Source organism: Oncorhynchus keta, chromosome 17 (assembly GCF_023373465.1).
Source record: "Oncorhynchus keta strain PuntledgeMale-10-30-2019 chromosome 17, Oket_V2, whole genome shotgun sequence".
In the NCBI taxonomy this organism is placed as follows: Eukaryota; Metazoa; Chordata; class Actinopteri; order Salmoniformes; family Salmonidae; genus Oncorhynchus; species Oncorhynchus keta.
In genome coordinates this window covers 26,511,028-26,583,116 of record NC_068437.1, presented here as the reverse complement: position 1 = coordinate 26,583,116, position 72,089 = coordinate 26,511,028, and the positions used below count along the sequence as shown (strand labels likewise).

Here is a 72,089-nt window from a genome sequence, read left to right as displayed (position 1 = left end):
CTTAGCACAGGAGGATTCTGCTCTTTGACCGGCTGGATGCTCAGAAGGATTGGATGGAGCTGATTACCTGGGAGCTGCATGTGAGAGCTATACAACCAGCTAATGTTTGTGTGACCTTTTGTGACAGTGTCAAGTGAAACTGAAAGAGGCCGTTGGGATGCATCTCCCACACGACCGTGGGCTTGTTGTGTGCGTGTGGACCGCACATGATCCTTGTAGACTTTGATAGTTTTGGAGAAAAAGGACATTGAGTTCATTAAAGAAAAAACATCTAGATTAAATATATTTATTTTGCACTGTTGGTTTATTGGCTATTGACATTTTCTGCCAGTGGCACATTTTTGTTATATGTGTGGAGGTTATAAAAAAGTCTCAGGTAATGTTAGATGTGTCAGAATTTCTGTTTTATTTTTTATAAAATGTATCTTGTAAATATGCATATGCTATTCAGGTATTTAGGCCCCTACAAGCAGTGTATTTTATGTTAGAGAAACAAGGATGTTTCTTAGTGAGAGGAGAATAAAGACTTGTTTTGTATAGCTCCTGTGTGCTGCCTTTGTCTAATCTTAATTGTCCTTGACGCTCCACTCTCCAAACCCTTTAAACGGCACACGTTACAATTATATTGGGAAAAGGCCAAAAGCAGTAGCCTGCCCAGAAATGACAGAATAAATATTGAGGATACCAATAATTCAGCTCTATATTCCAGGATGAAATTGCGGTGTGGAAATTGTGGGGTAAAAACAGTAACCGTGGGGTTTTATTTATTTCACCTTTATTTAACCAGGTAGGCTAGTTGAGAACAAGTTCTCATTTGCAACTGTGACCTGGCCAAGATAAAGCATAGCAGTGTGAGCAGACAACACAGAGTTACACATGGACTAAACAATTAACAAGTCAATAACACCGTAGAAAAAAAGGGGGGAGTCTATATACAATGTGTGCAAAAGGCATGAGGAGGTAGGCGAATAATTACATTTTTGCAGATTAACACTGGAGTGATAAATGATCAGATGGTCATGTACAGGTAGAGATATTGGTGTGCAAAAGAGCAGAAAAGTAAATAAATAAAAACAAGGGGACCTCCTCCGGAATTTTATTTGAAATTTTAAAACACATTTCCTGCAATTCTGTCCAGTTTGACATGACATATTATGATTCTTCAGGGGTATTTCGAGGGGTATCTGGAGGGGTGTTTTGAAAACACAGTATAAGTGGATGGAAAAAAATGGGATGTCCCCCAACATTGTCAGAGACAATGACTAACACCTGCCTCTGATTGAGAACCATATCAGGCCAGACATAGAAAAAGTCAAACAAGACATCCAACATAGAATGCCCACTCAGATCACACCCTGACCAACCAAAGCATAGAAACATACAAAGCAAACTATGGTCAGGGTGTGACAGTGTCGTGACGTTGTAGTAGTTAATGTGATGCCTGCTGCTCATCGAATGATTAACAGTTTATAATTGCATGATTAAATGAATCAGGCAATTATTAACTCATTAACCTGGGGCACCAAATTAACTATTTACATTTACATTTACATTTAAGTCATTTAGCAGACGCTCTTGTCCAGAGCGACTTACAAATTGGTGCATACACCTTATGACAACCAGTGGAACAGCCACTTGCATCTAAATCTTGTTGGGGGAGAAGGATTACCTACCCTTACTTACCCTATCCTAGGTATTCCTTGAAGAGGTGGGGTTTCAGGTGTCTCCGGAAGGTGGTGATTGACTCCGCTGTCCTGGCGTCGTGAGGGAGTTTGTTCCACCATTGGGGGCCAGAGCAGCGAACAGTTTTGACTGGGCTGAGCGGGAACTGTACTTCCTCAGTGGTAGGGAGGCGAGCAGGCCAGAGGTGGATGAACGCAGTGCCCTTGTTTGGGTGTAGGGCCTGATCAGAGCCTGGAGGTACTGAGGTGCCGTTCCCCTCACAGCTCCGTAGGCGAGCACCATGGTCTTGTAGCGGATGCGAGCTTCAACTGGAAGCCAGTGGAGAGAGCGGAGGAGCGGGGTGACGTGAGAGAACTTGGGAAGGTTGAACACCAGACGGGCTGCGGCGTTCTGGATGAGTTGTAGGGGTTTAATGGCACAGGCAGGGAGCCCAGCCAACAGCGAGTTGCAGTAATCAAGACGGGAGATGACAAGTGCCTGGATTAGGACCTGCGCCGCTTCCTGTGTGAGGCAGGGTCGTACTCTGCGGATGTTGTAGAGCATGAACCTACAGGAACGGGACACCGCCTTGATGTTAGTTGAGAACGTCAGTGTGTTGTCCAGGATCACGCCAAGGTTCTTAGCGCTCTGGGAGGAGGACACAATGGAGTTGTCAACCGTGATGGCGAGATCATGGAACGGGCAGTCCTTCCCCGGGAGGAAGAGGAGCTCCGTCTTGCTGAGGTTCAGCTTGAGGTGGTGATCCGTCATCCACACTGATATGTCTGCCAGACATGCAGAGATGCGATTCGCCACCTGGTCATCAGAAGGGGGAAAGGAGAAGATTAATTGTGTGTCGTCTGCATAGCAATGATAGGAGAGACCATGTGAGGTTATGACAGAGCCAAGTGACTTGGTGTATAGCGAGAATAAGAGAGGGCCTAGAACAGAGCCCTGGGGGACACCAGTGGTGAGAGCGCGTGGTGAGGAGACAGATTCTCGCCACGCCACCTGGTAGGAGCGACCTGTCAGGTAGGACGCAATCCAAGCGTGGGCCGCGCCGGAGATGCCCAACTCGGAGAGGGTGGAGAGGAGGATCTGATGGTTCACAGTGTCGAAGGCAGCCGATAGGTCTAGAAGGATGAGAGCAGAGGAGAGAGAGTTAGCTTTAGCAGTGCGGAGCGCCTCCGTGATACAGAGAAGAGCAGTCTCAGTTGAATGACTAGTCTTGAAACCTGACTGGTTTGGATCAAGAAGGTCATTCTGAGAGAGATAGCGGTAGAGCTGGCCAAGGACGGCACGCTCAAGAGTTTTGGAGAGAAAAGAGAGAAGGGATACTGGTCTGTAGTTGTTGACATCGGAGGGATCGAGTGTAGGTTTTTTCAGAAGGGGTGCAACTCTCGCTCTCTTGAAGACGGGAGGGACGTAGCCAGCGGTCAGGGATGAGTTGATGAGCGAGGTGAGGTAAGGGAGAAGGTCTCCGGAAATGGTCTGGAGAAGAGAGGAGGGGATAGGGTCAAGCGGGCAGGTTGTTGGGCGGCCGGCCGTCACAAGACGCGAGATTTCATCTGGAGAGAGAGGGGAGAAAGAGGTCAGAGCATAGGGTAGGGCAGTGTGAGCAGAACCAGCGGTGTCGTTTGACTTAGCAAACGAGGATCGGATGTCATCGACCTTCTTTTCAAAATGGTTGACGAAGTCATCTGCAGAGAGGGAGGAGGGAGGGGGGAGGATTCAGGAGGGAGGAGAAGGTGGCAAAGAGCTTCCTAGGGTTAGAGGCAGATGCTTGGAACTTAGAATGGTAGAAAGTGGCTTTAGCAGCAGAGACAGAGGAGGAAAATGTAGAGAGGAGGGAGTGAAAGGATGCCAGGTCCGCAGGGAGGCGAGTTTTCCTCCATTTCCGCTCGGCTGCCCGGAGCCCTGTTCTGTGAGCTCGCAATGAGTCGTCGAGCCACGGAGCGGGAGGGGAGGACCGAGCCGGCCTGGAGGATAGGGGACATAGGGAGTCAAAGGATGCAGTAAGGGAGGAGAGGAGGGTTGAGGAGGCAGAATCAGGAGATAGGTTGGAGAAAGTTTGAGCAGAGGGAAGAGAAGATAGGATGGAAGAGGAGAGAGTAGCGGGGAGAGAGAGCGAAGGTTGGGACGGCGCGATACCATCCGAGTAGGGGCAGTGTGGGAAGTGTTGGATGAGAGCGAGAGGGAAAAGGATACAAGGTAGTGGTCGGAGACTTGGAGGGGAGTTGCAATGAGGTTAGTGGAAGAACAGCATCTAGTAAAGATGAGGTCAAGCGTATTGCCTGCCTTGTGAGTAGGGGGGGAAGGTGAGAGGGTGAGGTCAAAAGAGGAGAGGAGTGGAAAGAAGGAGGCAGAGAGGAATGAGTCAAAGGTAGACGTGGGGAGGTTAAAGTCGCCCAGAACTGTGAGAGGTGAGCCGTCCTCAGGAAAGGAGCTTATCAAGGCATCAAGCTCATTGATGAACTCTCCAAGGGAACCTGGAGGGCGATAAATGATAAGGATGTTAAGCTTGAAAGGGCTGGTAACTGTGACAGCATGGAATTCAAAGGAGGCAATAGACAGATGGGTAAGGGGAGAAAGAGAGAAAGACCACTTGGGAGAGATGAGGATCCCGGTGCCACCACCCCGCTGACCAGAAGCTCTCGGGGTGTGCGAGAACACGTGGGCGGACGAGGAGAGAGCAGTAGGAGTAGCAGTGTTATCTGTGGTGATCCATGTTTCCGTCAGTGCCAAGAAGTCAAGGGACTGGAGGGAGGCATAGGCTGAGATGAACTCTGCCTTGTTGGCCGCAGATTGGCAGTTCCAGAGGCTACCGGAGACCTGGAACTCCACGTGGGTCGTACGCGCTGGGACCACCAGGTTAGGGTGGTCGCGGCCACGCGGTGTGGAGCGTTTGTATGGTCTGTGCAGAGAGGAGAGAACAGGGATAGACAGACACATAGTTGACAGGCTACAGAAAAGGCTACGCTAATGCAAGGAAATTGGAATGACAAGCGGACTACACGTCTCGAATGTTCAGAAAGTTAGGCTTACGTAGCAAGAATCTTATTGACTAAAATGATTAAAATGATACAGTACTGCTAAAGTAGGCTAGCTGGCAGTAGCTGCGTTGTTGACACTACACTAATCAAGTCGTTCCGTTGAGTGTAATAATTTCTACAGTGCTGCTATTCGGGGCTAGCTGGCTAGCTAGCAGTGTTGTTTACGTTACGTTGAGTTAAAAGAACGACAATAGCTGGCTAGCGAACCTCAGTGAATTAAGATAATCACTCCAAGGCTACACACACTAAACTACACAATTATCTTGGAAACAAAGACAGCTATGTAGCTAGCTAACACTGAACTAATCAAGTCGTACAGTTGAGTGAATAGCACTACAGTGATGCTAATCTGTGTGCGTTAGCTAGCGTTGCTAGCTCCTGGGCGAATAGCAGTGAAGGCTACGTTAGGGCGACGAAATACGAAATACGATAATTATGCAATTATCACTGATACAAGGACGGCTATGTAGCTAGCTAAGAAGAATGGCTAAGATTATGTAGCTAGCTAACAGTAAACTAATCAAGTCGTACAGTTGAGTGAATAGCACTACAGTGATGCTAATCTGTGTGCGTTAGCTAGCGTTAGCTAGCTCCTGGGCGAATAGCAGTGAAGGCTACGTTAGGGCGACGAAATACGATAATTATGCAATTATCTCTGATACAAGGACGGCTATGTAGCTAGCTAAGAAGAATTGCTAAGATTAGACAAATCAACCGTTGTACTATAATGAAATGTAATGAAAAAGTTATACAACCTGCAGAGCGAAGTGCGAATGCGACCGCTCGCTCCAACCGGAACCGGAAACTATAATAAATAATAATAATAATTATTATTATATTATATTAAATTAACTCAAAGAATATCAGAATATCGATTTTACAACAGTCACTAATTAATCAAGTTCCTCTACAGTCTCATTCTGAACGTCGCATAATCCGGGAATCTGCACAAACCCGAGTCCCACCAATGAGTTCGTACCAGACCAATTTTAGTTGATTATTTATTTATTAGAAAGCTAAAATGATACACAAAAACACAGTCTAGGCTATTGGTTAGAACTTAGTATAATGGGCCAACACACTCTGACATGTGTTACCCAAAATGGGGATTCAAAAGAGAGAGAAAAGGAGAATGTACCCAAGAGAAATATACATTTGGGTGCATTTGTCAGCTATGCTTATTTGAACCCTATCCTTGCCCCGAACTGCCGTTCTTATGGGTCAGAATACAATGATGTAATTACGTGTTGAAGGTCTCTGCCGTGGGTCTCTGTATGGACCGTTTTGTCTTCTCGGATGGCAAACTTCTCTGGTGCAACTCTCTGGTTGTCTTCACGATGTCGGTGTCCTTTTTGCTTAGTGGTCTGATTCCTCGCCCTTGTTCTGAAAGGGGTCTTCTGAGGACAGCCAGCCCTGAAACTCAAAAACACTCAGGGCTCACAGCGTAGGAATGAAAACAGTGTACATACACGCTTCGATGGGGAGTGGAGACCTGGTGATCTGTTCTAAATTCACCATCTTAGACGCAGCTACTCATCCGTAGCATGGATAGAATAATGTTCCTTTGTCTTCAACCTCGTGTTGCGTTTTGGGTTCGTTGACTAATCAGACCTTGGCTGCAGCTCGGGTCACTTAGTCATATATGTTCATTCTTAACTCACATGCCTTATACCCTCGGCTTGGATGTGGGCGGTTCCTCGCCTTTAGGGCAATTCTCTGGGCGTACCACGTTATAAGGCACGGTCTAGATTTGACTCATATCCAATTTAGACAACTAACTTCACATTTCATCTTTACAAAAACATTCTCTTTGATTTGGACATTTTCCACCCAAGGTATAATGTATAAACATCGCTACAACTTCCCGGTTCGGGAGAGACGAAGGTTGAGAGTCATGCATCCTCCATATGAGATGAGTAATATAGGACATGTAGACATTATTAAAGTGGCGTTATTTAAAGTGTCTAGTGATACCTTTATGAAATCCATTTATTAAATGTATTAAAAGACTCAAGCTACAGTGCACCAGTAAAGCATTCAGACCCCTTCCCCTTTTCCACATTTTGTTACACTACACCCTTCTTCTAAAATATTTTTTTCATAATCAATCTGCCCACAATACCCCATAATGACAAAGCAAAAACAGTTTTTTATAAATATTTGCTAATTTATAAAAAGAAAAAAAAAATATATACCTAATTTAAGTATTCAGAACAATTGCTATGATGACATTGAGCTCAGGTGCATCTTGTTTCCATTGATCATCCTTGAGATGTTTCTAAAACTTGATTGGAGTCCACCTGTGATAAATTTGATTGATTGGACATGATTTGGAAAGGCACACACCTGTCTATGTAAGGTCCCACAAATAATTGTCTGTAGAGCTCCGAGACAGGATTGTGTGGGGGAACAGATCTGGGGAAAGGTACCAAAACATTTCTGCAGCATTTAAGGTCCCCAAGAACACAGTGACCTCCATAATTCTTAAATGGAAGAAGTTTGGAACCACCAAGAATCTTCCTAGAGCTGGCCAAACTGAGCAATCGGGGGAAAGGGGCCTTGGTCAGGGACCCGATGGTCACTCTGACAGAGCTCCGGAGTTCCTCTGTGGAGCTGGGAGAACCTTCCAGAAGGACAACCATCTCTAAAACACACCACTAAATCAGGCCTTTTATCTTAAAATTGTCAGATGGAAGTTTGACAAAAGTTACCTAAAGGACTATCAGACCATGAGAAACAAGATTCTCTGGTCTGATGAAACCAAGACTGAACTCTTTGGCTTGAATGCCAAGCGTCACGTCTGAAAGAAACCTGGCACTATCCCTACGGTGAAGCATGGTGGTGGATTGAGGGAAAGATGAACGGAGCAAAATACAGAGAGATCCTTGATGAAAACCTAGTCCAGAGCGCTCAAGACCTCAGACTGGGGCGAAGGTTCACCTGCCAGCAGGACAACGTCCCTAACCACACAGCCAAGACAACGCATGAGTGGCTTCGGGACAAGTCTCTGTGTGTTCTTGAGTGGCCCGGACTTGAACCCGATCGAACATTTCTGGATAGAGCTGAAAATATATGTGCAGCGAAGCTCCCCATCCAAACTAACAGAGCTTGTGAGGATCTGGAGAGAAGATTGGGAGAAACTCTCCAAATACAGGGTCGGAATACTTATGTAAAGTTGCTATTTCTGTTTTGTTTTTTTAAATAAATGTTATACATTTATAAAAACCTGTTTTTGCTTTGTCATTATGGGGATAAGGCTGTAATGTAACAAAATGTGGAAAAAGTCAAGGGGTCTAAATTCGAATGCACCAGCTTAGCTTAGGCCTAATTATGCAACAATTTGGATCAGTTAAGGGTCTATTTTCAACATTTTATATGGTTAAGAAAGGTACAATAACAGGCTACTCATATGGTGTATTGTGATCACACCGCCATGCACGCTCTCTCTCCTTTCAAGCTCCCAAACGGGTGTAGTCATCACGAAAACTGTTTATAACTGAAGCAAAACTCCAGTTTCTATTGGACAAATTCAGGTAGGTCCCTCCCCGTTTCATTCCGTTTGCTTCCGTTTCAGAACCCTTTTGCAACAGAATTGGAGTATACCTCTTACACTCAATAACTGGTTGTGCCGCCTTTAGCTGCAATGACTCCAACCAAACGCTTCCTGTAGATGTTGATCAGTCGCTTGCGTCGCTGTAGAGGACTTTTGGCCCACTCTTCCATGCAGAACTGCTGTAACTTAGCGACATTTGAGGGTTTTCGAGCATAAACTGCTTGTTTCAAGTCCTGCGCCACATCTAATTTGGGATTAGTTCTGGATTTGACTAGGCCATTCCAAAACTTCTAATTTGTTGCTTTTTAGCCATTTTCATGTTAACTTCATTGTGTTTTGGATCATTGTCTTGCTGCATGACCCAGCTGTGCTTCAGCTTCAACTCTGACTGATGGCTTGGCATTCTCCTGTAGAATTCTCTGATACAGAGCAGAATTCATGGTTCCTTCTATTAAGGCAAGTTGTCCAGGTCTTGAGGCAGAAAAGCATCCCCAAACCAATACACTACCATGACCATGCTTGTCTGTTGGTGTGAGGTTCTTACTGTGGAATGCAGTGTTTGGTTTTCGCCAGGCATAAGTGTCGTCCAAAAAGTTATACTTTTATACTCTTTTTTTATACTTCACCTTCCAGGTGATTTTTGGCAATCTTGAGTCAACTTTGTGGATGACATGGGTCCCACATTTACAGAATTGAGCATGTATGTCTCAGATGAGGAGTGAATGGTTGTTTCATGTCTCTCGGGAAAAATATGTTTGTCAGACTCCTGAGCCTACAGTTGAAGTTGGACGTTTACATACACCTTACCCAAATACATTTAAACTCAGTTTTTCACAATTCCTGACATTTAATGCTGGTAAAAATGTCCTATCTTAGTTCAGTTAGGATCACCACTTTATTTTAAGAATGTGAAATGTCGGTATTATAGTAGAGAGAATGCTTTATTTCAGCTTTTATTTCTTTCATCACATTCCCAGTGGGTCAGAAGTTTACATACACTCCATTAGTATTTGGTAGAATTGCCTTTAAATTGTTTAACTTGGGTCAAACGTTTCGGGTAGCTTTCCACAATAAGTTGAATGAATTTTGGCCCATTCCTCCTGACAGAGCTGGTGTAACTGAGTCAGGTTTGTAGGCCTCCTTGCTCGCACAAGATTTTTCAGTTCGGCCCAAAAATGAATAAACAATATAACAATTGTTGGAAAAATGACTTGTGTCATGCACAAAGTAGGTGTCCTAACCAACTTGCCAAAACTATATTTTGTTAACAAGTGGTTGAAAAACATGTTTGAATGACTCCAACCTAAGTGTATGTAAACTTTCGACTTCAACTGTACCTGCAGTAGACTCTACCTGTGAGGTTATTGAGGCCATACGCCAGCACCAAGCAGACCCAACTGCTCCCATGCTCTGTGTGTGGGGTGTATGATAGGACGGCCAGGACGGCCAGCAGCCTGTCATCGACCCATTGGAGACTCAGCGTGAGTACATTGATCCCCTGCTTTAGTGCTAACTGTAGTCAAATACTGCACCGCAAACATTTTGAGCAAATCACCTTGCCTCAAGACATATAGAGAGTCTGTGTAATCAGTTTGTGCTTAACCATACATTCATCTACTACTGTACAGTACCATACAGTCTATACTGCTACACATTGCAGTAACATTAAGTGATTAAATGATGTTCATCTTACTGCATTGCAGTACCTTTAACATACAGCACCTCAAAAATAATAATTCAATGCATATTGATGCTGTGCAATACATGGAAAGTGGTCAATTAACTCATATTGTCACTGTGAGGGTTTGCTGTTTGTTTGATTATCTGTAGCTGTGTGGATGAGTCTGAGAATTACTCCTGGGCTAGGGCCAGCTCTTCATAGAGCCAGTTCTAGTAGGCTGAGCCAGGTCTAGTAGGCTGAGCCAGGTCTAGTAGGCTGAGCCAGGTCTAGTAGGCTGAGCCAGGTCTAGTAGGCTGAGCCAGTTCTAGTAGGCTGAGCCAGTTCTAGTAGGCTGAGCCAGGTCTAGCAGGCTGAGCCAGGTCTAGTAGGCTGAGCCAGGTCTAGTAGGCTGAGCCAGGTCTAGTAGGCTGAGCCAGGTCTAGTAGGCTGAGCCAGGTCTAGTAGGCTGAGCCAGGTCTAGTAGGCTGAGCCAGTTCTAGTAGGCTGAGCCAGGTCTAGTAGGCTGAGCCAGGTCTAGTAGGCTGAGCCAGGTCTAGTAGGCTGAGCCAGGTCTAGCAGACTTGAACTGTTTCTACTTTCTACACTTTTATGGGCATAACCAACAAAAGTAAAATCTTCACAACATGTGACATTGATATCAATACATTGCAGTAAATTGGGAAAAGAAGAACGTCAACCAAATGATGTTTATGTTAATACACTGTAGTAAATACACCCCTATCTCTTTCTCTCCCCCCCCTCTCTCACTCCGTTCTCTCTCCCTCTCTGTGCCTCCCTCCTTCTCTCTCAACCTCCTATTTATCCCCCTTCACTTCTATCTCTCTTCTATTAATTATTTTCCTCTCTCCCCTCTCTTTGCCTATCCCCTTCTCTCTAACACTCCTTCAATCTCTCCCTTCTCATGCTCTCCCTCCTCCCCCATTCCATCCATCTCTCTCTCGCTCTCTCTCTCACCTCCACCTCTCTTTCCTCTCTCCCACCTCCACAGACTGGATATTGATGCATAGAAGTCAATGCATTGCATTCAATGTAAAAATATATGCGAGAAGGATATTAACTTACAGCTTTGTGACTAATACATTGCATTCACAGCAAAAAAGTTGGTGATAAAGCTGGAATAGGTAAATTGGTGAAAGACCAGGGCAGATGGACAGACAGACTTACAGACACTGAAATCTGTGGTAGTATTCTGGTTTCCTTTCAAAACAAATTGGAGGCTATCGACCAACAGCTGCAACAGTCTCACCAATCATCTGACCCCCCCCCCATGACTGCCTGACTCACCACCTGAGAACAGACTTAATGTCTTCTCCCTTGTCAATTAAATCACCATCACTGAACTATTTTTCTAAGTCCATAACCACAACCTGCTGCTCCCTTTACCAGATGCTTACAGTTTCTCAGTCGCTTTTGTGCATTTCTTAGATCAAAAGTGCAATTCTTGATCCTACTTGTACAAATTCCAAATCATCTAGTCACTTGTGCACATCATTAAAGCAATTTCTTATTCATTTGAACTAATTGCAATTGATAATGTACAAGTGACAGCTTTTTTCCACATTATCAATTGCTCATGTCATGTTGATCAAAATATAGTAGATGGTTCTCTGTTGAATAGTCTTACCCCTCAAAACATCTAGGCATTAGTTCCTTGCATAAGCCATTAGTTTAGTTTATTTTTTATTTTTACAGGGACAGTGCACATTAATCAACGTTTCAGTAAAAGTGCCGGTTTTAGCCAGCCGGCTAATTTTCAACCGCAGTCCCTGGGAAGGTTAATAAAAACAATTACAATATAGACAATAGCAACATAGAACAAGCAAGACATAGCAACATAGGACAAGCAAGACATAGCATACAGACATAGCAACATAGGACAAGCAAGACATAGCATACAGACAGAGCAACATAGGACAAGCAAGACGTAGCATACAGACAGAGCAATATAGGACAAGCAAGACATAGCATACAGACAGAGCAACATAGGACAAGCAAGACATAGCATACAGACAGAGCAACATAGGACAAGCAAGACATAGCATACAGACAGAGCAACATAGGACAAGCAAGACGTAGCATACAGACAGAGCAACATAGAACAAAAAGCAGCAAGACAAAATTCATAAAAGCAACAAAGTGTTTCCACACCTCACAAGCTACAGACAACAGACAACATGGAAAGCGGCAACACACAGCTAGGGACCATGTTAACAAATCTGATTGACCTTTAGCCATGTCTTCAAGCATTTTGTGAAAGTGTGATATGTGGTGCAGTTATGTGTGTCTGATGGCAGTGTATTCCAGACATGGGAAGCTCTCACAGAGAATGCAGATTTACTAAAGGTGCTTTTCCTTAGGGGAACTATACAGTCACCTTTCATGGCAGACCTTGTGGATCTGCTGCCATATGTCTGGGTTTTCTGTTTAACAAAAATATTGAGTGGAGGGGGAGCCAGGCCATTAAGGATCTTGAATACAAGACATGCGTCGGTGTATTGCACAAGATTTTCCCAACTCAAGAGCTCATGCTTTCTAAGGATGTGACAATGATGATGGATATTGGGCTTCCTATCAAGCACTTTGAGAGCCTGTTTGTAGACAGACTGAATAGGTTTTAATGTTGTACAGCAAGCTTGGGCCCAACTAGTCAAGCAGTATGTTAAGTGGGGGAGTATCATAGATTTGAAGTACAGTTTTGCTACCTCTGTAGTCAAACAATTTCGTATAAATCGGAAATTAGCGAGGTTGAATTTAGTTATTTGAATTACCTTTTTCACATGCTTTTTAAAAGAGAGGTTGGAATCAAGTATGATGCCAAGGTACTTAAAATCGGATACCACCTGGAGCTTCTCCCCTGACACATAGACATCTGGCTCAGTAGCATCTGTTGCCCTCTTTGTGAAGAACATGCAAACAGTTTTTTTCACATTGAGATGCAAACACGAGTCACTGAGCCACTTTGTAACCTGGACCATTACAGTAGTGAGTTCTTGTGCAGCTTGTTGTTTGCTTTTTGCATGCACATATATCACTGTATCATCTGCATACATTTGAACTTCAGACCCAGTACAGACAGAAGGCAGATCATTAATGTACAGGCTGAACAGGAGGGGCCCCAGTATTGACCCTTGGGGCACGCCCACATCATAGCTACGAGTGGGCAACAGCTCATTGCTCACTCTGACACACTGAGTTCTGCCTTCAGGGTATGATTTCATCCATCTCAAGGCATCAGGGGAAAAGTTGAACTTGGACAATTTTGTGATGAGAATCTCATGGTTAACAGTATCAAAAGCCTTCCTTAGGTCCAGAAACACAGCCCCAACAGCACCCCCTTTGTCCATCTTGGACTTCACATTTTCCAGAAGAAAGCAGTTGGCCGTTTCTGTGGAGTGTTTCGCTCTGAAGCCAAACTGCATGGAGTGTAATGTGAAGGGGCTGTTGTTGAGGTGGGCAATCAGTTGTTCTGCTACACACTTTTCAACAACCTTTGACACCACAGGTAGTATACTTATGGGCCTGTAGTTACTCACGTCAGCACGGTCGCCTGATTTAAAGATGGCCGTTAATTATGGCCGACTTCCATACCCTTGGAAACACACCGAGACCAATAGATGTGTTGGTGACCTTAGTAATGGGGCCAATGAGTGACTCTTTGTAGTTTTTAAGAAAGGTAGAGTCCATCCCAAACACATATTTGACTTTAGAGTTCTTTAGTGAGCTAATCACCTTGTTCACCTTTGACTCAGAAACGTCCCTTATGATGAAGACAGGTTGAGTGTCATTCACTAGCACTGAGCCCAAGAAACCAGTGGAGGGGTTCTGTGTCAGTACCCTGACAGAGTCAATAAAGTAGGAATTGAAGGCTATTGCTATTTCGACTGCATCCTGTGTTAGATTGTTATTCACCATGATTTCTAGTCTTTTTGCAGTGTTACTATGGTCTTTCCCTGTTAACTTTTTTAGATTCTTCCATATCAATTTAGAATTTCCCTTTGCTTCACCAATTATGTTAATAAAAAAAGTTTGCCTTGGCCTGTCTGATTTCTTTCATCACCTTATTTCTCAACATGGTAAACCTACATCTGTCATGCTCTAATTTAGATTTTAGGGCTATTTTTAGAGCATTTAGCCAAGGAAGAGTGCTCTTTTGGCCAGGTTTGGATTTGATTTTCTTTAGGAAGCCATTTATTGTAGTCTGGATTGTGGATAGAAAAACCTGACTATCAGCTTCCACGTCTGTATAGGACAAGAGATCATTCCAGTTTATTCCCTTAATTGCTTTTTCAAAATAGTTTAATTCACTCTTACATGCAAAACTGTTCAACTATTTGTCATAAACAGTCAAGCATATTTTTACACATTTCTATTAGACCTTTTGTACAAAAACGTGAATTGATGAATCGTGCAGGTGAAATTGACCCTCACTCATGAAGGAATATAAAGTGTTAATTCAACCAACAATCAACCAGTTGTCTAAATTGCTCATGAAGAATCTATTGGCAAGCATATAGAGACAGACCACAACACAGAGTTGCAATTTTCTAATAATGGATGGACCAGGAAACGAACAGGGTCAACAGCCAAGAGGAGGAAGAAGAGGAGCAAGGATGCATGGTGGAAGGCAAAACAGAGGAAGAGGCAGAAGAGGACATAGGCACATATATGATGACATAAGGGCCACTATTGTAGACCATGTTGTCAATCATGGCCTTACAATGACTGAGGCGGGTCGAAGGGTGCAGCCGAATATTCAAACATTTCGAAGAGAGAACAGATATGTCCAACAATGTACAGTGCACTGTTACTGTATATAAGCAGTATACTGTATACTTCCTACAATGCTTCATATTACAGTAGTCCACTTGTATTTCACAGCATACAGAAATATACTCTATACAGATACATACTGCACCTTACATGCACCCACCTGTATGTTTTACAGTAAAATGTGTGTTCGCATAGTTTTTGTCTATGTGAAAGTGTGCGATGCATCACTGCATTTTTCCCCACAAAGGACTGCAAGATTACCTCAAACCGGTGGCAGAGGACGCCTTTTCACACCTCAACAGGAGGAGGCTATTTGCGCCATGGTCCTAGCAAACAATGCCACGAGACTCAGGGAAATACAAACGACCATTATAGTTGACAACGATGTCTTTGAAAACATCCATACGGTTAGCATCTCAACCATCGACAGGGTGCTGCATAGAAACCAGATGAGTATGAAACAGCTGTACCGTGTACCATTCCAAAGGAATGAGGACAGAGTTAAGGAGCTACGGTACCAGTATGTACAAATAAAACATATCTATGTAACTACTTTACAGCAACATTTTATACATAGTACAGTAAGCATAAACTGCACACATTTCCATTGCTGTGGAAGGAACATGCAATATATGTACATTTTATGTCACTCGTCCTTACCAAAACAAATTCAACTGTGTGTTCTGGGATATAGCGTATAATGGAGTTGGAATCAAGTGAACCCTCTCACAACTTTGTATATGTGGATGAGGCTGGCTTCAACCTGACCAAATGCAGAAGGCGGGGTCTGAATATCATCGGTCACAGAGCTACTGTGGATTTGCCAGGCCAACGGGGAGGAAATATCACCATGTGTGCTGCTATTTCGGAGCATGGTGTCCTAACCCATATCCCCCTTATAGGGCCATACAACACCCGGCATCTACTCAACTTTTTAGAGACTCTCTACAGGGCTCTCATCCCTGATGATGAGAGGGGTCTGTTTAGAGAGGATTTGCCAAAGTACGTGGTCATTTGTGATAATATGAGTTTCCATCGATCAAACATCATAAGGCAATGGTTTGTGACCCACCCGAGGATGCTCATAGAATTCCTCACACCTTATTCACCATTCCTTAACCCAATTGAGGAGTTATTTTCAGCATGGAGGTGGATGGTGTACGATCGTCAGCCACACACACAGATGACCCTGCTGGCTGCAATGGATGCAGCATGTGAGGACATCACAGTAGACGCCTGCAGAGGATGGATAAGGCATTCCAAAAGATTCTTTCCACGTTGTATTGGAAGGGAAAATATCCGGTGTGACATGGATGAGAATAGGTGGGCCGACAGACGGGAACGTCTGGAACAGTGCTGCGGGCAAAGTTGTGCCTTAGAGGTGGTTTCCTGTGTTTCTTTCTAATTTCGTTTTTTTTCCTTTGTGCCTCTTGGGTTGTCCAGTCTCTTTCAATCAATAACCGACATACAGTAATATGTAAATAGTACTGTTGAAATGGATATATGCCATAGAAGTGCAGCCTTGTGCATTTTCAATACAGTAACTGACATCCAAACTGTAGCCTAAGTTTACATCAGGTAATACTGTCAAAGTACACAGTTACATTGACAACATGCCTAAACATTTTGACGACCTTGTTCGTGAACAATGACTCAATGACTTCTTCATTCTGATGACACTGACATGATCATTGGCATGAATATTTACTTTTGAGAGATGTACTAAGGATTTTTAGTGACTGACTAGTTTTAGAAACATATCTATTGTATATTGCAGTTTGTACAAATTGTTCTGAGAAATGCACTTATTATTTTGCACATGTTAGGGATGATGTGAAAAATGCACCAAAGCGACTGAGAAAAACTGTAATAAAGACATGCCTTCCTGTTCTCTGCCCCCTGGTGGTCAATATTGTAAATGCATCCCTCACATCTGGCCTGGACCCTGAGCTCCACACCAACGACAGACCTATCTCAAACCTCACCTTCCTCGCCAAAGTGCTTGAATGGGTTGTAGTGTGGTGGAAATGTAATACTAATTACATACTACACTGTTTAATTAGACATACTGTGCTGTTGTACTTAGATAATTGTCTATTGTTATATGTAAGTATTTTTACTGATACAAACTTATTTTGTGTGACTTAATCATAAATACAGATTTATGAGCCGCTTGGGTGCAACCGCAGTATGTGACCTCCTGTGTTCCCGGGGCCTGTTTCTGCACATTTGCTAACTGCTACGTAGAAAAACAAGGTTGTACATTTTCTAGAAAAGCTGAGACCCAGCTATGATTCATTGGGCCTTAACTCAGCACAGTTGAAGTGCATGGTTAACTGCTCCATTTTTGAAAATCTTGTAATCAAGTTGTTTTTAAGCATACAGTCTCTCACCTTTTGGTCAGAATTACCACCACAGTAGCATCACAAATCCAACAACACATGGCCATTCATGAACTTTTCGAAGAACTTCAGTCGTGCTTTCCTGGCTATGCATGGCACTGAAACTGCTTTGGTAAAGGTAGTGAATGACCTCTCAACATCTCCATCCTCATCCTTCTGGACATGTCTGCAGCATTTGACACTGTCTATCAACAGATTTTAACTGCAAACACAGATGTTGTGCGCACACACACACATTAATGTCATATACCATGACCATGGACAGGACCTTGGACAACTATAGGCATAAAACAGAGCACAAATTAGGCTAATAAATAAACGTCCTTACCTTTTAGAATAATTTTCTTCTTGTTTTCCTAGCTGAGAAGTCCTTGATGACGTTGGTAAAATCCAATCATGCTGCTTTCAAGGGACATCAGCGTTACGTGATTATCTTTCCTGATGCATTGTTGTTCTCAGTTAATTTTTCACCAAAGAAAGCTTTCAAACATTGGGAAATATTTCCTTTGCCTTAAAAGTTGTAGTAGTGCCATAGCAGATGTTACCTTCCTCGTTACGGATACATTTTTTTTTACTATGGCCTGGCTACAGCCCAGGTTTGCCTATGCATTAAAATGCCCCTGCTTCTTGGAACCTCCGGAACACCCTTTGCATGGTTCCACTCCTATCTATCTGATTTGTCTCCCTTGGCAACTGCAGGACTGCCCAAGCCTGTGTATGACAAGGTGTCCCACAAGGCTCAGTGTTAGATCCATTACTGTTTAATATTTACATGCTACCTCTTGGTCAGATCCTCCGTCACTTTGGACTCAGATTTATGTTGTGTGTGACCTGTTATGCAGGTCACACACAAGTCTACCTCCACACAAACCCAACTCCACCCGGCCACTCTCCTATTTGTTGTTTACTGTCTCCGTGAAGTTAACTTTGATGAGCAATAACGTTTTAAAACTAAATGACGACAAAACATAGATCATGCTCATGGGCCCCAAGACCCTAAAGGTAGAAACTGGGTAAACATTCGACCCAACTCCGTCACTTGAACCCCATATCCGGAACATCACCAAGTCAACCTTAACAGCCTTAATCCACCACATTTCACCTCTCTCACTGACCCCACTGCTAAAACCCTCATTCACACCTTTGTTTTATCCCATCTAGACTACTGTAAAGCCATTCTATACGACATGTGTGAAACTCATTCCACGGAGGGCAGAGTGTCTACAGGTTCCCTCCACCCTTGCACTTCATTGATATATTAAGGTCACTAATTGTTAAGGATCTACCCTCACCTATAATATAATAATATAATAATAATATATGCCATTTAGCAGACGCTTTTATCCAAAGCGACTTACAGTCATGTGTGCATACATTCTACGTATGGGTGGTCCCGGGAATCAAACCCACTACCCTGGCGTTACAAGCGCCATGCTCTACCAACTGTGCTACAGAAGGACCGTCTAGGGCTTAATTGAAAGCAAAAAAACAAAAAATCTGCAGACACTCAGCCCTATATGGAATGAGTTTGACACACCTGCTCTATGGATTCTCCGCCAAAACCCTGGACAGACTACAACATACTCAAAATTCAGCTTCATGAGTCCTCACACACACCATTCCTTGGGACCACATCACATCCACCCTCATCAAGCTCCACTGTCTCCCAGTTCAATACAGGATCATCTTCAAATTGCTCATAATCACCAACAAAGCACTCAATGGACAGGCGCCCACATACCTTACTGATCTCCTGCATCCCTACACTCCCACCTGTTCACTACGTTAATTTGACATTGGACTCCTCATCCTCCCTGGCACCAGGCTGCGCTCCATGGGAGACCAGGCTTTTATCAGTGCCAGCCCCCCAACTTTGGAACTCCCTCCTTCTCCATGTCAGAACTTCACAATCCATACAGATATTCAAGTCCAAACTTAAGACACACCTCTTCACACAGGTTAATCCGGATTCTCTGTTGTCTTAGCTTTTATCCTGTCCTCATGTTTAGTGTACTTGTTTAATGTTTGATTTGATTGTTTTTTATCCTGCTGATTATCTTTTGTACAGTTTAATTCAGAAGTTTACAAACACTTATGTTGGAGTTATTAAAACTTGTTTTTCAACCACACCACAAATTTATTGTAAACAAACTATAGTTTTGGCAAGTCGGTTGTGCATGACACAAGTAATTTTTCCCTGTATCACAATTACAGTGGGTCAGAAGTTTACATACACTAAGTTGACTGTGCCTTTAAACAGCTTGGAAAATTCCAGAGAATGATGTCATGGCTTTAGAAGCTTCTGATAGGCTAATTGACATAATTTGAGTCAATTGGAGGTTTAACTGTGGATGTATTTCAAGGCCCACCTTCACACTCAGGGCCTCTTTGCTTGACATCAGGGGGAAATCAAAAGAAATCAGCCAAGAACCAAGTCTGGTTCATCCTTGGGAGCAATTTCCAAACGCCTGAAGGTACCACATTCATCTGTACAAACACCATGGAACCACGCAGCCGTCATACCGCTCAGGAAGGAGACGCGTTCTGTCTCCTAGAGATGGACACACTTTGGGGAGAATAGCACAAATCATCCCAGAACAACGGCAAAGGACCTTGTGAAGATGCTGGAGGAAACAGGTACAAAAGTATCTATATCCACAGTAAAACGAGTCCTATATCAACATAATCTGAAAGGCCGCTCAGCAAGGAAGAAGCCACTGCTCCAAAACCGCCATAAAAAAAGCCAGACCACAGTTTGCAACTGCACATGGAGACAAAGATCGTACTTCCTGGAGAAATGTCCTCTGGTCTGATGAAACAAAAATAGAACTGTTTGGCCGTAATGGCTATCATTATGTTTTGAGGAAAAAGGGTGAGGCTTGCAAGCCGAAGAACACCATCCCAACCGTGAAGCACGGGGGTGGCAGGATCATGTTGTGGGGGTGCTTTCTGGCAGGAGGGACTGGTGCACTTCACAAAATATATGGCATCATGAGGCAGGAAAATGATGTGGATATATTGAAGCAACATCTCAAGACATCAGTCAGGAAGTTAAAGCTTGGTCACAAATAGGTCTTCCAAATGGACAATGACCCCAAGCCTACTTCCAACGTTGTGGCAAAATGGCTTAAGGACAACTAAGTCAAGGTATTGGAGTTGCCATCACAAAGCCCTGACCTCAATCCTATAGAAATTTTGTGGGCAGAACTGAAAAAGCGTGTGCGAGCAAACCTGACTCAGTTACACCAGCTTTGTCAGGAGGAATGGGCTGAAATTCCCCCAACTTATTGTGGGAAGCTCGTGAAAGGCTACCTGAAACTTTTGACCCAAGTTAAACCATTTAAAGGCAATGCTACCAACTACTAATTGAGTCTGTGAACTTCTGACACACTGAGAATGTGATGAAAGAAATTAAAGCTGAAATAAATCATTCTCTCTACTACTCTCTACCTCACTGACCCAAGACAGTGACTTTTTACTCAGATTAAATGTCAGGGATTGTGAAAAACTGAGTTTAAATGTATTTGGCTGTATGTAAACGTCCGACCACAACTGTGTTTAAAGTAACTTTGGGTGTATTTAAAGGAGCTTAAAATGAAATGTGGTAGTAGTAGTGGTGCAAGACCATTGTATCCAATGGAAGTCCAATATTTTGAGAGGAAGGTTTACTTTAAATGTCATATGGCAGGTCATGATGGTCCCTCGGTCACAAAATAAGGTCTGAAGATAATGGTTGAATGTAAAAAACCAGCAGCGTTGGAGTTCTTGAAACACTCACATCGGTGCACCTGGCACCTACTACCAGACCCTGTTCAAAGGCATTTAAAAAAACATTCTTGCCCATTCTCCCACTGAATTGCACACATACACCATCCATGTCTGAAGGTTTGAAAATCATTATTTAACCTGTCTCCTCGCATTCATCTACACTGACTCATTGAATTATCTCTAGTTGTTGCTGTGAACAGTCTGGCCTGTAAAGGGCTGGATGATCTGGAGGAGAAGATCCCAGCTCTACAGTATCCCCCTGCGAAGGCAAGGACGCTTTTCTCGGAGTCAATTTAAAATGCTTGTTGAACAACATGACTTCTGTCCCCAAAACCTGACTTTTTTCCTTTGTTTCACACAGCTGGCATCTGGCATTGTGGAGGCAGTTACCTCTACAGTGCAGATGGCTAAGGAGGGCATTTCCAGCCCCATCACTGGCACCTCAGACTGTGATCAGCATGGCATTCAATGGCTCCAGCTGACGGCTTTAGCGATGTCCTGAGCAGCAAGCCTGTCTGCCTGGCAGGGAGGGAGCAGACACTTCACTGACCTTGGCTGAGAGTCTGGTTAACTATGTTCTGCCTGAATCCTTGTTGAGTCATTTAGATAATCTGATGGCTGGTATAGAGATGGCTATACCATAAGAAATGTAATGTTTTCTCTAGAGATATAAACATAGACTGGGAATATGACAGCTGAACATTTACAGTACAAGGCGATCATAAACTGAATCTATTTCCACTTTCACCACAAGATGGAATCATACAATGGAGAAATAGAACAGTGGGTGCTTACAGCGGACAATCTGTAGATCTGTGTTTCCAAACTCACCTTGAGTTCCCCCAACAGCACACATTTTGCAGTAACCCTGGACAAGCACACCTGAATCAACTTGTTAACTAACCATCAGGCCCTGAATGAGTTGAATCAGGTGAGTTCGGATCCTATAGGATTCTCGCCAATCCTAAAACACCTTGTGTTACTTCTATCAGAATCCTATTGGAAATCAAAAGTAATCCTATTGGATCCTAAAATCTGTTTGGATTTTCTTTTGGATTCTAATCTGGTGTTCTCCAGACCGATCCTCATCTGGCTACGTTTACACAGGCAGCTCAATTCAGATCTTTTGCCAATTATTTGCATATCTGATACCTATCTGATCTTTTCCCTAATGCGTTAACAGCAACAACAACAAAAAATGTTGCTCTGAAGTCTCAGGAACTCAAGGCCATAAGAGAGTAAAATGAGTAATGAACTGTAACCTTGTCTATCAGCATTAAGTAAATGGAATGCGATATTTATGTAAGAACTATAAAAGTTTAGATTCTTGAAGTTGTTGCATAAGCTTGTTTGTTTTTTCTTAGTGAGTGTCCCATCCTATTTGTCCTTCATCAGTGATCAGTTAATGATATGTGATGCATTGAGTTTGAGGTTGTTGAGTGAGAATCTGAGACAGACAGTCATGTGCCATATTTTGTCTGTTTGTCAAGCCGCTGAGAGCACTTTATCTGTCCTCCAGAGTTGGATTCTTCGTGGGAACAGGAGTCTGTCAGTGCTACTGGCCCTCAGCCCAGCTACAGAAGTCTTCGGACCCTGGCCAGTGCAGTATGTCGACGTGCCTATGATCAGACAGCAGCAACGCACCAAGAGTCAAGGTCAGGATCTGGTCACACGCATCCCCGGTGTGTCTCCACTGGTAAGATCCAGCTGTCAGTTTAGTCTTGGACCCAGAAAGTGTAAATAATTGTGGAGGAATTCAATTAAACATTTCATATTTTCACTGATTTGCTCTAGATGCAGCAGAATTGGTCAACCAAAAGAACATCTTGTCATCCCAATTAGGTACTACACAGTCAGTCTATTTGAGGTAAAACATTTGTGAATTTTGACCTCTGGTTAGCACATAGTAGTTGTTGCAGGAATCATGGAGAGGGAAAGGCATGCCTGTGGAAAGACACTTGTAAAATGTATCCTTATTAGTTACAGCCAGCATATAATTTCTGTATTTATGGAAATACTGACACAATTCTCCATAATTTTTTACATGTGAATGAGATGATGTGTGGTCATTTATGAAATTAGGTATAATTATTCAGGTTATTAATAGAGTAATTGCATACTCTTTAGAATGGGTAATTCAACACACATTCTAAAGCCTTAATCATTCCCTCTCTGGGAATCACGTCAATTAGTTCTCAATAACAGCAGGGGTTACTGTAGTTAGGCAGTTGAAATCCCAATAGAAATTGAGTGTTGAAGAGAGACAAGGAGATACAGACAGCGGGAGCTATGTGCACAGCTTTAGCAATTAGGCCAAAAGGGACTTGTCTTTTTCACTTTTTGCAGCCCTATGCTTTTAAAAGACAAATAGTCCAGGACACAATAGCTCAATATACAGCAAATACAGTTGAATTGAAGCAAATTTACTTGAATCATTGAGATTATCAGTTAACACGGTGAGTATTGATATCTACTGATACTGTAGATCTTGGTTGTAGTGTGATTCCAGGTAGGCGGGAGCAGAAAATATTTTTGGTATCTCAGATTGTTTGGCAATTCTCACAAACAAACTTTATTGGGAGGAAGGATGTTTGAGGTCATTTTTACATTTGTATCACAAACTATTTCTGAGAAAATCCTGAATAAAGTGGTCATTTTAGGCCATTTTTAGACCAATACATTCTTCCTGTAAGACCCTATGATCTGTGAACTGTACACGATACAGACAACATCTTGGTGTCATTATCCTCCTTTATAGTGTGCTCTAAAATATGGTGTATGTCTAGATTCTGAAATAAAAATGTCACATTCATTTATTCAACATTTAGCATAATAATATCTCAAAACTACCCTTTTAATATTTTGTTCATTTCGAGACATATTGTTTGGAACTCTACAAGTACATACAATTCTTAAAGGTATGATGCAATGTATGCATACCACCAACAAACACAGCGAATTGGGAAATGGATTGAAGGGGAACTCCCTCTTCTGGTGACTTTCTGAATGTGCAATGTGCAATCCTAAAGGAGGGTTGTGATTGGTTAATGACCTATAATGTCAATTCCTATCTTTAAAATTGGTAATATCATTAAAAGTACCAGAGAGACCACTCTGGTAATTTGACATGTTTTGAAGAGTATATTGCTACAAACAATATGTCTAAAAATAAGCTAAATCAAAGAGTGGTTTTGAGATAATGTTTTTTATGTTGAATAAATTAATTTAAAAATGTGTATTTCAGAATCGAGACGTACTCTATATTTGAGAGAACACTATAAAGAGTATAATAACACCAAGATGTTGTCTGTATTGTTGCTTGCCTCCCTGCTGTAGAAGTGTTACCTTTTTACACAGAGAGGAATTCAATGTAGCAGATGTGTCTAATATTTAGAGCAGTTGTTTTAGTTACTTTACCTTGAACAATAGATGTGTTTGAGAATGGATATACACCGGACGGTGATGGTCCGAGACAATACAACTTAATGTCCTAGAGTCTGAGGTCAGCCGCTAAATGAAAAGCCTAGCACTTTTGAAAGGATATTCCCACAGTTGTGGCTTTGATAAGGCTTACAGTAGCTCTGGATACTACTGTAACTATTATAGACAATGGACTGAAATGGTGTTGAAGGCTAATCATTTTCTTGACCCTTCTTACATCACAATAGAGAGAAAAAATGGCTTGTCACTGAGTAGCATTTGATTACTGTAACCAAAATGTGTTTCTTGCAAATATGTTGATATGGATGGTAAACACTGTTTGTCATAATGTACTGTAGAGTGCACATGTTCCCTGACAGAATAGCTATGCCATGAAGAACCTGGAGGCTGTGGAAACAGTGGGCCTGTCCTTTCAAACTTCAGTGACGGAACTAATCAGTTGGGAAGAGGAGCAGAGAGACAAATAGACCAAAAAACAGAAGTAGAGTTTATAATCAAAATCAAATCAAATGTATTTATATAGCCCTTGGTACATCATCTGATATCTCAAAGTGCTGTACAAAAACCCAGCCTAAAACCCCAAACAGCAAGCAATGCAGGTGTAGAGGCACGGTGGCTAGGAAAAACTCCCTAGAAAGAGTTACCCCCCCCTTATTTACATCATACCAGCCTTAGAGCAGGTGTCCAACATATTGCACATCATCTCCAGATCTGTTATATTTTTTAATAGTCACTCGGGTCATTTAATTTTTATTTTTTTATTTATTTCACCTTTATTTAACCAGGTAGGCAAGTTGAGAACAAGTTCTCATTTACAATTGCGACCAGGCCAAGATAAAGCAAAGCAGTTCGACAGATACAACGACACAGAGTTACACATGGAGTAAAACAAACATACAGTCAATAATAGAGTATAAACAAGTCTATATACAATGTGAGCAAATGAGGTGAGAAGGGAGGTAAAGGCAAAAAAGGCCATGGTGGCAAAGTAAATACAATTTAGCAAGTAAAACACTGGAATGGTAGTTTTGCAATGGAAGAATGTGCAAAGTAGAAATAAAAATAATGGGGTGCAAAGGAGCAAAATAAATAAATACATTAAGTATAGTTGGGAAAGAGGTAGTTGTTTGGGCTAAATTATAGGTGGGCTATGTACAGGTGCAGTAATCTGTGAGCTGCTCTGACAGTTGGTGCTTAAAGCTAGTGAGGGAGATAAGTGTTTCCAGTTTCAGAGATTTTTGTAGTTCGTTCCAGTCATTGGCAGCAGAGAACTAATCATTGCCATTAAAGTATGTTTTACTGCTCAAAGCCTTGAAAACAGTCTGCTGTGCTGCAGTATTTCTAGATCGATGTGGTCATGTCTGCCACACTCAGGGATGCCTGAGTGTAGGTATTCTCAGAAAATGTAATCAAAGACATTCTTGACATTCAGCTTGCATTCCCTTGTCTCCCCCTACTGAATTATAATTTAGGAAGTGGGTATCGGACAAAGAAATCTGAAGTGCTGTTACACAACATATAGGCTCTGGTCTCTAGGGTCACTCTGGCTGACAGCCATGACTGAAAACACATTTTATGTACATGTTGTAGTATACTACAAAGCAGGATCAATGAGTTAGCCAGCTAACTTTGATAACCAGAAATAACTATAGATTTATTTTGGTTCATTAAGAAACCTAAACAATCTGTTTCTGATTGTTGAGTCAATTCGACCATCCAATTTCTAAAAAATAACGTTAATACAGAATATTTAGGCAAGTTAGCTGGCTAAATCATTGATCTTGCTTTGTAGTATACCCCTCAGGTTATCACAGTGGAATGAGCCACACCATGTGAGTAGGTAGCGTTGTATGATAAAGAATGGTTCAGAGACAAATAATCCCTGTGTTTCTGAGTGGTTGTGGGCTGCAGAGCCTGGTCAGTGGCCTGGGTTAGCAGCTACAGATGAACTATGGTGGTGTCCAGTGTGAAGAGTGCCCCTCAGACCAACTTTGGCCTGGCTAAGAGACCGTGGGCAGCGCCTGGGAGCACATGGTGAACAGAATCTCGCTTTACGGTGTGGTGAGTCACTCAGTCATCCCTGACATCTCCTGATATGATTTGGCCGCTCATGTGCATTGATAGGTCTGTTGTACCCTTCACGTGTATCCCTCATGTGGGAAAGGAGCAGAGGTATAGGCGACATGAGCAGCCGCCCAGGGCGGCATCTTGCCGGGGGCGGCACAGGGTGCACACACAAAACAATTTTGAATGGTGACGTTTGCTCGATCGGTTTTCTATTGCTCATTTGCACGTCACATCAATGATATCTCGTCACCTTGTGGGACTGTGGGTCAATTAACCTTGTCGGAGTGAGCGCCCTGATTCTAGTTTGTGAGCTTGGCAGGCTACTGCCTGGGCAGGTCTCCCACTCAGAAGTACAAGATGGGGAGGGCGGTGGGGGTAGGTTGACCTCAGGTCTCCCCACCGGAAGCCCGAGGTCGGGGGAGCTGAAGGGGGGGGTTCGCCCAGGGAGCCATACAAGCTAGAACCGCCACTGCTGAAGTGAGAGGTTAGAGTGCTTTTTATGGCTGTGACTAGATCCTGGACAGGATTTGTATGTGTACACAGTATTCCCTATTGCAGTGGTCACCAACCTTTTCTAAGCCAAGATCACTTTGAGTCAAAATGGAGGCCAAGATCTACTTGACTTTAAAAACATAAGTGTATGCTGCTATGTAACATTAACCTATGAAAAACAGTTCTGTAGCAATGAGGTTTGTGCAGTAGGCTATAGAGTGGTGACGAAGAGTCTACTCTGGTCAGAAGTGACTTCTTCAACGTTCATTTTCTGTATTTAGAGTTCACTCAAACGTCATTTTAAACTTGTCATCATATGTAATTGTTTCAGTCTCTGTTAATTAAAACTTTTCACTGACATATCCAGATATGGCATACTAACTATAAAGTCTCGTGAATTAGCCTAGTGCTCATGTGTACCCAGCTAGACCACCTTTTTCATTATTTTTGATTAGCCTATGGAATTGTAAAATAGGGACCTTGTAGCAGTTGTAAGGGAATGACATCATCAGAAGGCAAGACTGCTTGCTCAGAGTGTACATTTATTTACAGGTTTTGAAGATCCATATCATACAGTAGATTTACCAAATATAAACGGGCAATAGCACAAAAGAAATAGCCTCTGTATCAGGCTTAACTTGTCCTATCTGAACCGACACAGGTAGAGGGCAAGACTGTACTGCCTCCCCTTGAGAAACCAAATGTAATATCTGTCTAACAGCAGCTCAAACAGTGTCGTCCAAGATGGCGTAGCAGTCTGACGTGTGTTTTGTCTTGTCCCGTGTAAATATCGTTATCCTCGTTTTTTTCTGGATATATTTCTGATATATTTTAATCTCACTGTCCATCTACGGACTGAATTATACTCTCCTGCAACCTGCCTCACCCAATGTGGTACGGATCTGCTATTTTTATTATTTTGAACCAGAACTCCCATCAGAGGCTAGCCAGCTAACTAGCTACTAGCTAGTAGTCAGTTAGCCACTGCTGGCAGTCTTCACCGTTAACTCGGCCACCAGCCAACCTCAGCTCCAGCAACCTCAGCTTAGTCAATACCTACCAGTCTGCACAGCGCGATATCAACCCAGAGCATTTAGGACTGCTTTTTCTCTACCACATCTCCGGATTCCTACCGCAAGCTCTGAACCTTTACACCGAATCATCGCAGCTACCTAGCTGCAATCCGAGTGGCTACTCCTGGCTAATGTCTCTGTCCCGAAGCAAGCACCAGTTAGCCTTGAGCTAGCCTCGAGCTAGGCCCATCTCCCGGGTTGGTGAAGAGGTCCACCAGCTAATTCTTGGGCTACAATACCTCTTTTGCCAATTGTCCTAGACCCTTTACTACCGACACGGAGCATCGCCAATCCATCACGACTGGTCTGCCGACGTGGTTTCAACAGGCTCTTCTGTTGCGACGTCGCCGAAGGCCCATCTGCTAGCACCGGCCCGCTAGCTGTCTGAATCGCCGTGTCTCCTGCTCGCCTAGTGTAGTAGCGACTACTGAACGGCTCCCTGACTCACCTATTGCTCACCTATCCTATCACTCTGCTACACATGCCTTTCTCTAATATCAACATGCCTTGTCTATTGCTGTTTTGGTTAGTTATTACTGTCTTATTTCACTGTAGAGTCCCCAGCCCTGCCCAATATGCCTTAGATAGCCCTTTTGTCCCACCCCCCACACATGCGGTGACTTCACCTGGCTTAACTGGTGCCTCTAGAGACAAAGCCTCTCTCATCGTCACTCAATGCCTAGGTTTGCCTCCACTGTACTCACATCCTACCATACCCTTGTCTGTACATTATGCCTTGAATATATTCTTCGACAGCCAAAAGTCTGCTCCTTTTACTCTGTTCCGAATGCCCTAGACGACCAGCTAGGCCACTCCTGGACCTTGAGATGCTTATTACGGAGCCACTCATTAGTTGCCCTAGCAGTCTGTTTCGTGTCGTTGTCATGCTGGAAGACCCAGCCACGACCCATCTTCAATGCTCTTACTGAGGGAAGGAGGTTGTTGGACAAAATCTTGCGATACATGGACCCATCCATCCTCCCCTCAATACGGTGCAGTCTTCCTGTCCCCTTTGCAGAAAAGCATCCCCAAAGAATGATGTTTCCACCTCCATGCTTCACTGTTGGGACGGTGTCCTTGGGGTTGTACTCATCCTTCTTCCTCTAAACACGGCGAGTGGAGTTTAGACCAAAAAGCTCTATTTTTGTCTCATCAGACCACATGACCTTCTCACATTCCTCCTCTGGACCATCCAGATGGTCATTGGCAAACTTCAGACGGGCCTGGACATGCGCTGGCTTGAGCAGGGGGACCTTGCGTGCGCTGCAGGATTTTAATACATGACGGCGTAGTGTGTTTGAGACTGTGGTCCCAGCTCTCTTCAGGTCATTGACCAGGTCCTGCCGTGTAGTTCTGGGCTGATCACTCACCTTCCTCATGATCATTTAAAAATTTCTCCCCAATTTCGTGGTATCCAATTGTTGTAGTAGCTACTATCTTGTTTCATCGCTACAACTCCCGTACGGGCTCGGGAGAGACGAAGGTTGAAAGTCATGCGTCCTCCGATACACAACCCAACCAGCCGCACTGCTTCTTAACACAGCGCACATCCAACCCGGAAGCCAGCCGCACCAATGTGCCGGAGGAAACACTGTGTACCTGGCAACGTTGGTTAGCGATGAGACAAGGACATCCCTACCGACCAAGCCCTCCCTAACCCGGACGACGCTAGGCCAATTGTGCGTCGCCCCACGGACCTCCCGGTCGCGGCCGGTTAAGACAGAGCCTGGGCGCGAACCCAGAGTCTCTGATGCCACAGCTGGCGCTGCAGTACAGCGCCACCCGGGATGCCCTCCTCATGATCATTGATACCCAATGATGTGAGATCTTGCATGGAGCCCCAGACCGAGGGTGATTGACCGTCATCTTGAACTTCATCCATTTTCTAATAATTGCGCAAACAGTTGTGGCCTTCTCACCAAGCTGCTTGCTTATTGTCCTGTAGCCCATCCCAGCCTTGTGCAGGTCTACAATTTTATCCCTGATGTCCTTACACAACTCTCTGGTCTTGGTCATTGTGGAGAGGTTGGAGTCTGTGTGTGGACAGGTGCTGTTAATACAGGTAATGAGTGGAGAACAGGACTCCTCCTTAAATAAAAACTAGCAGGTCTGTGAGAGCCGGAATTACTGGTCAGTAGGTGATCAAATACTTATGTCATGCAATAAAATGCAAATTAATTACTTAAAAATCATACAATGTGATTTTCTGGATTTTTGTTTTAGATTCCGTCTCTCACAGTTGAAGTGTACCTATGATAAACATTACAGACCTCTACCTGCTTTGTAAGTCGGAAAACCTGCCTAATCAGCAGTGTCTCAAATACTTGTTCTCCCCACTGTATATTCATCCTGCCCTGCATTTCTAAAATCTTTGAAAGCCAAGTTAAAACAGATCACCAACCATTTCAAAACCCACCGTACCTTCTCGACTATGCAATCTGGTTTCTGAGCTGGTCATGGGTGTACCTCAGCCACTCTCATAGTCCTAAACGATATCATAACCGCCATCGATCAAAGACAGTACTGTGCAGCAGTCTTCATCAACCTCGCCAAGGCTTTCGACTCTGTCAATCGACACATTCTTATCGGCAGACTAAATAGCCTTGGCTTCTCAAATGACTGCCTCGCCTCGTTCACCAACTACTTCTCAGATAGAGTTCAGTGTGTCAAATCGGAGGGCCTGTTGTTTGGAACTCTGGCAGTCTCTATGGGGATGGCACAGTGTTAAATTCTCGGGCCAACTCAATTCTCCGTACGTATCAATGATGTCGCTCTTGCTGCTGGTGATTCTCTGATCCACCTCTACGCAGATGACACCATACCGTATACATCTGGCCCTTCTTTGGACACTGTGTTAACAAACCTCCAAACGAGCTTCAATGCCATACAACAGTCTTCCGTGGCTTCCAACTGCTTTTAAATGCTAGTAAAACAAAACGCATACTCTTCAACCGATTGCTGCCCGCACCCGCCTGCCCGACTAGCATCACTTCTCTAGACGTTTCGGACTTAGAATATGTGGACAACTACAAAAACCTAGGTGTCTGGTTAGACTGTAAACTCTCCTTCCAGACTGTAACGGCTGTCTTGGGTGGAAGAAGGAGAGGACCAAAGCGTGGTTAGTGTTCATCTTTTTAATAAACAACTGAACACTTCAAAAAGTACAAAACAACAAAGTGACAACCAAAAGAGTTCTATCTGGTGCAGATACACAAAGACTGAAAATAACCACCCACAAAACACAAATGAAAACAGGCTACCTAAATATGGTTCTCAATCAGGGACAACGATAGACAACTGCTTCTGATTGAGAACCATATCAGGCCAAACACAGAAATAGAAAATATAGAAAAACTAACATAGACTGCCCACCCCAACTCACGCCCTGACCATACTAAATAAAGACAAAACAAAGGAATAAAGGTCAGAACGTGACACAGACTCACATTAAGCATCTCCAATCCAAAATCAAATCTACAACTGGCTTCCTACTTCGCAACAAAGACTCCTTCACTCATGCTGCCCAAACATACCCTCGTAAAACGGACTATCCTAACGATCCATGACTTTGGCGATGTCATTTACAAAATAGCCTCTAACACTCTACTCAGCAAACTGGATGTAGTCTATCACAATGCAATCCGTTTTGTCACCAAATCCCCATATACCACCCATCACTGTGACCTGTATGCTCTCGCTGGCTGGTCCTCGCTTCATATTTGTCGCCAAACCCACTGGATCCAGGTCATCTATAAGTCTTTGCTAGGTAAAGCCCTGCCTTATCTCAGCTCACTGATCACCTTAGCAACACCCACCCGTAGCACGCGCTCCAGCAAGTATATTTCGCTGGTTATCGCCAAAGCCAACTCCCCCTTTGGCCGCCTTTCCTCTGAGTTCTCTGCTGCCAATGACTGGAACGAATTGCAAAAATCACTGAAGCTGGAGACTTATATCCCTCTCTAACTTTAAGCATCAGCTGTCAGAGCAGCTTATATCCAAGATAACCACAAACAGTTCCTTCTCAACAGAAGAGATTAACTCGTTCAGAGAAACGCTGATGGTGCTTCACAAATTAGTTCCTTGAAACTGTACCTGTACACAGCCAATCTGTAAATAGCATACCCAACTTTCTCATCCCCATATAGTTTTTTACCTTTTTGCTCTTTTGCACCCTAGTATCTCTACTTGCACATCATCATCTGCACATCTATCAGTCCAGTGTTAATGCTAAATTGTAATTATTTTCGCCTCTATGGCCAATATATTGCTTACCCTCCTAATCTTCTACATTTGCCCACACTGTACATAGATTTGTATATCCTGTTATTGACTGTATGTTTGTTTATGTGCAACTCTGTTGTTTTTGTTGCACTGCTTTGCTTTATCTTGGCCAGATGTAAATGTGAACTTCTTCTCAACTGGCCTACCTGGTTAAATAAAGGTGAAAGGAAAAAATAGAAAAAACAGGTAGACCTACGTAATAGAAGCACTTGGCCCCATGGGCCATACAATAACTCAATTACAATTACCCAATTTACAACCAATAAACTGGTTCTACAATGTAAATGGCAATTTCTACATACATTGTTGCATTGGTACATTCTTCTTATTCAGACTTAATGATCATTAATGATATTTCAACACTATGGATACATACTGTAGAACAATCATTGTCTCTTATTCAACGTTCTGACTGCTCACTGAGGCATGCACGCTTCTGTTACGCACAACCAGAATGGACACAAACACACGGAAATCCAACATAACCTGGGAAATATGAAAACGTTTGAATTCAATGAACTGAATTTCTGCCTCGTGAGTCTGGTGAACGTTCATGTGCACAATAAACATTGCGCCCACTCAGAGGGTAAGAAATGGTTGGCTAAATGAAACAGAAATGTCTAGGCCCCAGGTCAGGGTTCCCAAACTGGCGAGCATGGTTTTATTTACCCCCTCCCCCCAGGTTTTCTGAGCAAAACAAATGTGTTCATTCATTTTTGGACATAAAAGTCTGTAAAAACACCAGGAAAACAGCTTCAATTGATTGTAATTTCTGAAATCTGTTCCTAAGTATTCCAACGCATAATAGAGAGACTGATCATACATAAATGTAAGCAAGGTATGAAATGATTATGTTTTAGTCAAACATTATATATGTTTGGGCTTCCTGCGGTCAATTTGCAGTCTACAAATAATTTGTCATTATGTTCTGGCCCCCCAACCTTCGGCCCGCGGCTGATGATCCATGCCCTGTGTGTTGCAATAAACGGTACGGGGATGGAATGATGTAATGCTAGCAATTATTGTAGTATTAGATGGAATATAGATTTACCATAGGGCCTATGCATTTAAATGTGTGAAAGCAATATCAAACATTTCAAGAAGAGAACCATTTTTGAATCTGCATATTTATTTATGGCAATCCTCACTCCCTATAATTTGACGTTTGTGCTGCACCCGATCCTATAGCTTTACAGCAAATCATCAATCTGTTTGCTAGCTCACTACCAGACTTGTGTCCAAGTCATGTGATTTGAGTCCACAACTCGGGTTTCCGCCGATGGAGGGATCTGATTGTCCATCAGTTCTTCCTCATTCTGCTGATTGATTCAAAAGGAGACACCGTCTTCCAGCTGATGGCGAAAGTCGAGTCGCACGTCCTTATTTCAGACTCCAATTCGTGTTACTCGTATGACCAGAGAACATGAAATACACCTCAATATTAGAAAGACAAGCCGCTAATAACAACGCAAGTCTATCGTTACACGTTGTAGCTCGAGGGGATAGGTAGAGGGCATTTCATGCCTTATAAAAGTGCAAAATAAAGTTTTGACATTGCTGAGTAAAATCTTTAACTTGAACTCGCTCATAAAAACAGCAGCTCTGTGCTGTATTCGTTGACAGTCTCTAGTCATGATATTTAATGTTTTGAAATCTCGCACAGACGGCTATCAACTTAGCTGTGGGCTCTTAGGAGCTGCAGACATGGCGAGCTGAGCTATAGGTGCAATTAATTTGCTCTCCGGGCCCACCGGGTAAGAGGAGATGGTACCAACGCAGTTAAGCCAAAACCACGCCCCGTTATTCAGAGGGGCCTTCAACAACGCTTTGAGCGCTCTCCAAGTCCGGAAGTTAGTATCACCTAGCGCGATATTTCAGTCACTGATAAATAACATTTGTCCTTGTATTTCAAGATTGAAAAATATAATAACAGAATGCGTGGACAGAGCTAGCCATTAACGCCCCTTAACGCTCAGACAGATTCAATGGCCGTAACACATAGCGTATTTGACTGAATGATTAGCTAATAAATATTTGAGAAATTATTAATAATAAGTATATGCTTTACCTGATAATAGACTACTAATGATAATATAACAACTTAAAATACTGAGCTAGTGATGTTAAGTAGCCTAGGTTAACTTAGCTGACCTTCAATTGAGGGAATTCTGCGGAGTTCTGAGATATTTTTTACAACTCATTGAATAATAATAGGCCTTTATTACGGTAGGCAGCTAATTGTTAAATTACACTTTCCATCCTTACCTTGGAAGGTCACTGTCTCTGCGCTGATCGCCTGTGAGTGAGACAACGCTAGCTAGCCAATGGGAGCATAGTAGAACGTCCGTCTGAATAACGGGGTGCGTTTTTGGCTTAACTGCTTTGGGAAAAAGAAAGACGCCCATCAGACACATGAAATGGTTAAAAATGGGAACGCTTCGACAACCACCGGCGTGCAGGGCAGCTGAATTAAGTGAGACTACTTTAAACAGCGCAAAACAAATCAAATAATTGGAACACAAGGCTTTATATTTGGGTTATGTACAGAAATGTTTGGCAATCGACTAGGACATCTTTGGAGATCGACCAGTCGATTGCAATCAACCGGTTAATGACCATGTGCACCTGTACCTTAAACATCTGCCCTGCATGCCGGTAGTATATTGCACATGAAACAGTATATAAACAGTATATTGCATATACTGTACAAAATGTATTTTACTTTAAGTAAAATTAAGTCACAAATTTATGGGTACAGTACAGTTGACCACTGGCACAAGTGGTTAATATTTTTGTTGAATTCATCACTGTTGTATGTAAACTAAAGGCACATTCTGTTCAGAGGGGCCCCCTGCTATAAATACTATTAACATTCTCCAATGTCTTTATTGGCGTTTAGTGTATATTCCCTCCCTGGAGAAGCCTTGATGGGGCTAGATATTAGACACTGGTTATTTAGTGATTGTTTCTAGTACTGACTTGGGTATATATAGCCATGACAGAAGTACATGTTGTTTTGGTAGGTAATGTGTTCACAGGGAAAGGATTTCATGATCAAAGTGAGGTATCTCATTATGTACTCGTGTGTGTGTGTGTGTGTGTGTGTGTGTGTGTGTGTGTGTGTGTGTGTGTGTAATTACCTAAACTCTCTGTGCAGTAGAGCCAGGCAGACCCCTGACCATGTCTGTGAAATAGCCCTCATTATCACCCTGTGCAAAGGGAGATGGCTTACAGAGCTGTCACAATACAGTAGTGTAGCGCTCACTGACAGACAGCTCCAGACCAGAGGCATCCGTCTCCTGTCACCTGACTAAGAGACTTCAGATTATTTCACAAGCCAATGAAGCAATATGCAAAGAACACATGAAACCCAAAGGCTAACGAGTGGAATCTTGCCTGTTTACCTTGATTGATGGTAGCCAAAAATGACTTTCCAGTATAGTGGTAGTCCACTATTGACTTAAGTTTATCATCATGTTTTGAGTTTGACTTGCAAAAGAAAAATCCTGGAGGAGTACTGAAGTTAAGTGACCAGCAGTGAGAGTGCTCTGCATAGCGAATTTTGACTCCTTAGAGGCGAAAGACGACTTTTGGAGAGCAACTCGGCAGGGGGCCGACTGCTGAGGAGTTCAGGAATGGCAAAGGGATATTGGATAGCTGGGATTTCTGAACAGTTCATGTATTTCTTCAGGTTTTTTCTTTAGCAAAAATGTCCACTTAGCCTTAACAGTTTTACAGTTCACACATTCCAGCCCCCCAGCTGACCAAGGTAACTCCTTTATTGGGAGGTTTAAAGTCAATGTCAGGACAAGTTGGCATACAGTGCCTTAATGTTGGACTCAGCAGGGGAGTTTGATTGCACTTCATAAGATGTGGCCAAATAAACCTGTGACTAGTTTGTTATATAATGGTATACATAATGTTCAAATCAAATGTATTTATATAGCCCTTCGTACATCAGCTGATATCTCAAAGTGCTGTACAGAAACCCAGCCTAAAACCCCAAACAGCAAGCAATGCAGGTGTAGAAGCACGGTGGCTAGGAAAAACTCCCTAGAAAGGCCAAAACCTAGGAAGAAACCTTGAGAGGAACCAGGCTATGTGGGGTGGCCAGTCCTCTTCTGGCTGTGCCGGGTGGAGATTATAACAGAACATGGCCAAGATGTTCAAATGTTCATAAATTACCAGCATGGTCAAATAATAATAAGGCAGAACGGTTGAAACTGGAGCAGCAGCATGGCCAGGTGGACTGGGGACAGCAAGGAGTCATCATGTCAGGTAGTCCTGGGGCATGGTCCTAGGGCTCAGGTCCTCTGAGAGAGAGAAAGAAAGAGAATTAGAGAGAGTATATGTGGGGTGGCCAGTCCTCTTCTGGCTGTGCCGGGTGGAGATTATAACAGAACATGACCAAGATGTTCAAATGTTCATAAATGACCAGCATGGTCGAATAATAAGGCAGAACAGTTGAAACTGGAGCAGCAGCATGGCCAGGTGGACTGGGGACAGCAAGGAGTCATCCTGTCAGGTAGTCCTGGGGCATGGTCCTAGGGCTCAGGTCCTCCGAGAGAGAGAAAGAAAGAGAGAAGGAGAGAATTAGAGAACGCACACTTAGATTCACACAGGGCACCGAATAGGACAGGAGAAGTACTTCAGATATAACAAACTGACCCTAGCCCCCCGACACAAACTACTGCAGCATAAATACTGGAGGCTGAGACAGGAGGGGTCAGGAGACACTGTGGCCCCATCCGAGGACACCCCCGGACAGGGCCAAACAGGAAGGATATAACCCCACCCACTTTGCCAAAGCACAGCCCCCACACCACTAGAGGGATATCTTCAACCACCAACTTACCATCCTGAGACAAGGCTGAGTATAGCCCACAAAGACCTCCGCCACGGCACAACCCAAGGGGGGGAGGCCAAACCCAGACATGATGACCATAACAGTAAATCAACTCAGGTGACGCACCCCTTCCAGGGACGGCATGAGAGAGCCCCAGTAAGCCAGGGACTCAGCCCCTGTAATAGGGTTAGAGGCAGAGAATCCGAGTTTGCGTCTCTGACATGGGTAGGCAGACCGTTTCATAAAAATGGAGCTCTATAGGAGAAAGCCCTGCCTCCAGCTGTTTGCTTAGAAATTCTAGGGACAATTAGGAGGCCTGCGTCTTGTGACCGTAGCGTACGTGTAGGTATGTACGGCAGGACCAAATCAGAGAGATAGGTAGGAGCAAGCCCATGTAATGCTTTGTAGGTTAGCAGTAAAACCTTGAAATCAGCCCTTGCTTTGACAGGAAGCCAGTGTAGAGGCTAGCACTGGAGTAATATGATCAATTTTTTTGGTTCTAGTCAGGATTCTAGCAGCCGTATTTAGCACTAACTGAAGTTTATTTAGTGCTTTATCCGGGTAGCCGGAAAGAAGAGCATTGCAGTAGTCTAACCTAGAAGTGACAAAAGCATGGATTAAAGCATGGACAGAAAGTTTCTGATTTTTGCAATGTTACGTAGATGGAAAAAAGCTGTCCTCGAAATGGTCTTGATATGTTCTTCAAAAGAGAGATTAGGGTCCAGAGTAACGCCGAGGTCCTTCACAGTTTTATTTGAGACGACTGTACAACCATTAAGATTAATTGTCAGATTCAACAGAAGATCTCTTTGTTTCTTGGGACCTAGAACAAGCATCTTTTATACATATAAAAGTAATATGTTTTGCACCTTGCATTTTGAAAATGCACTCTCTTAGGTTTGTTCATCTAGTGGTTAGACGGTAGTGTCACGTTCTGACCTCTTATTTCCTTTGTTTTGTCTTTATTTAGTATGGTCAGGGCATGAGTTGGGGTGGGCAGTCTATGTTTGTTTTTCTATGTTGGTTTTTGTGTTCAGCCGCGTATGGTTCTCAATCAGAGGCAGGTGTCGTTAGTTGTCTCTGATTGAGAATCATACTTAGATAGCCTGGGTTTCACTGTTGGTTTGTGGGTGCTTGTTTCTGTGTGGGTGTTTGTCACAACACGGTACTGGTTTCAGCACATCGTTTATGATTTTGTATTTCAGTGTTCAGTTTGTTTTTAATGAATCGTCATGAACACTTACCACGCTGCATCTTGGTCCGATCCTTACTCCTCTTCAGACGAAGAGGAAATCTGACGTTACAGGTAGTTGTTTTGTACACGGTATGGCTCCTGTATTGACTCACCTGGTGAAGGTCAGTACATTGAATGTTGGCTCAATGGCACACCTATACACTTTAATTGATAGTGCCCTTACTCATAAATTCCACCCTCAATTTTTGTAGAAAAAATGTATTATACACTGGAAATTTCTGTAAAGCACCTATCATGGGCTTTTAAAATAGTTCCCTTGGTAACTTGTCAAGCAGGATGTGGGGTGATGTTTATTTGGAGCACCGTGGTCCAAGAATGCTGTTTTATTACTGTTTACTGTCTGCTGTAGGCAGTGGACATTCTTTCCCCACACTAGTCCTTATTTCTCTATACTATACAGTAATATGATATTGTTATATAAAAAAAATTGAGGCCAAACAGAACAATATGTACTGTATACTGGATTCAGTCAAACTACCAACATTATTTATTTAATTTAGTGACTTTTCCTGTGACAAATTGATTTAGTTATTCCAAACTTTTCACACTTGTTTTCTTAATCTTCAGTGTCTTGTCATCTTGTTTTCCAGTGTTGCCCAGGTTTACTGTACATTGAGTGAACCTGTAATCCAACCTGATTCAGTTGCTTCCTCAGTAATGAGATAAAGGCAGGTTGTATTCAATAAGGGAAATTACATTGTCTGTGGGAATTGATCAGCTGTGGCTTAGGAAAATGTGCCATGATGACAAGCAGAGAGAAAATACCCATTTCACTCCTGTGGTATTGCCATTGACCCTCTAGACCTAAGGGGCAAAAAGATGACCAAAAACTCAACATAAGCTCCACATGGACAAAGCGACAACACTGTTAGAACTAGATGCTTTGTCAGCTGTGGCACAAAATACTTAAACTCAGTTAATTTATCTTTTTTAATTACAAAAGACTGCATTCATCTGAACCAAATAGGTATCATGTGCCAGGTCAGTATGACCGTGATATGCCTAATCTTTTCTTATCTTTACTGGGTTTGTACATAGGGTATATTCTTTTTAAAAAAGTACAGATGAGGGCAAGACTATACCTTGATGTATGTTCAAAGTCACCTGAAGGTGAGCCAATGCTTTCTGGTTAATGTCAGCAGATTTAAAGGCCTGCATGGATACTGCCCTTTATAGCTCATACCAGAGTGTATTTAGCCTCAATTGCCGGTCTGTTCAAAGAGCTTCCTAATGAAATATTGTGGCTGTGTCCGAAAACCTGTACTTGCCTTCTAAAAAGTCATTTTGGGTATGTGAAATTCAAATGTTTATTTGGGTAGTAAAAATGTAGATTTTGTTTCTCAGTAATACTACTAGACACCTAGCCATTTTAGGAAGCTGGCTTTAGCTAGCCCCATATAGGTTCCCAATCTCCAAACCTTGCTACCAAGACGTCATTTCAGGCTATTAATGAATTTAGAGTAGCTAGCTTGCCTGCTGGCAAGGATGGTCGACTTTAGAAAAGCAAGCTATCCTCACTTTGTGCCCCCTGAGATTTTTGGGTTGCATGACACCCTTACTTTAAATGCAAGGATTTGATACTTATTTCAGCTTTTTATCTGGTAGAATTATCTGCACACGCTCATCATTCGAGACCCACGTGTGTCAGATTTCAGCTGAGGGGACACTACCAAAACAAATGAATGGCGGGAAACAACGCAATTGCCCATTAGATATCACATTCTCAGTAAGATGAGCATAGTATGCTGATATTTGTTGCTTAAGAGTAGTGCACAATATGCAGTTCAGGGTGGCAGGGTAGCCTAGTGGTTAGAGCATTGGACTAGTAACCGAAAGGTTGCAAGTTCAAATCCCTGAGCTGACAGGGTACAAAATCTGTCGTTCTGCCCCTGAACAGGCAGTTAACCCACTGTTCCTAGGCCGTAATTGAAAATAAGAATTTGTTCTTAACTGACTTGCCTGGTAAAATATATATTTTTTTTAAGTAAGTAGTAGGCAAGCCAGATTTTAGACACTGCCAATGAATCAATCAGAATTTCATTCAATATCTCCCTGACATCATACATCTGCTGATCCCCTGAACAAACAGCAGGCAGGTCTAGTTGGCTTTTCTTTGAAAACACCATCTGAAATTCTAATTTGTTGCATTCTCAGAACGCGTGTCTCAAATTTGCAAGGGCAGGTTATTTGTAAGATTACTTCAGACATTGATGTGAACTTTTTACTTTGACAATGTCTGGTGGCTTAAAACAAAACTGCTGGTTAAGTCTAGTGTGTGACAGCGAAATTCTAACATGGTTTGGAACTGAACTTAATATAGTGTCTTTGTCTCCAGTAATGAAAGTGCATCTGTAAAATTAGGGTGTGCTGAAGGCTTGGAATAGCCTGCATGTGCACGTCCTTAATAAGAAATGCTCTCTAAAGAGCTAGCCATGTGGAACAAGGACCTCACTGACATCTACAGTACAGTGTGTGGTTCTATCTGTTGGTATTAAACAGAATGAAAGCCAACTGCTCATCCCATGCACACCATACTTGTTTTGAGGTTTGATGTTCATAGGCACATACTCACATTTCTCAAATGTAGTAGTTTAATTTCTTATTCAAAAATACATTCCCTGTTTGTATTTCTGATGGCAGTTCTGTTATAGTACACTTATTCTCTGTTGCATAAATCCAGAGAAGGGTCTGACAGGTGAGCTGTCTCCATCAGGTTGTTTTATAACACAGAATCCTGCTGAGGCATGGCCTTCAGGGAGTCATAGAATGTTATGGTGAGCTGTTTGTGCCACAGACAGACCCTGGTCTGCTTCATTAAGCTCTGGCATGTTTCCTTACACCCAGACAGACGGGGGACTCCAATGGGTCTGGCACCAGCTTACCTGCCATGCAGCCTCCCAGGCTAGTGTCTGTCTGCACATTAGGCAGTCCCCTGGGAGTTCTCTGTAATGAGGTGTGAGGGAATCTTGCTGGTCTGGAGGGTCAGACCAAGTTCACAAGCACACCATACAACTAGAGGAATTGAATTTTAGAATGGTCTCCTGGTACCGGAATGGAATCCATCGTCTGCGGAGTCAGGAGCCGTGTTGGAACAGGACTGTTAGTATAAGACCAACCACATCAGTGGGAATAACCATGTAGTTGCAATGGTTAATATGTGATTTTGAATGCTAGTAACTAAGTCGCTCTGGATTAGAGCGTCTGCTAAATGACTTAAATGTAAATGTACCAGTTGTATAGGTTGCCATGCATACATAACAAGCATCAATACCACCAAGCAATACCAGGGTTATCCTCCAACAAGGGGTCTGAGCCTGATTGCTGTGCTGGGGATGAGGACTGGGAGCCCCAGATCTCTGACCAGGCCCAGCTCCTCAAGCAGAGGGTACTGAGGAAGATTCACAAAAGCAGAGGAGGATACTGGTCTAGTCCTACACCTGTCTCCAGCCAGCTCATCCCACAGAGGAGAGATCGCTGTGAGGTTCCACAACTCCTCACACTCTGTGCATACTGTACCACCCGCTACAGCCCCACCGCTAAATACATTGTCACTGTGGAGATCATGCAGAAGGACACAACTCTAATGCATGGCTAACAGCGTCAACTAGCAGCAATTTAATATTAGCGTACAACAAGGCTGTGATTCAAACATTGCAACATAATTTGTTGAGCTTTTATGCAATAATAGCAAGTGCATTTAGGTGTGTCGAAGTTCCAATGTACTTATATGATGTGTGTTTAGCAGAGGTGTGGACTCGAGTCACAAATATGATGACTTGCAACTCAACTTTGACTTTAACACCAGTGACTCGTGACTTGAGCCTTTTGACTCGAACTGACTTGATACCCTCCCCAAGCCCAATTTTTATTTAAAAAAAAAAAAAAATTGTGTGCAGCGCATCAACTCTTAATTTAATGGATTCCATTTTGAATTGGACCGCAGCCAATCAAATTGTGCCAGCTGAGAAAGTTGTGCGCGGCAGAGGAACTTCGGCGAGTGAATTTAGATGGAGCCCATGGAAAGATGATACAGCATAGTCTTTATATAATTTTGGGTATCAACAAAAAATGGATTGCAATTTGCAAAACATGCGGGAAGAAAATGACAGGAGGCGCAACATCTTCCAACTTGTTCGACATTTGAAGCTACACAAAGAATGGTAAGTCATGGCTAATATAGCCGACAGCTATATCACTCAACTTTGCCAGTGTAGCATGTTGGCTAACGTAACGTTATATCAATGAACCATGAGTCAGTCAGTGCGGGAACGGGATCATTGCACCCAAGTTTGCGCTACAACTGGTTAGGCAGTTGGTAGCCTAAATCCTGCCTGATGTTACTGCTGTTCCTAAAGCCATTGACATATGTTAGCCTACTGTGTTAGCCTACTGTGTGTTAAGGTTGGGCAATTGTGTGCAAACTAAACCTCGCCCAATTGCGATCCTCGTTTGTCGACCGCTATTGGGGGGGGTATTTTTTTATGGTTCCATGTATTTCCATGGAAATTAAGTTTATTTGGAAAGTAAGAAATATATTTTTAAAAGCATTCATGATTTGCGTAAATGTAATTTAACTATTACTCTTGTTAAAACTATGAAATGGTATTACATTTGGGTAAGAACATTATGACTTGTTTAGAACTCAAAGTTTAGGTCTTAACTTGAGACTTGACATGATACTTGTCGGTCTTGACTTGAGACTTGACTCGGACTTGCCTGTCTTGAATTGGGACTTGACTTCAGACTTGTGACTTGTAAAACAATGACTTGGTCCCACTTCTGGTGTTTAGTACTTATATGATATGTGCTTCTTTGTGAAATTGTAAAAATAAGAAAAGGGCCAAAGCATCGCTCCTATTCTGTTGACAGGTATCCAAAAGAAGATCTAAAAGCATGTCTGAAACAATATGACTGTACTCATTAGCTTTGGCTACAGATATTCCAATGAAGCGAAGTGCCTTGATCCTGTCCACCTTGAGCTCTCCTTCTGGGATTAATAATGGATTTGAGGAGATCTGACTCTGAATCCTTTTTTTCTTAACTACATACCATAGGAAAATATTGAACAAAACATTGTCTTGAAGAAATAACCCGTATTTTATCACGATGAGGGACATGCATGAATTTAAACCATACAGAATATTCTTTCATTACTGTTTCTTAATAGCACATGTTTTTGTTTACCCTCACTTTGCATTAAATCCTTACCTGCCTTGAATTCATTTTGATTCATTTTGTAGTATTTCATCTGAAAGCAACTTTTATTTGTTCCATCTGTCATGTTCTGCTCATTCTGTCTAGGGGAGCCCAATATTGATTCCAGTTTCCCCATCATGCATACATTGAATAAGATGAAGGTAAAGGGGTTTTATTTAGCTCATAAGATTTTTTTTGTTGTCATGAGTGTTTAATTGCTGTATAGGAAAATATAGATACAGTTATACTTCTCAAGTGTTTTGTACAGTACAATGATTTCAATATATTACAATTGTATTCATTTCCTGGATCCTTGTCTCCCATCTTAAAGTACTCGTGTACAAAAAGGTGATGTTTGTATATGAAATCAATTAAGTGCTTGCCCTATGAAGGTTGAAGATAGTAGTAATTTCATAATCATTTTGCTCTTTGAGCCAACTTTGGCACCTTTTACCAGACAGCCACAGAATTGTACTGCCATCACATTCGCATGCATTTCTTTGCAAAAGTATTCAGTGTAAGGAGCAGCTTTAGGACAGTTACAGTAAAGAATTGTTTCCGTGTAAGTAATATACAATCCCTGGCTTCCGTCTGGTCACTACCATAAAGGCCTGATCGGTGGAGGGCTGCAGAGATGGTTCTCCTTCTGTAAGGTTCTCATCTCCACAGAGGAACTTTGGAGCTCTGTCAGAGTGACCATCAGGTTCTTGGTCACCTCCCTGACCAATGCCCTTCTCCCCTGATTGCTCAATTTGGCTGTGCGGCTAGCTCTTGGAAGAGTCTTGGTGGATCCAAACTTCTTCATTTAAGAATGATGGAGGCCACTGTTTTGGGGGACCTTCAATGCTGCAGAAGTTTTTGTTGGTACCTTTTCCCAGCTCTGTGCCTCAACACAATCCTATCTAGCACCTCTACAGACGATTCCTTCTACCTCATTGCTTGGGTTTTGCTCTGACATGCATTGCCAATCAATTGAAGGATGATCAATGGAAGCAGGATGCACCGAGTCTCATAGCAAAGGGTCTGAGTACTTATGTAAATAAGGTATTTCTGTATTTACATTGACATTTTAAAAAAAATCTCTTTTCGCTTTGTCATTATGGGGTATTGTGTGTAGATTTGAGGGGGGGGGGGAATAATTTAATCAATTTTAGAATAAGGCTGTAACATTACAAAATACTTTCCAAATGCACTGTATAATGTATTCCTCTGTGCCATAGTATCACAGCGAATCTGTTTTTTTTTCCCTGGTAAAAACTGCAGACATGATTTTCACTATACCCTTGATTCCAGCTGGCCTCTTAATGGATGACTTGGAAGCCCGTATCCTGTCTATTAGTCCATGAAACACCATGAGGATACTGTGGTAGTTCTCAGCAGCTGTAACCTCATAGAACTGGCAGGCTGTGGTGAGGGCTAGCAGTCTGCCCTCCTCACTGAGGACTGTCCGTCTGTGATTCAGGTCCTTCTTGTTGCCCACGATCACAATGGGCACCTTGTCCATGCCCAGGTAGTCCTTGTTGTCCTTGATGGACTGGATCAGCTTGGTGACAGCGTTGAAGCTAGCCCTGTCACAGATGCTATAGACCAGGACAAAACCGTCTGCCCACTGGACTCTCTTCTCATATAGGGAGGTCTCCCTGGACAGGTCCTGGAAAAGGTTAAAATAATATATACAATTGATATAGGCTTGCTTGGATCAAAGAATGAGCGATTTTTGTATTTGGGAAAGGACCAATCGTGGGATAAGTTAGTCCATGTAAGCCCTATTTCTCTGGGCTGATAGAGATGGTGTCCAGTCACTGCGGCCATGCAGGGTGCTAGTAAAATGCAGTGGTGTAAAGTACTTAAGTAAAAAAAAATACTTTAAAGTTCTACTTAAGTAGTTTTTTGGGGTATCTGTACTGTGTTTGTATATATTATTTTACTTCACTACATTCCTAAAGAAAATAATGTCCTTTTTACTTCATACATTTTACCTTCATACATTTTACCTAACACCCAAAACTGTTTTGAATGCTTAGCAGGACAGAAATGGTCCAATTCCCGCACTTATCAAGAGAGCATCCTTGGTCATCTCTACTGCCTCTGATCTGGCAGACTCCCTAAACACAGATGCTTTGTTTGTAAATAAATGAAGTCGAAGTGTTGGAGCGTGCCCCTGGCTATCGATAAGAACCAGATGGCACAAGTTTAATTTTTTAATTTAAGTATTTTGAATGATTTATACTTTTGATACTTAAGTATATTTTTGCAATTTCATTTTTTTAATACTGTATATTACTGTACTGTATATTCAAAACCAAATACTTCTAGACTTTTACTCCAATAGTATTTTACTAGGTGACTCCTTTTATACTTGAGTAATTTTCTATTAAGTTCTTTTACTCAAGTATGACAATTGGGTACTTTTTCCACCACTGGTAAAATGGGATTCATGTCGAAGACAACCAGGCACTTTTTTTGACAGTAATACTCACTGCAGTACAGGGAAATGGAAGCATCACAAATCTGTGTCCCACATAGGCACTTATAAAGTAGCCTATGACTAACTGAAGTGCTCTGTTTTAAGTTGTCAAATATGCTCAATGCCTGCAGTCATTTCATAAGAGTGAATACATTAGCTTTGCCCAATGCCATGTAAAACCAAAATGGAGTATATGACATCATTATGATAGCACATGAAACAGAATAAATGTTAACATTTTGTAATACCTGATAATACGGTGAATCCCAGATGTTAAAAGTTATGTCCCTTCCATCCACGATAACATTGTGGCTGAAGATTGATTCTGAAAGGAATTAACATAAGTATTAATTTAGTTGTACAGTATATAGTAGTAAAATGTTTACTTGATACTACAATAGCTGGTGATGACAGACCAACTAAACTTACCAATTTCCCCATATTCTCCAATGAATCTTCTAGTTAAGAAGCGGACTGTCAGCGCTGTGAAATAATTATCATCATTTTTACCATTTGTATTTTGAGAAAAATAATGGATTCAGTCAGCAATGCCAATTAAGCAAAAACTAATCCTGACTAAAATGGACCACTGAAGACTTTTGAATACATTGCACATATTATAAATGAGAAATATTAGATTCAGTATTACCAGATTTTCCAACTCTGCCTGTCCCAAGAACTACTACATTAGCTACTACGTTCAGTCCTGTCATGATTCTGGCGGCTGTTTATTGGTCAGACGAGATCAGGACTATTTATATAATGTTGGTGGAGCAGAGGAGTTTTATGCTGCAATGAGTGGTGGGCACACTAGTCAAAGGGGAGTGGAAATATACTCTGCACCATTCAAATCCGGAATATGCAATTGTATTGAGCACAGCCTTCTGACTGTTTATGCAGAAAAATAATATTGTTTTAGCCTAAACAAACACGTTTTCAACAAACATTTACCTCACATACCTTTTGCAAGTTTGAAAAAATAATCTTCCAAATGGAAATTATGCATAAGCATGAGGCGATAGCTAATGTCTGAGGATCCTAGATTTGCATACAGTATTGGGGAAGCTGTTTTGGTTTAGTATCATGGTGTAAACTTGTCTCAAACTAATGTAGCACAGATTGGCTGTAGTCTCCAAAAACACCTGTACACACTTAGTTAGGCAGTGCAGCTTTAAGGTCCTGATGTACTTACCAAGGATAATCATGGAGTTAAATGGCAAAGTAAAAACGCGTTTGCGTGCAGAAAGTGGGAACTAATATTTTGCAAGTGTGTGTAAATCATACAGTAGGCCTACAGTAATCATTGTATGTATACTGTACACTTACTATCTGAATGTGATTTTAGTTCCTATGTAACCAGCTGACAACTCAATTAAACTATCACTGGTCATAGACGTCAGTTCAACGTAATTTCATTTAAATGACGTGAAAGCAACCATGATTCAACCAGTGTGCCAAGCGGGATGTAACCAAAAGTGTGGTGTGATATTGTAACCAACCACTAGATGGAAGTAGAACATTTGATCAGTTAAATGACCAGCCCAGTGTATCAGTTTTCTTTAGGGTTTGGGGCCATGTATAGTACTTTATTTTCCCTGATCATTTAAATCAGCCTTAGGCCATGGACATATCCTTAATTGAAACAATAATGAAGTGGTCACCCAAAGTTTGTTTTGGTGAAAAGCTGAGGGATGGGTCTGAAGAAATGTAACCACTCTCAAATTCATAGTATAATATATGCCATTTAGTAGATGCTTTATCCAACGCAACTTAGTCATGCTTGCATACATTTACATATGTGTTCTCCCAGTGTGAATCGAACCCGTAAGTGCCATGTTCTACTGTCTGAGTGGACTCACCATCCATGTTTTAAGGTTATAAAGTGTTTGATTATGTTAACTTTGTTTACAAACATTGGAGTAAAACAAGCTTATCTGATGGGGTACAACAGTTAAACTAAGCTTATGGGGAATGAAACAATGGGTATATCAGTGGCAGTCTGCCATTTCAGATGAGGGAGGACAATTATTTTTGTTTATGAGCATGGCCTTATTTCTATTACAGCATATTGGATGACTCATTCATATTCCATTCACCCAGATCAATGTTAAATCGATAGGTTTAATTACAAAGCAAAAACATTTTTTTTTATACATTTTGGCTAATTTATTTAAGATCAAACTGAAATTTCACATTTACATAAGTATTCAGTACTTACTTGTAGCACCTTTGGCAGCGATTTACAGCCTCAAGTCTTCTTGGGTGTGACACTACAAGCTTGGCACACCTGTATTTGGGGAGTTTCTCCAATTCCTCTCTGCATATCCTCTCAAGCTCTGTCAAGTTGGATGGGGAGCATTGCTGCACAGCTATTTTCAGGACTCTCCAGAGATGTTCGATCTGGTTCAAGTCCGGGCTCTGGCTGGGCCACTCGGGACATTCAGAGACTTGTCCCTTGCTCCGTTCATCTTTGCCTCAATCCTGACTAGTCTCCCAGTGCCTGCCACTGAAAAGAAATGCCACGGCATGATGCTGCCACCACCATGCTTCACTGTAAGGATGCTGCCAGGTTTCTTCCAGATGTGATGTCTGGCATTCCAGCCAAAGAGTTCAATCTTGGTTTCCTCAGACCAGAGAATCATGTTTAGGTGCCTTTTTTCAATCTCCAATCGGGTTGTCATGTGCCTTTTACTGAGGAGTGGCTTCTGTCTGGCCACTCTACCAGAAAGGCCTGATTGGTGGAGTGTTGCAGAGATGGTTGTCCTTCTGGAAATTTCTCTGATCTCCATAGAGGAACTCTAGAGCTCTGTCAGAGTGACCATCGGGTTCTTGGTCACCTCCCTGACCAAGGCCCTTCTCCCCATTAATTTCTCAGTTTGGCCGGGCAGCCAGCTCTGGGAAAAGTCTTGGTGGATCCAAACTTCTTCCATTTAAGAATGGAGGCCACTGTGTTCTTGAGGACCTTCAATACTGCAGACATTTTTTGGTACACTTCCCCATATCTGTGCCTCGACACAATCCTGTTTTGGAGCTCTACAAACAAATCCTTCAAACAATTTGTGCTTTACTTTGATCACATTTCAGGACTCAAAGGAAACACACTATTGAACTAATACATTGATTTTGTACTTAACTAATATATACTCAATTTATCTCTCATGATAACCACTCAATTTATCTCTCATGATAACCGAACAAATTTGTGAAGGTCAGTATTTTTTTTCAGAAAATTACAGATATTTGGCCTACACCCAAAATCGAATCAATTCAGACTGAGACCACTTTCATCTAATATGGCTGTGACCTTTTTATGCTGCTTTAACAGATTACATATTTACTCTAGAGATATTAATAGTTTGACATTGACAGGCTCTGCTCTTGAAAAGAGAACGATAACTTTGGTTTAACTGTCACAGATTCACTTGATAATTTATCATGAAAGTACACAAAGTGCTGTCAAATATGCCAGTAGGGGGTTTACATTGTGAAAGGATTATTATTGGGTACTTTGGTCTCCTAGTTATCAGTGGTAACATATATTTCCCTTTAAAAAGAAGTGCACTGTATAATGTCCAAACAACCTCTAATATCTAGATTAATTGCCATTGAATAATTAGCTGTCTGTGCATAATGAATTGGCATCCAACATTTCATGACTCAACCCATCTTGGCAGAATAGCTTGTAATTCATAATTTGTTTTGAACAGATCTGTTGTCACATTCAGTCACGTCTATAGTGAGCCACAATAAGGCCTCTGATTTCCAGTATTGAAGAGAATATGAGGACACACATTTCGAAGTTATCCTGAGGACATGAGAGACCATTATTTTCTAAATGAAAAAGAGGTGCATTATTTACCATCCTAATTGACATGAGTGGACGGAGAATAGTAACCAGTCACTGTCTGTCTTTAACCATCTCTCGTCTAGTAACCATCTAACCAGCAACCATCTATCTTCGGAGCTCGTGCTGTTAGGTGACCTAAACTGGGACATGTTTAACACCCCGGCCATCCTACAATCTAAGATTGATGCCCTCAATCTGACACAAATTATCAAAGAACCTACCAGCTACAACCCCAAATCCGTAAACACAGGCACCCTCATAGATATCATCCTAACCAACCTGCCCTCCAAATACACCTCTGCTGTCTTCACCCAAGATCTCATTGCTTGCGTCCGTAATGGGTCTGCGGTCAAACGAACACCCCTCATCACTGTCAAACGCTCCATAAAACACTTCAGCGAGCAGGCCTCTCTAATCGACCTGGCACAGGTATCCTGGAAGGATATTGACCTCATTCTGTCAGTTGAAGATGCCTGGTTATTCTTTAAAAGTGCTTTCCTCACCATCTTAAAAAAGCATGCCCCTTTCAAAAAATGTTGGAAAAGGAATAGCCCGTGGTTCACTCTAGACCTGACTGCCCTTGACCACCACAAAACTAGCCCTGCGATATGCAACTTTTCAGGGAAGTTAGGAACCAATATACACAAGCAGTTAGGAAAGCAAAGGCTATCTTTTTCAAACAAATGTGCATCCTGCAGCACAAACTCCAAAAAGTTCTGAAACACTAAAGTCTGGAGAATAAGAGCACCTCTTCCCAGCTGCCCACTGCACTGAGGCTAGGAAACACTGTCACCACCAAGAATTTCAATAAGCAATTTCTACGTCTAGCCATTCTTTCCACCTGGCCACCCCTACCTTGGTCAACAGCCCTGTACCTCCCCACAGCAACTTGCCGCCCCCATTTCTCAAATCCAGATAGCTGATGTTCTGAAAGAGTTGCAAAATCTGGACCCCTAGAAATCAGAAGGGCTAGACAATCTTCTTTCTAAAATTGTCACCCAAAATTGTTACAACTCCTATTATTAGCCTGTTGAACCTCTCTTTCATATGGTCTGAGATCCCCAAAGATTGTAAAGCTCATCCCCGTCTTCAAAGGGGGAGATACTCTAGACCCAAATTGCTACAGACCTCAATATATCCTACCCTGCTTTTCTAAGGTCTTCGAATGCCAAGTTAACAAACAATTTCAAATCCCACCGTACCTTCTCCACTATGCAATCTAGTTTCCGAGCTGGTCATGGATGCACCTCAGCCACGCTCAAGGTCAATAAGAGACAATACTGTGCAGCTGTATTCATCGACCTGGCCAAGGCTTTCGACTCCGTCAGTCACCACATTCTTATCGGCAGACTCAACAGCCTTGGTTTCTCAAATGACTGTCTCGCCTGGTTCACCAAATACTTCTCAGAGTTCAATGTGTCAAATCGGAGAGCCTGTTGTCCAGACCTCTGGCAGTCTCTATGGGGGTAGTGCCACAGTGTTCACTTCTCGGGACGACTTTTCTTTCTATACATCAATGATGTCGCTCGTGATTCTCTGATCCACCTCTACGCAGATGACACCATTCTGTATACTTCTGGCCCTTCTTTGGACACTGTTAACTAACCTCCAGACGAGCTTCAATGCCATACAACTCTTCTTCCGTGGCCTCAAACTGCTCTTAAATGCAAGTAAAACCAAATGCATGCTCTTCAACCAATCAAAACCAGCACCTGCCCGCCCGTCCAACATCACTACTCTGGACGGTTCTGACTTAGAATACGTGGACAACTACAAATACCTGGGTGTCTGGTTAGACTCTCACCTTCCAGACTCACATAAAGCATCTCCAATCTAAAATTAAATCTAGAATCGGCTTCCTATTTCACAACAAAGCATCCTTCACTCATGCTGCCAAACACACCCTTGTAAAACTGACCTTCCTACCGATCCTCGACTTCGGTGACGTCATTTACAAAATAGACTCCAACACTCTACTCAGCAAATTGGATGCAGTCTATCACAGTGCCATCTGTTTTGTCACCAAAGCCCCATATACTACCCACTGCTGCTACCTGTATGCTCTCGTTGGCTGGCCCTCGCTTCATATTTGTCGTTAAACCCACTGGCTCCAGGTCATCTATAAGTCTTTGCTAGGTAAAGCCCCGCCTTATCTCAGCTCACGCACGTCTGCTCTCGCTCTCCCCCCCGGTGCTTGATGCCACCAGGATGCCCTGCATCATGCACTCCTTCCATCCATTATGCACACCTGCCTTCCCTCGTCACGCGCATCACCAATATTGGACTCACCTGGACTCACATCACCAGTTATTACCTCTACTATATTTGTCTGTTCCCCGCTTCTGCATTGATTGTTTTTTGTCTTTGTTTTCTTGTATGTTGACGCTGTTCCTGTCTCATTCCATGTCCGTTTCTTCATTAAAATTTTTCACTCCCTGGACCTGCTTCGTCTCTCCAGCGTCATTCCATGTGACACTCCCTGGTCACCACAGCAGCACCCACCCATAGCACGCGCTCTAGTAGGTATATTTCACTGGTCACCCCCAAAACCAATTCCTCCTTTGGCCGCCTTTCCTTCCAGTTCTCTGATGTCAATGACTGGAACTAATTGCAAAAATCACTGAAGCTGGAGATTCATATCTCCCTCACTAACTTTAAGCACCAGCTGTCAGAACAGCTCACAGGCAACTGCACCTGTATATAGCCCATCTGTAAATAGCCAATCCATCAACCTCAACCTTTTTGCTCCTTTGCACGCCAGTATCTCTATTTGCACATTCATCTTCTGCACATCTACCACTCCAGTGTTTAATTGTTAAATTGTAATTATTTCACCACTATGGCCTATTTATTGCCTTACCTCATTTGCACACTGTATATATATACTTTCTATTGTTATTGACTGTTTTATTCCATGTGTAACCCTGTGTTTGTTGAACTACTTTGTTTATCTTGGCCAGGTCGCAGTTGTAAATGAGAACTTGTTCTCAACGAGCCTACCTGGTTAAATAAAGGTGAAATGAGAACTCACATTTTAATTTTTACAATTTATGTTGCTGCTTTGAAATTGGAAGATATATGTAATAGTGTGCTGTAATGTACTTGGAATTTATTTAGCTTTCTCTTGAAGGAGGCTTTGATCTTAAATAACAGGTCTTCTCATTGACTGCTTTATAATGTAGCAAGGAAAGAACGTTAAAATTTCAGGTTGTATGAAGGTGTAGTTCTATGTTTTTGTGTTAGATCAAATCGAGCGGCACAGTGTTAGTTTACTGCTGGCTTGCTATAATTAATTCCATTATCAGAAAGCTGGGTACTATGATGTAAGGGATAATCAACGAGGGACTACCCTTTTAGGTTTTAGACAGGAATTCTTTTTTTCTAAGAGTGTACTTCAGTTGAGATTGTAAGCCTTTCTTTGAAAAGCTCATAGGCTAACTGTATCAAATAGTCATTCATGATAATATGCAGTTGCTTACTGCCACACAATAAATCCAGAAAACAGTTTGAAGCAGTTGCTCAATAACAAATTGAATAACTCTGTGCACTCAAAGGCAAAGAGGGCTAAATGGATACCAAAAATAGGATTAGAAAAACTCGCAGAGGTATTTTATGAAACAGTAAATTGATTTATTGGACATGTGCTGACGATCACCTCGGAGAATTTAGTTGCTATTGTGTTCCCCCTGAAACAAATTCTTTAATTTCCTGTGCTGTCAGAAGCCATAACGATAGTTATTATTGCACCTGTATGTAAAATACAACACTGGTGTCAGAGGCACTTTTGTTTCCCTGTCAGTGAAGTGCTACATTCTTTATCAGATGAAGAAATGTCCTATTTAGAGGTATTCATGGACATGAACTGGAGTCCTGGGATTAGGCTGGGTTCACATACAATCTCTCTCGTGCGCTCTCAATTGAAGGGCTTTATTGGCATGGGAAACATATATTTTTAGTGAAATAGATAAACAAAGTGAAAACAATGAACTGTAAACATTACACTTACAAAAATTCCAAAAATAGACATTTAAATTGGCATATGTATTGTGAGCGGACCAAGTAATTGGCCGTCACTCTACAGCAGAAAGGTGGAATAAACGAGTCAGGAGTAGGTTCTCTTGATTGAATACAGTTCTCTACTGAGGGCATTTGGTCAACACAAACACTCCAACATAATCAATAGAAATCTCCCAAGGAAAAAACATACATCTTCTCCAGATCAAACAGGAACACTAATCTTTAAACTACAACAAAAGTCACGGGATTGTCACCATCTTAGTGGTTCGTCATGGATAGCTCCTCTGTCTCAGTGGCCATCTTCCAGAGTGTGGTGTTTTTTTTTTTTTAAATTCTCCCCCCCCATCTCTGCTGGTTCCATACTCTCTCTTATAGGGGAAGGAGAATGTCATTAGCACTGTCAGCTGTGCTTAATTGCCTCTGGTTACCTTGTCTCCCATGCCTTGTTGGGCTACTGTGAGCCCAGCCTGCCCTCTGGTGGTCCTTTCACGGTATATACAGTTGAAGTCGGAAGTTTACATACACCTTAGACAAGTATATTTAAACTCAGTTTTTCACAATTCCTGACAATAGCAGAGAATGATTCTTTCATCACATTCCTAGTTTACATGCACTCAATTAGTATTTGGTAGTATTGCCTTTAAATTGTTCAATTTGGGTCAAACATTTCAGTTGCCTTCCACAACCTTCCCACAATAAGTTGGGTGAATTTGGGCCCATTTCTCCTGACAGAGCAGGTGTAATTGAGTCAGGTTTGTAAGGCCTCCTTGCTTGCACATGCTTTTTCAGTTCTGCCCACATTGTCTACATGATTGAGGTCAGGGCTTTGTGATGCCTGCTCCAATACCTTGACTTTGTCTTTAAGGCATTTTGCCACAACTTAGGAAGAGTGCTTGGGGTCCTTGTACATATGGAAGACCCATTTGCGACCAAGCTTTAACTTCCTGACTGATGTCTTGAGATGTTGCTTCAATATATCCACTTAATTTTCCTCATGATGCCACCTCCTGCAGCAAAGCACCCCCACAACATGATGCTGCCACCTCCGTGCTTCACGGTTGGGATGGTGTTCTTCGGCTTGCAAGCCTCCCCCTTTATCCTCCAAACATAACGATGGTCATTTTGGCCAAACAGTTCTATTTTTGTCTCATCAGACCAGAGGACATTTCTCCAAAAAGTACAATCTTTGTCCCCATGTGCAGTTGCAAACCATAGTCTGGCTTTTTTATGGCAGTTTTGGAGAAGTGGCTACTTCCTTGCTGAGCAGCCTTTCAGGTTGTTAATTTATAGGACAAATTTTTCTGTGGATAGAGATACTTTTGTACCTGTTTCCCCCAGCATCTTCACAAGGTCCTTTGCTGTTCTGGGATTGATTTGCACTTTTCACACCAAAGTACGTTCATCTCTAGGAGACAGAACGCATCTCCTTCCTGAGCGGTATGACAACTGCGTGGTCCCATGGTGTTTATACTTGCGTACTATTGTTTGTACAGATGAATGTAGTACCTTCGGGCATTTGGAAATTGCTCCCAAGGATGAACCAGACACTTGGCTGATATCTTTTGATTTTCCCATGATGTCAAGCAAAGAGGCACTGTGCTGCCATCCTGTTAGAAGGTAACAGATTGTAATAAAATAATGGTTAAATTGGATTTTCACTGTGTTCAATGGTGTTATTTGCCCCCTAGTGGCGCTTTCTGGTACTTAGAAAGACGATGCAAACAGGAAGGACAGAATTAGTTTTGCACAGCATAGAAGCAGCTACAAACAACGCTACGGTGCAGATCTTTCAATGTAGTTATTTCTTGTCACGCTTCATCCTTGGAAAAATATTTAAGTTCGATTCAAGCATTTAGCTAATGAGGATAATCTTGTTATTGATAGAGTTGCTTACATATCAATGTTGGTTGCATTTACTCACAAATTGCAATGCCTTTAATGTATGTCGTTAGCTGAATTACTTTGCTCATGCGTCATGCAAACGAATTGCAAAATATACAATACTGTAGTTTTGTTACTGTTTCTAGTGTAATATGCTTTATTCTACATAGATGGTTATACATTATTAGAGTAATGAAAGGAGCCAATTACCATATGTTTAACAATTAGCTATATGGTTTGGCATCATGCCGCGTGCTTTGTATTTATGCAACTTCAAATGTTTAATGTACAGCTACAGTATGTCGGTGTGAATTGAACACTAAAGTATATTCTTTTCTGTATTTTGCAGTTTCACAGCATAAACGTTTTCAATATATTCATTCAAGAAAAGTCACGCCTTGGGAGTTTTATTGAAGACTTAGTTGTTAGCTATGTCTAGTTTTGCATGGGAATGCAACTCAAGGGCAGAATAGGCACTGAGTTTGAAGGTAGGCCTTGAAATACATCTACAGGTACACCTTCAATTAACTCAAGGGATGTCAATTAGCCAATCAGAAGCTTCTAAAGCCATGAAATCATTCTCTGGAATTTTTCAAGCTGTTTAAGGCCCAGTTAACTTACTGTATGTACACTTCTGACCCATTGAAGTTGTGGTACAGTGAATTATAAGTGAAATAATCTGTTTGTAAGCAATTGTTGGAAAAATTACTAACCAACTTGCCAAAACTATATTTTGTTAACAAGACATTTGTAGAGAGGATGTTAGTTTTAATGAATCCAACCTAATTGTATGTAAACCTCTGACTTCAACTGTTTTACAGTGTAATGATGTGCAAATAGTTCAAGTACAAAAGGTAAAACAAATCAAAATAAATATAGGTTGTATTTACAATGTTTTTTTCTTCACTGGTTGCCCTTTTCTTGTGGCAACAGGTCATAAATATTGTTGCTGTGATTGCACACTGGTATTTCACCCAATAGATATGAGTTCATCCAAATTTGATTTGTTTTTGAATTCTTTGTCTGTGTGATCTGAGGGAAATATGTGTCTCTAATATGGTCATACATTTGGAAGGAGGTTAGGAAGTGCAGCTCAGTTTCCACCTCATTTTGTAGGCTACGTGCACCACTCACAAAATGCCTATCTTCTCCTGAGAGCCAGGTCTGCCTTCTGAGGCCTTTCTCAATAGCAAGGCTATGCTCGCAGAGTATGTACACCAGCCACAGTGGTCAGGTGTTCTGCCACTGTGTACTCTCTGTTTATGGCCAAATAACATTCTAGTTTGTAATTTAAAATTCTTCCTAAAATATCTTCTCATTATTTGGTTTGGTCTAATTGTGTTGCTCTATGGGTTGTGTTTGTGAACAGATCCCCAGGACCAGCTTGAATATGGGGTTCTTCTCCAGGTTAATTTCTCTGTAGGCAATGGCTTTGTTATGGAAGGTTTGGGAATCCCTTCCTTTTACAGTGGCTACTCAATTAATAGTTTTGCAATTTATGCTGCAGGATTTAGAGGTAATTTGTAGTTTAGTACGTTACCCTGCGTCACTACTTAATTACTCCAGACCAGTGCAAGGGGGAGTTGGAGCACTGTCTCTAACTGACAATGAATGGGTGGCATAAACTAAATAGGAACTGATAATTGTGCACAACTTCCATATTACTTACTAATTATTACTAATTATAATTATTATTACTAACTATTATTACTAACTACTAATTATTATTACTAACTATTACTAATTATTCCACTATTACTTACTATTAAGGTTTTTATTCTAAGAGAAACTTAGACTACAATTTAGGGTGTGGAAATGTTAGGATTAATTTGCTCTTACTCTAGAACTGTAGCCTACTCCAGACCGTTCACATTGTCCTGTTCCCAAGTGGCGCAGTGGTCTAAGTCACTGCATTGCATTGCTATAGATGCTGGTTCAATACTTGTGCTGGCTGTGGCTGGGAGACCCATTTGGTGTCTTTTGGTTTCTCTCCCTCTAAAACCAGAAATCATTTGAAATAACAGTGGCATTATTTACAAATTAGCAACAATGTCTCACCCCATGTTCAAGAATTGCCATTTGCTCACTCACTTTACGTTATTTGAAAACAAAATAATCTCCAAAATATTGTTATTTTTAAACCAAGTTATTATTATTTAACAGAATTATATAAAAACCCTTTACATATTCTCACAGATATATTATTAACCCTGTTTTTCCCAGGCGTAGCATGCTGTGAATTCTGCAAACAACGTTTTTAGGATGGGCTATAAGCAGGACAATATATGTTGGTCATATTAGTCATGGCTCCCAAGTGGCGCACAATTGGATTTTCTTGCAGTTCTCCAGCTTTAGGGTTCAAGGCGGGTGGCACGGGACAGGCCGTAGAGCAGCACACACAAGATGGACCTAGCCCATGGGGAAGGGAGGATGAGCAACACTTTAAGGGGCATTGCACTAATAATGCAGCTGACTGGGGAAACGTTCCCGCTGTTCTTAGTGCCTGTCTGCACACGTTCAAACTAAAACAATGTAACTAATAATGGTGCAAAAAATGCCCCTTAGATGTGAATTCAGAGGGCAGAAATGATTAAATATTAAAGGATTAAAGCTCTCACTAAAGGCATCAGTAAAAAGTTGTCCATAAATCCGGACGGGATATAATTAAAATGACATGAAAAGCGCACATTTGTAAATCCCAAACTCAAAGTAATTGGAAAGGAAGATGCAACTAATTTGTGACATTGTGGTTACAATAAATGAAAACAAGATGTTGTAATTTTTATTTACAGTAGTGATGGACAGCAGGAAAGCATTTTGTATTTCTTAATCAACATCTTTATGCTTTCGTTAAATTCACTATTACAGTGAAACATTTTGTCCAGGAAATTGTCTAGAAGGGATTGAATTTGTTGTTGCCAAGTTTTTTGGTAGATTTCCACACTACTTTCATTCCAACTATAGCATTTATTAATATTATGCAGTTCCTTAGGCTTTGATGTCTCATGGTTGAGCAAAGCTCTGTTCAAGTAGTGTGATTTTGCTATGATCTGATAGGGGTGTCAGCGGACTGACTGAACACTCTGAGACTCTGATTTGAGGTCCGTGATAAGTAGTCTACAGTACTAGTGCCAAGAGATGAGCTATGTGTACCTACTGTAGGAGTCCCCTCGAAGCCTAAAAATGTATTATGTACATACCCATCATCCAACAGAGCTGCAGGAGTTGTGACCCATTTTTGTTGGTTATGTTGTCATAGTTGTGGCATGTGGGGGAGGGAATACTGTCACCTTTAAGTAGGTCTTTGTCCCCCTGTGTGCTGAGGGTGTCAGGTTCTTGTTCAGTTCTGGCATTTAGGTTGCCACAGACTTGTACATGTCCCTGGGCCTGGAAATGATTGATCTCCCCCTCTAGGGTAGAGAAGCTGTCATTGTTAAAATATGGGGATTCTATTGGGGGGGATATAGGTAGCACATTTTCTCTGAGAATTTCCTTATTAATTTCTAAAATAAAAAGTTCCTGGCCACACTAGAGTGTGGCCAGGGTTTGCTTGGGATGGTCTTAGCTGGTTGGGGTTTGGCTGACGCTGTGGTCTGGGTGTAGGTCCTCTTGGCATGGGTTCTCTCGGTGCATGTCCTTCAGGAGGAGGTCTCACTGGTCTGGGCAGGGTGTCCGTTGCTCTGTTACTCCTGTGTGAGGTGCTAGGGCTACGGTTGCGGTCCTGGCAAAAGTTGGGATTGCTGCCTTGTAGAGGTGGACCTGGTCATAAAGGCTGTTCAAGTCCAGGGTAGAGTGGTGGGTCAGGTTGACATTAGGTTTTGAGTCTTGCAAAATGCTTGCATTCACCTGCTGTATGGTGGCAGGGTGAAAGTCTTTTCATGGTAGCACTGTGGAGATAACCACTTGTACATTGGGGAAAGTGGAAGAAGCTTTTTCAATCATTCCCTTGAGTGCTGTGGCCCTCAGGTTATTTGTGCCTGTGTGAATTATGATGTGTCTGGGGGACCCTAGTCTGTCCTCTGACAACAGGTCCAGGGCTTGCCTAGTGTTTGGGCACCAGAGCTTAGCCACTTTGAGCTCTCTCTGTCTCTCTGTCTCTGTGTGTGACCTTTTGGATACTGGCCCAAAGCTCTTCATCGCTAGGCTACCTGCCGCTCCACATAATAGATATGAGTCAATGTAGATTTTGAAAAGGGTCTGACATCACAATAGACCTCTCATTGTAAATGCTGAATCTAATGTAATCAGTGCGTGTGACTGCAGATAAAATCATGTATAAAATCACTATAATTGTGTAACGACTGTATAATAACAAACCCATGATTTTATTTATTATCTTTAAGTTTTGTGTATGTTTACTAAAATAGATTTCCCAAATTTAGCATGCCACAGTTCATTTAACTGTGAACCCCTGCGTGTTGCACTATTTTTGTCAGATTTGTCTCATAATCAAGTGAAGCACTTAAATGGCATAACACTGATTAGTCATTAGTATGACATTCATCAGGCACAACCAACGTGATGCATGATGTGCAATGATTGTGTAGACAGCAGACCTGAAGGTGAGGGGAAAAATGTAGAGGGACAGAGGTGGCAGCTTGAAAATTAAACTTGAATAATCTTACAGTGGATCTGTATTCTCTGACCTGGGTGGCATTGTTATTGTTAAGGCCTACAGTCTGTGACAAATTTACTTATAGCAACAGTTAACAGTAGCAACAAAGGCCTAGAAATGGAAACTGGTTATTAAATATTGTATGACTCTCGAAAAAGCTGTTGCAATAAAGACATTCATTTAATTTCAGCTAGTAAATCCACTCTCCAACCACGCATTTTATACTATTGTATGCCTTTTAGACAGGTTCTATTTGGAATGTAAAAGACAGCCCATGGCAACATGGTAATTTAGCATATAGAAACTACTCATGTCGTAAACATGAACTCATAATTAATTTATGGTTGTAAGGGCTAATGGTCTCGTATGGTTAACAGTACTTTGTGCAGAGATTGAGGAAGTAGTATAAGATATTCTCTCCTTCTCATTGTTTCTGAGGTGATTGCTTTATGGTAAAAGCTGAGAGGTTGGTTGTCTCCGTAACAGAGGATTGGTTGCTATTTGTCACATGTGCCAAATACAACAGGTGTAGTAGACCTTACAGTGAAATGCTTACTTACAAGTCCTTAACCAGCAATGCAATTTTAAGAAAAATACACAAATAATAAATAAAGTAACAAATAATTAAAGATCAGCAGTAAAATAACAATAGCGAAGCTATATACAGGGGGTACCGGTACAGAGTCTGTGTGTGTGTGGGCACCGGTTAGTCAAGGTAAATGAGGTAATGTATAAACTACCATTCAAACGTTTGGGGTCACTTAGAAATGTCCTTGTTTTTGGAAGAAAAGCACATTTTTTTTTTGTCAAGTAAAATAACTTGAACTTGATCAGAAATACAGTGTAGACGCGTAACATTGGAAATTACTATTGTAGCTGATTTTAAAAATAAATAAAAAAGGAATATCTACATAGGTGTACAGAGGCCCGTTATCAGCAACCATCACTCCTGTGTTCCAATGGCACATTGTGTTAGCTAATCCAGGTTTATAATTTTAAAAGGCTAATTGATCATTAGAAAACCCTTTTAGCACAGCTGAAAACTATTGTGCTGATAAAAGAAGCAATACAACTGTCCTTCGGACTAGTTGAGTATCTGGAGTATCAAAATTTGTGGGTTCGATTACAGCCTCAAAATGGCCAGAAACAACTTCTGAAACTCGTCAGTCTATTCTTGTTCTGTGAAATTAAGGCTATTCCATGCGAGAAATTGGCAAGAAACTGAAGATCTTGCACAAGGCTGTGTACTACTCCCTTCACAGAACAGTGCAAACTGGCTCTAACCAAAATAGAAAGAATAATGGGAGGCCCTGGTGCACAACTGAGCAAGAGGACAAGTACATTAGAGTATCTAGTTTGAGAAACAGACACTTCACAAGACTTCAACTGGCAGCTTCATGAAATAGTACCCGCAAAACACCAGTCTCAACGTCAACAGTGAAGAGGCGACTCCGGGATGCTTGCCTTCCAGGCAGTTGCAAAGAAAAAGCCATATCTCTGTCCAGTGTATTTTCTTTTGCCCATCTTAATCTTTTCTTTTTATTGGCCAGTCTGAGATGGCTTTTTCTTAAACTCTGCCTAGAAGGCCAGCATCCTGGAGTCGCCTCTTCACTGTTGACGTTGAGACTGGTGTTTTGCGGGTACTATTTCATGAAGCTGCGAGTTGAGGACTTGTGAAGCATCTTGGACTACACACTTGTGAGGGAAGTGTTTAGTCCCAGGTCCTTAGCTCAGTGATGCTCTTTGAGGGCACTATGGTGTTGGTGTTGAAATGGCTGCTGCTGCTATTTTAGATTTCTGAACCAACAGAGACGTACAGCTTTATTATGCATATCTACATACAGTGCCTTCAGAAAGTATTCATACCACTTGACTTATTCCACATTTTGTTGTGTTAAAGCCTGAATTCAAAATGGGTTAAATATGTTTTTTTTCTCAGCCATCTAGACACAATACCCCATGTTGACAAAGTAAAAACTTCTTTCTTTTTTTTTTTTTTTTTTTTTACATTTCTGCAAATGGATTGAAATAGCTAATTTACACCCATGAGTCAACGCAATTTAGAACCGGCTTTGGCAACAATTACAGCTATGAGTCTTTTTGGATAAGTTTCTTAGAGCTTTGCACACCTGGATTGTACAATATTTGCCTATTTTTTTTTTTTTTTTTTTTTTTTTTTTTTAATTCTTCAAGTTCTATCAAGTTGGTTGTTGATCATTGCTAGACAACCCTTTTTCAAGTCTTGCCATACATTTTTCAAGCAGATTTACGTCAACTGTAACTTGGCCACTCAGGAACATTCACTGTCTTCTTGGTAAGGAAATCCAGTGTGGAGTTGGCCTTGTGTTTTAGGTTATTGTCCAGCTCAAAGGTGAATTAATCTCCCAGTGTCCGGTGGAAAGCAGACTGAATCAGGTTTTCCTCTAGGATTTTGCCTGTGCTTAGCTCCATTCTGTTTATTTTTTATCCTGAAAAGCTCCCAGTCCTTAATGATTACAAGCATACCCATAACATGATATAGTCCTCACTATGCTTGAAAATATGGAGAGTGGTACTTGGTAATGTATTTGTATTCAGGACAAAAAGCTAATATTTATATTTGTAAATGCTCCCTCCTTTTCCCTCTGTCAATTAGGTTAGTATTGTGGAGTAACTACAATGTTGTTGATTCATATGGGGTGGCAGGTAGCCTGACGGGTGAGAGTGTTGGGCCAGTAACTGAACGTTTGACAAGGTAAAAATCTGCTATTCTTCCCCTGAGCAAGGCAGTTAACCCATTGTACCCTGGGTGCCGATGACGTGGATGTCGATTTAAGGTAACCCCCCACACATCTCTGATTCAGAGGGGTTTGGTTAAATGCGGAAGACACATTTCAGTTGAATGCATTCAGTTGTTCAACTGACTAGGTGTTCCCAGCCTCAGTTTTCTCCTATCATAGCCATTCAACTCTAACTGTTTTAAAGTCACAATTAGCCTCGTGGTGAAATCAATGAGCGGTTTTCTTCCTCTCCAGCAACTGAGTTAGGAAGGACGCCTGTATCAAATGACTAGGTGTATTGATGCACCATCCAAAGAGTAATTAATAACTTCACCATGCTCAAAGGGATATTCAATGGCTGCTTTTTTATTTCTACCCCTCTACCTATAGGTGCCCTTTTGTAAAGCGTTGGAACACCTCCCTTGTCTTTGTGGAGTATGTGTTTTGAAATTAACTGCTCAACCAAGGGACCTTACATATGTGTGGGATACAGAAATGAGGTAGTCATTAAAAAGTAATGTTAAACACTATTAATGCACACAGAGGGAGTCCATGCAGCTAATTATGTGACGTGTTAAGCACATTTTAACTCTTAAACTTATTTAAGCTTGCCATAAAAGGGGTTGAATTCTTATTGACTGAAGACATTTCAGCTTTTCATTTTTAAGGAATTTGTAAACATTTTGAAAAACATTATTCTACTTTGACATTATGTGGTATTTTGTGAAGGCCAGTGACAAAAAAATCTCAATTGAATCAATTTTAAATTAATTCTGTAACAACAAGTTTGAAAAAGTCAAGGGTTGTGAATACTTTCTGAAGTCATATGGTTAACATTCAATCAGTATGGTAATGTTGCTTTTTTTCAGAGGTTTAAGAAATTGTATCACATACAGTATGCAACTAACAGTGAGCACATAGCCTACTCTCCACTCTCCCTGAGCTGTGTGTGTGCTTATGCAAATAATTGTTCTCACGGACTTAACTCACACTCCCTTTACATGTTTGATAATTCTCACTTACTCCTGATTCAAGGGTGTGTTAAGAAACAGACTGAAAAACAATACCTGGATGAAAAGCCTACAGTGGCAAGGCTGTTTGCAATGTACATTGGATTTGGAATTCTCCTGCTGCAAATAAAACAGACTGAGCCAACTGCAGCGATGACATGCCATACTAATTTCTTAGTTACTGTGTATAGCCTTGGCTTAACAAAGCAATTTTAGTCCTGATGTTCTTTTTAAAACAGGTAATGCTTATACCAGATATTCCACATTTATCTGCCAATGTAGGCTACTCACCTGACTGGCTGTGTAAAAAAATCTGACTTTGATAAACATACACATTATATTTACACAGACATTTCCCTAACAATTGACACTTGATGACAAAGATCAGATCTGTAAGACTGAACAGTGTGCACTGTGGTGGTCTCTGGTGCCTTGGATTCGATTGTATATTTTCTATGACGTTTTCAGCAGGGTTTCTCTGCCAGCCGAATTGCAGGAGCCATTGGTTTTATCTGAAATATTGCAATGTATGAAGGGATTAAGCCTGTGCCTTTAAGATAAATATGCGTCAAGGGAAAGCAATGTGTTTGCCCATCTTTACAAACTGATCTAACGGCTGCCATAATGGATGGTGCATTATGCTGAATTATTGGACTATTTTACGTCAAGCCAGGACAATTTAGTGTGGCCGCCTGCCATACATCACACCTCTGCTCAGTCCCTGACTGCACTGTACACAGGCAGAGCCATAAACTAGAGGGTGTTCTTTATCATTGCATCCCTGGCTGGGGCCATCTGTCCTCCTGAAAGTTGGATCTTCAAACAGGTAATGTGAATGACAGCCCCACTTTTTCTGCCAGGCAACCGTAGATACCTTGGCTGAGAGATGCTCTGGTGACTGGTCTTCATCCATTCATAAGTCACAAGCTTTTCTCTTGATTAATGTCTTTAATATCATTTATTAGGCATTTGAATATCATATATTGTGGCCTATATCTGATTCCTATTAGCCTCAAGCTAGTGGCTTCCCTCTCCGCTATATTGGAATCCAGCCAACAGACTGCTGTAAAACCTCCATCTGATAGGGTCTGTAGGGACGTCTTTAGATAGGGCCAGGCGTATGAGATCTGGTGTTCTTTTACATATGCGATTCAATTCAGGAAACTAGGCGGATGTTGCAAGTCACCATTCACAGGAGAGCCGTTTGAACGTAATTTATTTTTTAAATAAATGTGTTTTTTGGGAGAAATGCCTTATCGAACATGTGAACTTGCAGGTGCCTTAATAACAAACGTGAATGCCATCTGTAAATACGAATACAATTGTTAAATTGCATGCCTTGATGGTTAAGCATCAGAAAAAAGTCAGCAACCTTCCCACTAGCCAAGAATGGATGAGATAATGAGTGGGCTGGACAGGCTGGGAGATGAGTTCAGATTGGTCTGACATATAGAAGGCTTCTGTGTTGATAATCCTGTCAAACAGCTTTTTTTAATGTACTGTGTGGTGAAGCTGCATAAGTGTTGCTCTCCACTTTCTTGAGGATCAAGTTTTGAAATCAGTAGAATTAGAGTATGATAGTGTCATGACGTTGGCCTGGGGGGTAGATTTATGACAGTCATAAATACCCCCCTTTTTTCCCCTCTCGCTACCCTACTGAGGTTACATTTGCAAAACCCTTGGTTAACCTCTTGAAACTAGGAGGCACTATTTTCATTTTTGGTAAATAACGTTCCCAAAGTAAACGGGCTATTTTGTCAGGACAAGATGCTAGAATATGCATATAAATGACAGCTAATATTGTCTGAGTATAACAGAACTGATATTGCAAGTGAAAGCCTGAGAAATCCAATCAGGAATGGACTCTTATTTAAAAATGTCTGTTCCTATGTGTCCCTATTGAGCAGTGAATGAGATGTCAACCAGATTCCTTTTTCTATGGCTTCCCTAATGTGTGTGTTGTGTGTGTGTCGTCGACTGAAGTCTCTGTGTTTTGTGCGTAAAAGACAAATGCAGCCATTGTTTCTCTCTTTCCGACTAAGAAGCCACCTGTCCCGGTTGATATATTATCAAATAGATATTTGAAAAACGCCATGAGGATTAAACAACGTTTGTTGATATTATGGAGCTAATTTGGAAAATTGTTGGCATTGTTCATTGTTGTTTAACTAGCTAACGTTACGTGATGTGTGTACAATACTCATTGACTATGTCCGGTGTCAGTAAACGTCTGCAAAAAAACAAACTTTGAAACAAATCAAAATGTATATTTTAGATTCTTCAGTTGCAACTGTTTGCCTTGATGACAGCGTTGCACACTCTTGGCATTAAGAGGCTTCATGAGGAATGCTTTTCCAACAGCCTTGAAGGAGTTCCCACATGTGCTGAACACTTGTTGGCTGCTCTTCGCTCTGTGGTCCATCTCATCCCAAACCTTCTCAATTGGTTTGAGGTCGGGTGATTGTGGAGGCCAGGTCATCTGATGCAGCACTCCATCCCTCTCCTTGTTCAAATAGCCCTTACACAAGACTCGCTGCCAAAGGTGCTTCAACAAAGTACTGAGTAAAGGGTCTGAATACTTATGTATGTAAATGTGATATTTCTGTTTTTAACAATGGAATCAGGGATACCTTCTACGTCAACACCATGACCAGCTGGCACAACTGGGGATGGCTATGGAAGAGGTTTTTCCCAGTTTGCAACATCTCGATCAAACCCGGGAGGCGTTGCCTTCAACTACCTGATGATACAACCAGCCGACCCAGTGAGCCAGCACAACAGCCCATTCAGCAACCCGCTCAGGTCAGTGATGCCTGTTTGTCCCTCCCAGATAAATATGACTGTACCCCATCCAAATGCCATGGCTTCCTACTTCAGTGGTCCCTCTCCTTTACACATCAAATGGGAGGTCTTACCACTAAGAGGTCCAAGGTTGCCAGGGTTATTTCTCTGCTGACTGGGCGGGCTTTGGAATGGGCTACAGCCGTCTGGGAGAGAGAGGAGGAGCTAGATTCCTATGAGGGGTTCATGGCTCTGTTTTAAATGTATCTTCGCTCAATCTCCTTAGGGGGACGGCTGCAGAGTATACACTCACCTTCCGGACAGTAGAAGCATCCATTGGATGGAATGAGCCGGTGCTTCGTACACTATTCAGAAGAGTCTGCGCGAGGAGGTCCAGGCGGAACTGGCCTGTCGAGACAACCTCACCTTGGAAGCACTCATTGCTTCAGCTGTGTCGCAGCTTCTCTCACCTCTCTCCTTAAGGGAGGTTCCCATAGGTTGGTTTGGAGCCCAGCTGCCGACGAGACCTGTCTCCTCAAGGGTCATTTCACCTCTGCCCCATTGTTCAAACAGATCCCACGATATCCTTTGTGGTGGAGGTGGACGCTTCATAGGTAGGGGTGGGGGCAGTTCTGTCTCGATGACAGGGTAATCCACAGAAGTTGTACCCATGTGCTTTTTACTCTAAGAAACTGTCCCCTGCAGAGGAATTGTGGCTGTGAGCTCCTGGCACTGACGTTTGCATTAGAGGAGTGGAGACACTGACTGGAGGGCACCAAGGAACCATTCGTCATTCACACTGACCATTGGAACCTGGATTTCACACTGACCTATTGCCCAGGTTCAAAGAACACCAACGCTGATGTCCTGTCCTGCCTCTACGATTCGGGAGATGGTCCTGTCCAGAATGCACCTATAACCCATCCTCCTGAGTTGCAGCTCCTGTGGTCTAAAACATAGATGTGGAAATCCACCAGGCTCTGGAGAGGGAGCCCGCCCCCGCTAACTGTCCTCCCAAGCGCATTTACATTCCTACAGGGATAAGGGACTGGCTTCTGACCTGGGCACACACAGCTGTTGTCACTGGACATCCATGTATTTCTTGCACTACCCAATCCATCTCTGGGAAATACTGGTGGCCCGCCTTAGAGCAGGATGTCACTCTTTACATTAACTCCTGTTCCGTATGTGCCCAAACCAAATACCCCTGGAACGCTCCAGCAGTTAATCTCCTTCACCTTCCCGTGGCTCAGCGTCCCTGGTCCCATCCCTCCCTTGACTTTGTTACTGATCTCCCCTTCTCTGACGGGTTCACCACCATTTTGGTGGTTTTGGATAGATTTTCCAAATCCTGTCATTTAATCCCTCTTTCTAGTCTCCCTACTGCTTTCCAGGTCACTGAGGCACTCTTCCAGCAGGTCTTCCGGCATTAGGGCCTTCCAGAGAACATTGTCTCATCTCACATCATGGGTATGGAAAGCCTTTGTAGAGAATCTCGGGGTCACGGTCAGCCTCACTTCCGGGTACCGGCCTCAGTCCATCGGGCAGGTGGAGAGGATGAACCAGGAGCTGGGGAGGTTCCTGAGGAGTCACTGTCAGGACCGGCAGGGAGAGCGGGTACGATTCCTTCCATGGGCAGAGTACGCCCAGAACTCGCTACGTCACTCCTTCACTGGGTTGACCCCCTTCCAGTAGGTTTTCAGCCGGCCCTGGCTCCGTGGACCCCGGGCCAGAGCGAAGCCCCTATGGTTGATGTGTGGTTCTGGCGTGCAGAAGAAGTGTGGAGCGATGTTCACATGAGACTCCAGCATGCCGTCCACCGTCAAAAGGAGCAGGCGACCCCTGTGTTCCACCCTGAAGATTGTGTGGCTTTCTACCATTAATCTCATACTCTGCCTGCCCTGCAAGAAACTGAGCCCCCTGTTTGTTGGGCCATTCAAGGCTCTCTGGAGGGTCAACGAGACGAAGTATAGGTTACGGTAGTCACTGGGAAGTTGTATCTCACCTTTTCATGTCTCCCTTCTCAGGCTGGTGGTTCCTGGTCCCCTAGCCGATGCTTTCCCCCACAACACAATTAAACGTTTCACCTGCACCTGCTTCTTGACTCACAGCATCTCCGTTACACTTCCTATTCTGAGCCAATGACCCGCCATGTTGACAGGCTAAGAAATACATTTCATGTATGCTATTGCAAAAATAATATTTTTGTTTTGTTTATGAAAATCTCAGAATACAAGAATGCAGAAAAAAATATTATTTCAAAACACAATAGCATTTTTATTTGTTACTGTAAGCTCCACTAAAAACACCACAATTCAAGTGTTAAATCCATCACAAAGAAATTCATTATAAATCCATTTTGGCAGAAACATGTCTGTGCTTAGTCTCCTAGGCCATATGCTGCCACAGTGCTCACATTGGAATCAAGGTTATTCTAAATAGAGCTCATCCCCTCATATTTTAGTTAATTGACAAATATAGATGTTTTAGGAACCTTAGAATATGCTCTTTCTGATAAGAACTTGCAAGACCTGCATGAACTTCGGTAGGATTATTTGAATTTATTTTTGTCTGTTATATGCTGCGTGCGCTGTTCCATCATTAGTCCCTTCATTCACAAATTACAATTGATTGTATTGTCACCCATCAGACTATTGTAAATGTAATATTTTCTTTAGGGTACATCTACAGTATTATATGTGAGAAATTAGTTTCAATGTGGTTAGGTGGAGTTTTGATGAGAGATTTATCAGCTGGGCAGCCAACTGTCAGGTGAAGGAAGGACCGGAGGAAAAAATGAACATGTCATCTTAAAACAGCTTATAACAGAAATTCTATCAACGGCAGTGTGTTAAATAGACGTATGTAGGAAAAGGATGGGGGGGGGGGCGCATGACTTTAAAAATGGCAGATATTTCCATTTTAAATTCACATGTCAAAATGCGCTTCTAGTACAGTAAGCAATGTATTTCACACTTAATCTAAGGGGCAGCTCTTAGGAGCATTGATAGCTTTTATGCACTGATGCCATCAATAGACAGCTGCAGTATATGCAGGATTGGATGTGGGGGAGGGAAGAGGAGGCTATTAGCGTGTCATTTCCCCATCAGGAAGGAAGCTCTAGAACTGGCAGCTTCAGGATTACAGGCTGACTGAGCAGAAAGGACTGGAACACTCTGTCTTTTTCATATGCAGCTGAAAATAAACTCCTGATGCTCTTAGAGGGGGGTTGACATTTCAGTATCATTGGTGTGTAGCCTCTCACTCCCTGAATGTGTGGCAATGAGCACTTTCTTATTTACGGCAACACTCATATGTAGATTAGTCCAATAGCTGAGGGATTCTGATTGTTCAGAGAAAATTAAACAAGGGCCATTTAAGTACTTGCAGACAGGTGGAACCATCTACATGTACCTGGTAAGATTAGAATGGTTATACTGTCAAGCAATAATGCAATATGTAATGTACATACAATGAAATAATTAATACTTTCAGCAATGAAGTGGACAGTTTTACCTGACATTGTAATTACAGATAATTTGAAGTCGGAATGCCAGAAGACTGAACACTGCTACTGATGTAGTCTGAAATGTCCTTAGGGAAATCCCCCTTCCAGGTTGCCAACCTCTCCCTGGCTGACTTCACGTGTTGCTTTTAGTTCAGTTGCACTTGACTTCAGGAATGGTTGTGTGCAGTCTGGGAAAAGCAACCCATGAATATTTCATGGCATAAATATGGTAAGTGGTTTGTAATGGTCCCTAAACGGTCCCTAAAATTACCCATAAGGTGCTTTCCGTCACCCCTACATACCCTCTCAGGTTGCATATGGTCAGACAGCCTGTGTGATGGATTTTCTGCAACAACACCGCTCTCAACTAGTACTGTTTGACATTCTCAGGGCTGCAAACCTGAATGATACCAGTTTCCCTGAAACATGCATAGAGGTTTGACTGATAATCAGGAGACTCAATGCAGTCAAGAAAATGAAGACAACTCCCAATGCCCTTTTCCCAAGTGTTTCCCTTTCCTGTCCAGCATCTTTGTGTGCACAGCTTTGTATAAAAGGCCCTTGTACGAGCCAATACAATCCATAGCAATCAAATCAAAAATGGATTATTTGATATCCATGTCAAATGCTTCTAGAAAAAGTTGACATGGTGAGTAAAATGAAGAGGCTCATTTAACTACCACGAACTAGATTACAGTAAGTCATGAAAGAGGTAATGGAATGTTCGATGCTGTCTTCCCAGCCAGGCATCACTGAACCTGATAATAAAACAGCAGAGGAGTGATGGTGGATGGAAGGCAGCCTGGACTCCTGTCACACTGTTAACAATGGAGGCTCCTTGGTCTCTTTGGATGCCTTCCGTTTTATAATTTTATTTAAATGGGTTTTGAATGGATTGGGTTGACAATCCTCTCTGCACTGTAGTCATGGAGAGAGGGAGAGAGAGCACAGTCAGCGGGTTTAAAGCTCTTTTTAAATTTATAGCGAATTTTCTGGAACGAGAACATCGTGAATCTCTAAGCATGTTGTTTGCTTCTTGGTGTAGTCCATGTTGAATGCCAGCAGCAATCCTACCAACTGGACGTTAAGTCTGTGGGAATTATTTGTATCTCTATGGGAAACAAAAGTTGATTATACACTTCACAATGTGGTATCTCAGCCGAGCTCCCTGCCATCCAGGAGATCTATACCAGGCGGTGTCAGAGGAAGGCCCAAAAAACTGTCAGACTCCAGCCATCCAAGCCACAGACTGTTCACTCTGCTACCGCAAGGCAAGCAGTACCAATGCACCAAGTCTGGAACCAACAGGACTCTGAACAGCTTCTACCCCTAAGCAATAAGACTTCTTAACAAGACTGCTAAATCCCTAATCAAATGGTTAACTGGACTACCTGCATTGAACCTTTTTTGCACTAACTCTCTTGAACTGACTCTATGCACACACACTGGACCCTACCCACACACTCACACATACTTACACTGACACACACACACACACACACACACACACAGCCATTATCAAGTTTGGCATCACAGTAACACATCTAGAATATTATTGACACCACAAAGTCCAGGAATAGCAACAAAGATAGTAATTAGACAGACATAATACATTTCCAGGTATTTCAATGGATTGCAGCTTAGCAAAATTAGGAGTCAAGTAA

General features: G+C 42.2%; 2 protein-coding genes and 1 long non-coding RNA gene across 3 annotated transcripts; 1 reads left to right on the top strand and 2 right to left on the bottom strand.

The window, feature by feature from the left end:
- Window positions 1-1,802: 1,802 nt before the first annotated feature.
- On the bottom strand, window positions 1,803-4,846 carry LOC127908233 (uncharacterized). The gene is made up of 2 exons (XM_052465764.1): window positions 2,674-4,846; window positions 1,803-2,478 (listed from the first exon to the last, which is right to left on the bottom strand). The coding sequence occupies exon 1, from the start codon at window positions 4,612-4,614 to the stop codon at window positions 3,394-3,396; it is 1,221 nt and encodes a 406-aa protein (XP_052321724.1). The 5' UTR covers window positions 4,615-4,846; the 3' UTR covers window positions 1,803-2,478; window positions 2,674-3,393.
- A 33,399-nt stretch (window positions 4,847-38,245) lies between these two features.
- LOC118396145 (uncharacterized) lies at window positions 38,246-69,009 on the top strand. The gene is made up of 3 exons (XR_004828140.2): window positions 38,246-38,395; window positions 66,761-66,938; window positions 67,204-69,009. It is a non-coding gene; the product is annotated as an uncharacterized LOC118396145 (long non-coding RNA).
- si:dkeyp-59c12.1 (Ras-related and estrogen-regulated growth inhibitor-like protein) lies at window positions 44,763-46,720 on the bottom strand. The gene is made up of 4 exons (XM_035790260.1): window positions 46,657-46,720; window positions 46,437-46,490; window positions 46,256-46,332; window positions 44,763-45,191 (listed from the first exon to the last, which is right to left on the bottom strand). Exons 1-4 carry the CDS (start codon window positions 46,718-46,720, stop codon window positions 44,763-44,765), a joined length of 624 nt encoding a protein of 207 aa, XP_035646153.1.
- Window positions 69,010-72,089: the final 3,080 nt, after the last annotated feature.

Excerpts from the sequence above, each read along its gene's own strand:
- LOC127908233 (XM_052465764.1), bottom strand. The coding sequence starts at position 4,614 with ATGTGTCTGTCTATCCCTGTTCTCTCCTCTCTGCACAGACCATACAAA.
- si:dkeyp-59c12.1 (XM_035790260.1), bottom strand. The coding sequence starts at position 46,720 with ATGACAGGACTGAACGTAGTAGCTAATGTAGTAGTTCTTGGGACAGGC. Across the intron at positions 46,491-46,656 it reads AGGCAGAGTTGGAAAATCTG|CGCTGACAGTCCGCTTCTTA; the intron begins GTAATACTGAAT and ends ATTATTTCACAG. Across the intron at positions 46,333-46,436 it reads TGGAGAATATGGGGAAATTG|AATCAATCTTCAGCCACAAT; the intron begins GTAAGTTTAGTT and ends AATTCCTTTCAG.